Source organism: Callithrix jacchus, chromosome 12 (assembly GCF_049354715.1).
Source record: "Callithrix jacchus isolate 240 chromosome 12, calJac240_pri, whole genome shotgun sequence".
NCBI classification, from domain to species: Eukaryota; Metazoa; Chordata; class Mammalia; order Primates; family Cebidae; genus Callithrix; species Callithrix jacchus.
Genome location: NC_133513.1, coordinates 111,052,142 through 111,124,230, shown reverse-complemented (window position 1 = coordinate 111,124,230; position 72,089 = coordinate 111,052,142).

Genomic DNA, 72,089 nt, shown 5'->3' with positions numbered 1-72,089 from the left:
TCAACCTACTTGGCAGGTTTCTTGTCTTTCTTGCCCTTATCTTCTTAGCTTCAATTTGGAATGAGAAAGTAAGGAGAGAAGAGGCCTAATGAAGAGCAAATGTCACACCCTCAACATGGCTTTAATATTTACTATATTAGAAACAATATAAACTGAGGTTAAAGAAACTGTTTTATTTTCTTTAGATGGAGAAGCAGAATTCCGCACACAGTGTTTTGAAATCCAGAGCCTCCTAAATAAGAGTTTAAAGTTGTTTCTTAGTACTAGTTTAAGGAGTTTTGGATATGGTCATATTTTGAACATATGTATAAGACAGCATTCCATAATTGATTTATTAACATATGAGGTCATGTTTATGATTTCTTTCTGAAATATTTAAAAGCAAACTATAACTGTATAATCCTATAAAATCTATTCATCATAAACCTGCTTCAAAAGTTCATAAAAAGCACAAAAAGAACCAGCATATTGTATTTAGTTACGGTTGAAGTTTGTACTCCAAAGGATAAATGAATACGATTTGTATTTGCTATGGATTGGGCTGTGTTTTATTCACATTGTATTACATCTCAGGAGAGAGTTTGCTAAATAAGTCCAAATGGCACAGATTCAGAAATCCAGAAAAATGCAAACATCACAATTTTTTTCATGGTGGACAAGACAGAAATGATCAAGAAATACTTTAGAAAATATTACATTTTTAAATGTTTTCAAAAAGCCACAGAATTCCTAAAAGCTAAATCTCTTCCCATTCCATTCATCTCTAACTCTCCTGTAATTGCATGTGATCTTTAAAAATATAATGTGCATACTTTGCTCTGCTAAATCCTTTTAATTTAGGTTTCATGCATCCTTTATATTCAGATACATTATTTGTCATCTCCTGCTGATCCTAATGGTTACCAGAGAAAACTAAGTCCCTATGTTAGCTCAAAGATAGGGCAGGCTATTCCTCCAAAAAAGTATGTGTTAATAGCATATTTCTATTACTGAGGGTCCCTGGAAGAGGTGACATACTGAATCAAATTTACTCTAAGTTGTAAACTTTATTAGATCTCTGAGAAAAGTTTTTCACTGGAGGAAATGGCAGACATCTGGCACTTCTAAGAGCCTTTACAAGGAAAAGGAGAAAATTTGTAGGGAAAGAAGTAAAAGGTATAGAAAGGAGAGGCTTGGGGTATCAGAAACAAATAGCCTATTTTACAGATTTCCTGAGGTGACTTAGGAAAGTAAAGGAAGGTAAAGAAAGTGATTTTGTCTGAGCACAGTGTGGGGACAGTGCTATTCCACAGATGGTCCTGTTTAATCTTCAGAGGCTATTGTTTTATTTTATTAATATGAAAACATTATTTTTAAGTGGATAAAATCATGGCATTTATACAAATATAAACTTGTCAAAGGTTTATTTAACTCATTAGTTAATGAGAAAACCAGTCAGATATAACAGATACAGGAAGAATCCTTTGAACAGGCACATACAAAAGCAATCAAGAATGCTGAAGTAAATTTGCTGATGGATATAAAACTGGTCAATATCCACATGGTAATAACCGATTGCATCTCTACCAGGATAAAGATCATTTGTATCTGTATGGACAAGAATCACCAGCATCATTATTAGCTTCCTATAATTTATGAGCTGTAAAATAGCTCAAACACCACAAAAGGTATAGACCCTTAAAAAAATCAGATAACCTCACTAGAGGATCTGTTCAGACCAGGTTTCTCAATCTCATTTTAGTCTATATATATATATATAGACTGATTTATGAATACATGTATATATATATACACACATACATACATATTTTTTTTTATAGTGGAAGGCTGTTTTGTGTATTATAAGGTTTTGCACACCAGTCCCCTCTTCTATCCATAGATTCCAGGAACAATCCAATGTGTGACAACCAAAAATGTCTACAGAAATTGTTGAATATCCCCTAGAAGGAAAATCACCCAGAGTTGAGACACTGGTTTAAATAATGTTCAGTATTCCTTTGAAAGGATACAAATAAACTCTGCCCATTTCCAAGTCTTCTACAGTTTTTCCAGGCAGAATGAGATTCAGAAAAGTTAAGTACCTTGGCCAAGAATCCAGAGGTGGTGGAATGAACTTCAAAACTATTTTCAATGCCAGAGCATATTTTTCATTCTACCATTCTGAAAATAGTAATTAATGACATGTAGCTCCTTACATGAAATGTTCTCCTAGTACTTACAATGAAAATAATCATACTTCTTGCTCTTGCCATTAGAACAATTTTTGCTTGGTGTCACTATTAGGAGGATCACAAATATAACTCTAAAGGTCTAGAAAACTAATATCTTGCAACAATCTTGCATGTTCTTCACATGTACCCCAAAACCTAAAATGCAATTAAAAAATAAATTAATTAATTAATAAAAAAAGAAAACTAATATCTTCACTGAAGTCTCTTGAAGAAAGGAGGAAATTAGAATTTCTTCACAAAATAAATTGCAACACTTAAAAAAAAAACCCTTGCGGGCATCCCCCTGCTGAAAGTAGCCCCACTTATCTTTGTAGCTGCTCCCCTAATATCTCTTTGGACTCCCTGAAACTCCAGCTTGCTTCTCTCACATGCTCTAGTCCCCTGTTCCACAGAGAAGCTATGCTCTTACGTAAATCAATCTAGTCTCTATTTTTCAATTCACCTTTCTGTTTCTTATTCCAAAGGAATAAAAAAAGGGTGTAGCTATAGATCTTTACATTTTTATAGTTTTTATCCTAATGCAAAAGTCAAGAATTCTTATTTTTAAATGAGAAGTCCAATAACATATCTGAGGCTCTCTCTACTGAAAGAATTTAGAAGCAGTGACACTCCAGGAGCACTAAGCCCTCCTAGCACCCAGATCTTGGTCTCTAAGTACCAAATCCTGAAGTAGTAAGATCTCCACTAAGATAAACCAGGACTCTTTAGAGAAATGTACTGGGGTAGAGAAGAAACAGACAGGATGAATCTAAAAGTGCTCAAAAAATAATGGGAAAATGTAAAAATAAAAATACAGGAGCCAACTAAAAAAGTTTCTGTTGCCAAATTTGGGAGAAACTGGGCAGCAGAAAGAATAGTGACAGTTATGAATCACAGCACAAAGAATCTGTGAGTCTATAGTGATGCTCAAAACAAAATGAAAAACAAAAACCTTAGGGTTCTAGAAAAAAAGGGGGAAGGGAAAGATTTTCTTCACCAAGGAATGCCAACTAATAATGTAGAAGGAATAATAGAGTGATACGATAGTACCTACAGTTTGTTTGCATGATTTCAATTTAGAGAATTCCTCAATTAGCTACATGTATATATTTACAAGTCTCTCTCTCATCCACTTGTCTATGTATCTGCATACATTTGGATTTCATATAAGAATGTTTAGATTCCCCAGCTGAAATAAAATTTAAAATTACTAGTATACTACTTACTTTTTGTATCTCCTTTATATGTTTTCCTAGATTTCATTGTCTAGGTTTAAAATTTTAATTGTTAAATTTGTTAACAATTATATTATGTTGAAATGAATATTCCTATCTGTAACTCTCTGTGTATATTTCTACCATTTCCTCCAGATAAATGCTGAGAACTAGAATGGCTGACTCAAAGGACAGAAACAGTTTCAGAATTTTGGTATAGATTTTCCAGAAAACCCATGTATGAGCACTATCCTCCAGCAGTGGGCTTGCATGACTGATTTATGAATACTAACAGTCATGCTAATTTCCAGTTTTCAGGCCCCTGCCCTATATGCCCTGCAGTTTTTCAACATTCCTCATATAGTCTTCCCAGCAACACCCTGCAAGGTTGGTAATATTTTTCCATATAAACAAGGGACCTGAAGCTCTGAGATTCTGTTACCCAGAGTCAGAAAGCAAGGAACAAGGCATGCTGAAATTTGAATGCATTTTACAGACCTGTAGATCTTATGTTCTTTCCACTTGGCCAAGCTATTTCCCACAATGTGCTGAAAATAGGGTCTCATTTCCAGTGACTTGATGTCTCTCCATGTTTAAATTTAACAAACTACAACCTGCCCTTTACTCAGGAGAGTGCATAACCTGTTCTCTCATCCTATTTTCTTTGATACCTGGATTGGATCCCATTCCCCAGAAGGCTGTCTAAGCCTAACATTGACTCTCTGCCCTGACATGTCATTCAGGAGTAGTGTGAACAGGACACATGCACACACACATCCCTTGATACCTCCAAGTCTAATCCAAAACTATGTGATTCTTTCTCTCCATTCCACCTTTGTTATCTCTTTTTATCCACAGTAAGGAACTTGGTTCCCAAACACATCAGATTATTTACTTATATTCTCAGATCTACAATACAGTATTTTAGAATCATATCAAAACTCCTTTCAAGCAACAAACCTACTGAGTCAAGTTGAATTCCTTGCAATTCTTTTATGTCCTTAGCCTATATACCACTGAAGGTGGACAGTCAGATGAATATGCTCAAAGCTTACTTAGATTCAATCCTTTATTTTAACCTTCTGTGGTTATGTTAACACCTTTATCCACAAATGAATTTGTTTCCATTTGTATTAACATTTAGGGTCCTCCCCATCCTTTCTAAGTTTGAATATATAAAACATAAACATGATTTAAAAGTCAAAACTACATACTGATAGAAATCTTACTTCCTTTCTTTCCCTTCTACTGTGTTCCCACCCAACTCTTGTAATTAGCCAACTGGATTCGCTTCTTGCTCATGCTTCCTGCAATTTTTTTTGGGTAAAACAAATAGCACAATATATATATACATATATAAATATATATATAAATATAAAAAAATTTATATATATATTTTTTTCTTTTTCAACTTGCTGTTTTTTTACTTAACAATATATCCTGAAATTATCTATCTGTTCATAGAAACCTTCTTTCTTCTTTAAGTTTTTAACATCTGCATACTGCTCCCCTGGGTGGCTGTATCATCGTTTATTGAACAATTCCCCTATGCATTGGCAATAAGACTATTTCCAATAACTTGCTATTATAAATCACAACTTGGAATAACTTTCTGCATTATTTTTTTATGTTCCTAGAAGTATGTCTTCAGAGTAAATTCCTACAAATTGTATTTCTGGGCAAATAGGTAAATGCATATGTAGTTAGACATCTAGTAATGTTTAAGAGTGCCAATTTCCTCAAAGCTTCATCAGGAGTATGTTGTCAAATTTTTAACGTTTCTGCCTAGCAGATTAATAAAAAATTGTATCTCTGCAATTTTAACTGGATTTTTTTTATAGTAAGTGAAATTAAATGCCTTTTAATAGGTAAGGGTAATTTGTATATACACTTACATTGTGTATATGTATATATGCTTAAATTTTGTGTGTGTGAATTCTCTATCTCTTTTGCCCATTTTTCTGTCAGGCTTTTTTTCCCCCTTATAGTTTACAAGTTTTTAAAAATATATAAGTGATATTAACTCTTTGTGTGTGATATATGCTGTGACTCTTTTATTCCAGTTTAACAATTGGGTTTTTACTTGTATTCTTTTTGGAAATTTTTTAAAAAAATCAATGTTTTCTTTGTTACATCTAGATTTTGAGTCATAGTTAGAAAACTTCTCCCCCATATCCAACTTATATAATGAAATTCACCTATGTTTTATTCTAGGACGTGTATGGTTTTATGTTTTACATTTAAATCTCTCACCCATTGGGTGTTTACTTTGTGTATGGTGTGAGGGAAGAGAAGATTTTAAATTAATTTTGAGATGTCCGGTTGCCTGGCTTGTGCAATGCAAGTGGCATGAGGACAGTAAGCATTGAGATGGTGGCACTAGCACGAGAATTCTAAAATACAGGAGGCATTGTCTTGCTGAAGGGGCTGACCAGGCCACAGAATCACTGTTCAGAAGTCTCCATCTTCATCAGCTCTGACAAGGGACGTGTGAATCTAGCCAAGGGCAGGTAGAGTTTCTGAAGGTGTTTGGGAAAATGGGCCAGGAGAACCAAATAGCTGAGACAAGCAGTAGAAATCCTTCCTTCTAGCAAGGGGATAAAAGGCAGTGACAGAAAGTCAGGGAAGGGCTGGTCCTGAATGACTTCAGAGGAGAGAGAATTTCCTCCAGCTCAGCTAAGACAGCCAAGAAAGAGGACCATTTGTGGGTTCAGGGCCAAAGTGGTAAAGACTTAAGCCAGGCAGGACATGAAGGGTGATGAGAAAGCCAAACAGGAAGAAGATGGAGCCGGGCCCATGGAAGGCCCCTGCCGAGATGCTGATGTTATTCTGAGTTCTATGCTCTGGATCCAAGTTTTGGATTTCACCCAGTATTTAAAGAGATCCGTGTTCTCCAAACTTGGGGGTGGGAAGAGAGAAAAATCAGCCATCTGAGGAAGTTTTATGGAGAAACCCCATGAGTATTCGAAAATGCATCGTACAGAACAAAACACAACTTACAAGGATTTAGAGATTTCTGATGCAGACCATGAAATCTGGCTCACAGAAAAACATCCATGAGTCAGGAGTATTGCTCTAAGTAAGAAAGGACTAATTCTGCTAAGTGAATTATTGCTGACTATGAGACTAAAGGAAAGTTAGTATTTAATTTTAGTTCATATAATTGCTGCCACTTTGCCCATCCTCTCCTGACCTCTTTGTGGCTGGTTCCTCTAACACCAGGAAGCAGAGATATTTAAGAGGACATAAATGGCTTGTGGTCCAAGTAGGATTCAGAAGAATCCCTGATCCTATATTCACATTTTAAAAGTTGAAGGCAGTATATTCTGATTGCAGAGCAGAGCCTACTGGGATGGAGGTCTGACTGTATTCACTGAAAAAAACTGGATCCACCAATATTTTAGACCTGGAAGTGGACCCGCCCAGTTTAAAGCCATGTTGCTCAAGAATCACCTGTATTTTTCTCATTAAAATGATGTCCATCAATGCCAGGAGTTATTGTAACAGGTTTAGTTTAATTTATAACAATGTGTTGCTAGCCCCATGAGATAAAGAGATAGTTATTTACTGTGTCTTTCCCCCACAGGTATTCATCACCAATAGTCGTCCCTCAGTATCTATGGGGAATTTGTTCCAGGACTCCCCTGCAGATGCCAAAATCCACATATGTCCAAGTCCCTGATATGAAATGATGTAATATTTGCATATCACCTATGCACATACTTTAAGTATACTTAAAGTATGTTCCTGTATACTTTAAATCATCTCTAGAGTATTTATAATACCTAATATAACATCAGTGCCATGTAAATAGTTGTTAGTTGTTTAGGGAATAATGAAAGAAAAAAGTCTGTACATGACACCATCATCTTTTTTAAAAAGTTGTAGGGACTTGGATGAATCTGGAAACCATCATTCTCAACAAACTGACACAAGAACAGAAAACCAAACACAGCATGTTCTCACTCATAGGCAGGTGTTGAACAATGAGAACATGTGAACTCAGGGAGAGGAGCATCACATACTGGAGGCAGTTCGCAGGGTAGGGGAAAGACAGCATGGGTTGGGGAGGGTGGGGAGGGATAAACTGGGGAGAAATGCCAGATATAGTCAAAGGGGTAATAGAGGCAGCAAACCACCTGGTTATGTATGCACCTATACAACAACCCTGCATGATCTGCCCATGTACCCCAGAACCTAAAGTAAAATTTAAAAAAAAATTTTTTTTTTTTTTGATCTGTGGTTGGTTGAATCCAATGGCAATGGAAACCACAGATACGGAGGGTCAACTTATAATTAACATGGTCCTCTGCTGGGATAAAAATGCATTTTGGGGTTTCTTAATAAATATAGTAAAAATCAGTCTTGGTATCTAATCCCAGATTGGCAACCATAAGACATAGGGCTCTTTTGGATCAGCATAGCGCTCTTTTCAATCAGCATAGAGCTCTTTACAAGCAACTCACCCCTAACAGCTCCATTTTGAATGCACTGCTCTTCTTTTTCCATCAAATGCAGGACTGGGATAACAGATATTGATGGAACTGTTAAGGAACATTCCTTTCTGTCCTCTATGCTCCATTCCAGTGGTCCCCAACCTTTTTGGCACCAGGGACCAGTTTCATGGAAGAGTTTTTCCATGGACAGGGGCAGGATGGGGGATGGTTTGGGGATGAAACTGTTCCACCTCAGATCAGGTATTAGATTCTTTTAGGGAGCGCACAACCTAGATCCTCAGATGCACATTTCACAATAGCGTTCTAGCTCCTATGAGAATGGAATGGCTGATCTGACAGGAGGTGGGGCTCAGGTAGTAACACTCCCTGGCCTGCTATTCACCTCCTGCTGTGTGGCCTAGTTCCTAACAGGCCAAGGACTAGTAAGAGTCTGAGGCTAAGGGTTTGGGACCCCTGGTCCATCGTGATGGCAAGTCAGAGCAAGCCCCAGGCTATAATGTGGAGTGCCTTTGCTAAACGGTCCTCCCAATCAACAACTTGTCTACCTTTTAAATCACTGAAATTAGAAGTGCCAATATAAATACACATCTGGATTGTGCATAGAACTGCTTTTTGATGAAACTCATTACCTTATTAAGTGTTATTTGATGAAGATGGGTACTATGCACTCTGTTTAAGATTGAATACCAGCAAGTTTTGTTTTTTTTTAACCAGACCGTGAGAGATATGTGACTTGCTAGATTTTCCTTTTTATCTTGGCTATCAGGAAGCTCGGAACTAGATATAGTGTTCAACTAATATATGTATCTCATTACTGTCTCTAGTATATTTCATCTTTTATATAATTTCTGATCTTTTTCAATTTGATTTTCACTGTCTTGTTTACAGATTGGTGTAACTCAAAAACCCTGAGATGAAGAAGTGTCATGGATATGCTGAGGCAGAGACTTCAGCCCGGTTGCTCCAGAAAATGGATACTTTCTAGAACAATAAACCAGAGACAACTGGCCTCTTGAAGACTAGCTCAAGCTAATCAAACTCATACGTGACCAATACTGCTAATTCTGCTAGTAATGTTGATAGTAATAGCTAACATTTATTGAATTCCTGTTTTGTGAAATATACCTGCAAGCAGCCAAATGTATGCTTCCTAGAATAATAAACTAGAGTTCCTCAGAGTTTTGGAGATTGTCCAGGTTAACCAAATTTATAAGAGACCAGCACTGAGTGCTAAAAAATCATAATAAGTGTCACCCACTTTGAGAAATATGCCTACTGGCAAGTTGCCAAGACAACCAATATAGAATAGTGGTTGAAAGCATAGGGTTTGAACTTGGGTCTGAATTCAAAGTCAGTTCTATTTCTTACTCAATGCGTGACTTTGGATAAGTTACTTCACTGTTTGTGCCTGCCTCCTCATGTGTAAAATGAAGATAATTAGATTGCCTGCCTCTCAGGATTGTGGGGACACTATGGATACAAGTCATTCAACAGAGGCCCAAGCACAGAGGAGGGGCCTAGCAAATGGAAGTTGTGCCCATGAGTGCACATGGAGGTGGTGACAGCAGCTCTAAGAAAAACCCCCATGCGAAGCCAAGTTCCAAGTTGTGATCAACAGGGTAATCCATGAGCCAGGATGGATGCAGAACCAAGGGAGGCAAAATAGCTTCACAAAGTGTCCCCAGCTCACAGAGCTTGAGAAACCTCCCTTCATTCCTAGGGAGGAATGGGGAGCTTCAGGCCAGTGGAGGATGGAGCCTCCTAGGAACAAGTAATATTCCTGCGAATAAGTAATATTCCTAGGAGGAGTACGTCCATGCCACTGCTTTATCTCAGTGTTTCTGAGTTACAACAATCGTTTATAAACAAGACAGCTAAAATAGAGTTGAGCAAGATCAGAAAGTATATAAAACATGAAATAATTATCTCAGAAACAGTAATGGGATACATATTTTATTTTTTGTTATTGTTTTTTGAGACAGGGTCTCACTCTGTTGCCTAGACTGGCATGCAGTGGCGTGATCTCAGCTCATGGCAGCCTCTGCCTCCCAGGCTCAAGCGATTCTCCTGCCTCAGCCTACTGAGTAGCTGGCATTACAGGCATATGCCAGTATTGCTTGGCTAATTTTGCTGTGTTTTTAGTAGAGACTAGTTTTACCATGTTAGCCAGGCTGGTCTGGAACTCCTGACCTCAAATGATCCACCCGCTTCAGGCTCCCAAAGTACTGGGATTACAGGCATGAGCCACCATGCCCAGCTGATAACGTATTTTAGTTGGATGCTAAATCCAGTTCTGAGCTTCCTGTTAGCCAAGGTGAAAAGGAAAATCCTGAAAGACACATACCTCTCATTGTCTTGTATAAAGTAATTTGCCAGTTCTTCAGGAGGGGCAAACTTGCTGGTACTCAATCTTAAACAGGGTGTACAGTACACATCTTCATCAAACAGCACTTAATAGGGTAATGCATTTCATCAAAGAGCAGTTCTATGCACAATCCAGGCATGTTATTTATTTCTTTCTAGGGAGGAATGGGGAACTTCAGGCCAGTGGAGGAGGCCCATGGAGCACAGCACATGGGTTCCATCTGCCTCTGTTCCCTCTGCAGCTTTTCTTGGCTGCAAGTTAAGCACAGCCACCGCCAGCACAGCCCCAGTGGACTGAGTCACCCGCCCCTCCAGGATCCGGTGTCCTTTCACAGCACAGATTTCCTCTTGCCTGGGAAAGAGGTTCAGGAATGTTGCCTCCATAACTTTTCCCCCATCACGTTCAAAGACAAGAGTGTCGTCACATCTTTTCAAGTATCATGCTTTTTTTTTTTTTTTTAAGTGAAAGCAAGTTCATTGAGAAAGTAAAGGAATAAAGAATGGCTACTCCATAGAAAGCATGGAGTTTCATCCTGAAACTCAGATCTTCTTGTAAAAAGCACACAACCTCGATCCCTCAGATGCGTGTTTCACAACAGGGTTTGAGCTCCTATGAGAATCAAATGCCACAGGTGATCTGACAGGAGTTGGAGGTCCCCAGAGCAGCCCCATGCTATATTTTAAAAAGAGATCATTATATTATTATTTTATTTTTACTGTTATTTTTTGAGACAATGTCTTACTCTCTCACCCAGGCTGGAGTGTAGTGGTGCAATACCAGCTCACTGCAACCTCTGTCCCCCAGGTTCAAGCGATTCTCTTGCCTCAGCCTCCTGAGTAGCTTGGATTATAGGCATGCACCACCACACCTGGATAATTTTTGTATTTTTAGTAGAGACAGGATTTTGTCATGTTGGCCAGGCTGGTCGTGAACTCCTGACCTCAGGTGATCCACCCATCTTGGCCCCACAAAGTGCTAGGATTACAGGCATAAGCCACGTTGGCCCGCCAGGAGGTATTAAAAATCATTTTGATTTTTTCCATTTAATGTCAACAAACAAACCTCCCTCCAACCAGTGTTTGTATCGTCTTATCTTTGCATTCTGTCCAATTAGGTGCCTGTATGTTTCTTGGTTTTTACTGTATAATATGTTGCTTTGTATTCTTTCTTTTTACACCTGGAAATGGGCTGAGTGTTATTATTTTAAAACCCCCAATCAATGGTATTTGTAAAAACCTATATCAAAAGCTTCTAAACAATGAGTGCAGTGGCCAAGGGAAAAATGATTTTATTAATTTTAAAACCTAGACACCTACTTGATGGTGGGAAAGTACAGAAGAAAGAGCAGCTGGTTTTAAAATAATAACAATAGCAATGACATTCACAGTAATACCCTGTGATTTGTCTTTGAAAATCTAAGAGTAAGAGCCAGACTCCAAGAAACCATTTGGTTTGGTGCGGAAATAAGTCATAGGTTAATTTCTCCTTTCAGTGAAATACTATTCTTCACCAAAATGCAATTGAAAATGAACATGAATCTTGTGGGAATTTAAGCATCACATACTGTCTAGCTGACAGAGTCATTTATAAAAGTTGGGATATTTTATACTCCATCAGGGCTTAATTAGGGTTTATAAAGATCACTGGCAGTTGAAACAGAAATATTGTATTCTTCCTTTCCCCAATGACTTTCTCTTGTTCTTTTATGAGGGCCTTTAAAACTCATTTAAGTCTTGCAGAAGTTAATCAGAAAGATAGATACCAACCATTATCCAGGGGAATCTAATTCTGTGCGTTCTCCTCCTTTCCCCCAAATGTCTTGGGCTGCCATAAGCAGAGCTAGTTCCGAATTCTGTCCCTTCTCCTGATAGAGTTTTGAAAGGAAATTTTCTTAAAACAAGAAGGTGACAGAAAAGACACATAAAGCTCATGACATCTGCACTCAGAGAATTTTAGCTGACTTAGGCTGAAGGGGGATTAAAAAGTGAACTGTTTGGTAACTCCACACAGCAGAAAATGCTGACAAATGGTATCTCTGCATGGGAGATATTAACACTCTGACTGTGAGGGTGCAAAATTGAACAGATGGCACCTCTAAATGCAAGACTCACATAATCTATTTCCACTAGTGTTTTTTGTAAACTTTTATTTTAAATTTGGTGCTAAAAAAAAGTGTGTTAATGGCACCATCCAGGGACAAACTTGCAGCAGCTTCTCTTTAAGAATTCAATTCACGTACCTCTAATTTAGCCTGTAATTCTCATCCTCTTCCTGTTCTTAAGTTTTCCTGGGAACCAGTGAAGGTGAGACTTTGAGGGAACTAGACTGTCTGACCAGATAATAACTATACTAAGAGTTGAACTAAAACAGGACCTCTGAGGCACTTTACATCAAAATAGAAAACTGAATCATTCTCACCCTGGCCTATCTGCCTTACTGCCTCTGTATGTCTGCACTTTATTGAGCTGCAACTATGGGTAAAAGGCATGCAAAACTCTTACCATGTGACTTTATGTTTTAAAGATAATAGGTTGACTATGGCATAGATTAATTGTCAAAGGAAACTGTCAAAACATGTTTATCTTAGGTTTAGCTGTTAGATCTTTGGTGAGACTATAAAATGGGACTATTTTAGAGTGTTTAGAATCTACAAATTCCATCCCTTTGGTTATATAATTATTTAATAGTTGTTTTTGTCATGTTGCTCACAAAACAGGTATTTGGGGAGCTGGATTTTTATCCTGACATGTGTACATGTCTAGTCTTCTCAACCAAACCTTAAGAGCCCTTGGAGCAGAGGTTAGATCTTATACTGCCTTGCATCCCCACTGCACCAGTTACAAAGATTGTGTATTAAGCACTCACTAAATGCCTGTCAACTGAGCTCTCTAGGCAAGTTTAAAACAAGCAAGCAGATAATTTACAAACATAAAAACTGTTCAGGAAAGTGAGTGATGAACAAAAATCACTTTGTAAAAAAGGTAAGGAACCAGCCTCATAGTCAGTAAGCTCTGGGTCTCTTCCTGTTGGTACACTTGGGTGTCAGCTACAAGAACATCATCATTTCTGCAGTAGAACTGGGTGGCCCCATAGGAGTTCAGATGCACACATCACTACTCAGCCTCATGCTGGCCACAGACAAGCACAGCATCATTCTGACCTTCAGGTGCAAGGCACAGAAACTGGCACTGATAATTTAATCATTACCCTGCAAATGGTATTGGGAAAATCATAGTATCTCTGGGAGACCCAGAAAATGTGGCTGGAGGTCAGGCAGTTAAGAACAAATTTCAGATGATGCTGCAGAACTTGTCTGGAAGACATGATGTGGTTGTCACAGGGCACAGATGCTATGGTTTGCACCACAATGCCACCACTGCCAGTATTAGATGTTAGATGCCATCCCCCCCCCCCCGCTTTCACTCCAGCCTCTACCCTCTGGTGTTGTAAAGGCGACAAGTTGCCTAGAGAAATCGTCCATCGCTCCCTAACTGGGGCACAAACACAGCCGGGGGAGCCTCCTCTAGATGTTCATGAATTCTGGATCTGGAATCGCGAAGAAATGGTAGTGGCTGCGTGCTTATTTTAAAAATTGTAACTTACAAAGTGTCTAACATTAAAAAAAGAAAACGGAGGAGGACTCAAGATGGCGCTGTGAGAACAACCCAGGATTGGAGCTCGCGTTGAGTCTGCGGAGAGGTGAGTCAGAGCTGCATTTCCAGACTGATCTTTGCTGCCCATGGAACGGGGAAATTCCCAAGTGAAGAGGAGACGCGGGACGCCAGGCAGAACCTCCGCCTGGCGAAGCCGGCAGCCGGGGTGGCGGTGGCCGGCCCTGCCCAGCGCTCCCCACAGGGCGCAATTGTCTGGGTGCCCTGTTGAACCAGCAACTGGAGACGTGAGAGGGCTGGACTTGAGACTGAGCTAGACTTGGACAGTGGGCCAGCCCAGGGGGTTGCAGGGACAGAGCGTTAGGGGTGGCCTAGTGGGACGAACAAAACCACGATTTCAAACTAGCCCCGTGCAGACGGCCCGAGACGCTCTGTGGGGGAGGGGCGTCCACCATTACCAAGGCAACCCATCCCAACTGAGATACACGCCCATTGCTGACACAGCCAGCCATTGCCGAGGCAACCCATCCCTACTGAGATACACGCCCACTGCTGACGCAGCCTGCCGTTGCCGAGGCAACCCACTACAACAGAGAGACTCCGCCGCAGGGCATGGCGGAGAACATAGCAGAACAGCAGAGCGGAGCCTCGGCAGGCAAACAGTGGCTAGTCTGCTTCCTAGCTGGGCAGGACCTCAACGGACATCCAAAAATAAAGCCCAAACCCCTCAACACAGAGCATTTGAGAAAAAAAGGGGTTTTTTAAATGAGCTCTGTTGCAGCAGAATCAAACATAGCAGCCTAACAGCCCTGAATGAACAACAGAGCTCACAGCTCAGCAATTGAGTGCCTATAAAGTACAAACTGTCTCCTCAAGTAGCTCCCTGACCCCTCTATATCCAAAAGACTGACATTAGGCAGGCATCATTCTGGGACAAAGATAGCAGAAAAAGAAACTGATAGCATCCCTCGCTGTGCCACAGCTGCTAGAGGTGCACCCCAGAGAAGCAGGGTCTGGAGCGGACCTCAGCAGTCATACAGCGAAGGGGCTAGACTGGTAGAAGAAAAAACAAGCAACAGAAATACTTCATCATCAACATTCTGGGTGTCCACTCAGAGACCCAATCGAAAAGTCAGCAACTACGCAGACGACAAGCAGACAAATCCACAAAGATGGGAAGAAACCAGCGAAAAAAGGAGGAAAACACCCGAAACCAGAACACCTCACCTCCTAGAAAGGACCAAAACTCCTCACCAGCAAGGGAACAAAGCTGGACGGAGAATGACTGTGATGAAATGATGGAATTAGACTTCAGAAGGTGGATAATGAGAAACTTTTGTGAGCTAAAAGAACATGTATTAAATCAATGCAAAGAAACTAAGGAACTTAAAAAAAGATATGAGGAAATGATAACAAGAATGGATAACTTAGGAATATGAATGAATTAAAGGAGCTGAAAAACACAATACGAGAACTTCGCGAAGCATGCACAAGTTTCAATAGCCGAATTGACCAAGCAGAAGAAAGAATATCTGAAGTCGAAGACCAACTCAGTGAAATTAAACGAGAAACCAAGATTAGAGAAAAAAGTGCAAAAAGGAATGAACAAAGTCTCCAAGAAATGTGGGACTATGTGAAAAGACCTAACCTACGTTTGATAGGTGTACCAGAAGGGGACGAAGAGAATGAATCCAAGCTGGAAAATACTCTTCAGGACATCATCCAGGAAAACTTCCCCCACCTAGCAAGACAGGCCAACACTCAATTGCAGGAAATACAGAGAACACCACAAAGATATTCCGCAAGAAGAGCAACCCCAAGGCACATAATCGTCAGATTCAACAGGGTTGAAATAAAGGAGAGAATACTAAGGGCAGCCAGAGAGAAAGGTCGAGTTACCCACAAAGGGAAGCCCATCAGACTCACAGCAGATCTCTCGGCAGAAACACTACAAGCCAGAAGAGAGTGGGGGCCAATATTCAACATTCTTAAAGAAAAGAACTTTCAACCTAGAATTCCATATCCAGCCAAACTGAGCTTCAGAAGTGAAGGAAAAATAAAATCCTTTGCGAACAAGCAAGTACTCAGAGATTTTGTCACCACCAGGCCTGCATTACAAGAGCTCCTAAAAGAGGCACTACACATAGAAAGGATCAACCAGTACCAGCCATTCCAAAATCACACTGAATGCTAAAGAGCATCAACATAATGAAGAATCTACAATAACTAACAGGCAAAACAGCCACTTAGCATCAAAATGGCAGTATCAAATTCACACATAACAATATTAACCCTAAATGTAAATGGACTAAATGCACCAGTCAAAAGACACAGACTGGCAAATTGGATAAAAATCCAAAACTCATCAGTGTGCTGTATACAGAAAACCCATCTCACATGCAAGGATACACAAAGGCTCAAAATAAAGGGATGGAGGAAGATTTACCAAGCAAATGGAGAGCAAAAAAAAGCAGGAGTTGCAATTCTCATCTCTGATAAAATAGACTTTAAAGCAACAAAGATCAAAAGAGACAAAGAAGGCCATTACATAATGGTAAAAGGATCGATACAACAGGAAGAGCTAATGATCCTAAACATGTATGGACCCAATGCAGGAGAACCCAGATACATAAGGCAAGTTCTCAATGACTTACAAAAGGACTTAGACTCCCACACAATAATAGTGGGAGACTTTAACACTCCACTGTCAATACTAGACAGATCAACCAGACAGAAAATCAACAAGGATATCCCGGGCTTGAACTCAGACCTGGAGCAAGCAAACCTGATAGACATTTACAGAACTCTCCACCCCAAATCCACAGAATACACATTCTTCTCAGCACCACATCACACCTACTCTAAAATTGACCACATAATTGGAAGTAAAGCACTGCTCAACAAATGCAAAACAACTGAAATCATAACAAACAGCCTCTCAGACCATAGTGCAATCAAGTTAGAACTCAGAATACAGAAATTAACCCAGAACCGCACAGCTTCATGGAAACTGAACAACTGGCTCTTGAATGTTGACTGGGTAAACAATGAAATGAAGGCAGAAATAAAGAAGTTCTTCGAAACCAATGAGAACGAAGACACAACATGCCAGAACCTCTGGGACACATTTAAAGCAGTCTCTAGAGGAAAGTATATAGCAATAAGTGCCCATATGAGGAGAATGGAGAGATCCAAAATTGACAGCCTATCGTCAAAATGGAAAGAGCTAGAGGAGCAAGATCAAAAAAACTCAAAACCCAGTAGAAGACAAGAAATAACTAAGATCAGAGCTGAGCTGAAGGAGATTGAGACATGAAAAACCCTTCAAAAAATCAATAAATCCAAGAGCTGGTTTTTTGAAAAGATCAACAAAATAGACAGACCACTAGCCAGATTGATTAAAAATAAAAGAGAGAACAACCAAATAGATGTAATAAAAAATGATAAAGGGGAAATCACCACAGATTCCACAGAAATTCAAACCATCAACAGAGAATATTACAAACAACTCTATGCGCATAAACTAGTAAACCTGGAAGAAATGGATAAATTCCTGGACTCCTGTGTCCTCCCAAGCCTAAACCAGGAGGAAGCTGAAACTATGAATAGACCAATAACAAGGTCTGAAGTTGAGGCAGCAATTAAGAGCCTACCACACAAAAAAAGCCCAGGTCCAGACGGGTTCACAGCCGAATTCTACCAGACACACAAGGAGGAGCTGGTACCATTCCTTCTAAAACTATTCCAAACAATCCAAAAAGAGGGAATACTTCACAAATCATTTTATGAGACCAACATCATTCTGATACCAAAACCCGGCAGAGACCCAACGAGAAAAGAAAACTTCAGGCCAATATCCATGATGAACATAGATGCAAAAACCTTCAATAAAATATTGGCAAGTCGATTGAAACAGCAAATCAAAAAACTTATTCATCATGATCAAGTAGGATTCATCCCGGGGATGCAAGGCTGGTTCAACATACACAAGTCTATAAACGTAATTCACCACATAAACAGAACCAAAAACAAAAACCACATGATTATCTCAATTGACGCAGAGAAGGCATTTGACAACATTCAACAGCCCTTTATGCTAAAAACCCTCAATAAACTCGGTATCGATGGAACGTATCTCAAAGTAATAAAAGCTATTTATGACAAACCAACAGCCAATATCATACTGAATGGGCAAAAACTGGAAGCATTCCCTTTGAAATCTGGCACTAGACAAGGATGCCCTCTTTCACCACTCCTATTCAATATAGTACTGGAAGTTCTAGCCAGAGCAATCAGGCAAGAAAAAGAAATAAAGGGTATTCAAATAGGAAAGGTGGAAGCCAAATTGTCTCTATTTGCAGACGACATGATAGTATACCTAGAAGACCTCATTGCCTCAGCCCACAAACTCCTGAAACTGATAAGCAACTTCAGCAAAGTCTCAGGATATAAAATCAATGTGCAAAAATCACAAGCATTCGTCTACACCAATAGCAGACTTAAAGAAAGCCAACTCAAGAACGAACTGCCATTCGCAATTGCTACAAAAAGAATAAAATACCTTGGAATACAACTCACAAGGAACATAAGGGACCTCTTCCAGGAGAACTACAAACCACTGCTCAACGAAATCAGAGAGGACACAAACAGATGGAGAAACATTCCATGTTCATGGTTAGGAAGAATTAATATCGTGAAAATGGCTATACTGCCCAAAGTAATTTACAGAATCAACGCTATCCCCATCAAGCTACCATTGACTTTCTTCACAGAACTGGAAAAAACCACCATGAACTTCATATGGAACCAAAAGAGAGCCTGCATAGCCAAGTCAATTCTAAGCAAAAAGAACACAGCGGGGGGCAGCACACTACCGGATTTCAAACTATACTACAAGGCTACAGTAATCAAAACAGCATGGTACTGGTACCAAAACAGAGATATAGACCAATGGAACAAAACAGAGGCACTGGAGGCAACACAACATACATACAACTATACAATCTTTGATAAAAACCGACAAAAACAAGCAATGGGGAAAGGATTCCATGTTTAACAAATGGTGTTGGGAAAACTGGCTAGTCATGTGCAGAAAGCAGAAACTGGACCCCTTCCTGACACCTTACACTAAAATTAACTCCAGATGGATTAAAGACTTAAACATAAGACCTGGCACGATAAAAACCCTAGAAGGAAATCTAGGCAAAACTATCCAGGACATAGGAGTAGGCAAGGACTTCATGAACAAAACACCAAAAGCATTGGCAACAAAAGCCAAAATAGACAAATGGGACCTAATGAAACTACACAGCTTCTGCACGGCAAAAGAAACAGTCACTAGAGTGGATCGGCAACCAACAGAATGGGAAAAAATTTTCGCAGTCTACCCATCTGACAAAGGGCTGATATCCAGAATTTACAAAGAACTCAAACGGATTTACAGGAAAAAAACGAACAAGCCCATTCAAAAGTGGGAAAAGGATATGAACAGATACTTTACGAAAGAAGACATATATGAGGCCAACAATCATATAAAAAAATGCTCATCGTCACTGGTCATCAGAGCGATGCAAATCAAAACCACATTGAGATACCATCTCACGCCAGTTAGAATGGCGATCATTAAAAAATCTGGAGACAACAGATGCTGGAGAGGATGTGGAGAAAAAGGAACACTTTTACACTGTTGGTGGGAGTGTAAATTAGTTCAACCATTGTGGAAGACAGTGTGGCGATTCCTCAAGTCGTTAGAAATAGAAATTCCATTTGACCCAGCAATCCCATTACTGGGTATATATCCAAAAGACTATAAATCATTCTACTATAAGGACACATGTACACGAATGTTCATTGCAGCACTGTTTACAATAGCAAAGACCTGGAATCAACCCAAATGCCCATTGATAATAGACTGGATTGGAAAAATGTGGCACATATACACCATGGAATATTATGCAGCAATCAGAAATGATGAGTTTGTGTCGTTGGTAGGGACATGGATGAATCTGGAGAACATCATCCTCAGCAAACTGACACAAGAACAGAAAATGAAACACCGCATATTCTCACTCATAGGCGGGTGATGAAAAATGAGAACACATGGACACAGAAAGGGGAGTACTAAACACAGGGGTCTATTGAAGGGAAAAGGGGAGGGCCATTGGGAGGGGGAGGTGGGGAGGGATAGCCTGGGGAGAAAAGCCAAATGTGGGTGAAGGGGAGAAGAAAAGCAAAGCACACTGCCATGTGTGTATCTACGCAACTGTCTGGCATGCTCTGCTCATGTACCCCAAAACCTAAAATCCAATAAAAAATTAAAAAAAAAAAAATAAGAAAACTACATGGAAACTTCAATTATAATGGCCTATAAAAGAGATAAAAGTGTCAAAAATATATAAATAAATATTTATTTTATTTTATATATATATATATATATTAGATGGAGTCTGCTCTGTCACCCAGGCTGGAGTACAGTGGCGTGATCTCAACTCACTGCAACCTCTGCCTCCCAGGTTTAAGCAGTTCTGCCTCAGCCTCCCGAGTAGCTGGACAGGTACTTGCCAACATGCCCGGCTAATTTTTTTGTATTTTTAGAAGAGATGGGGTTTCACCATGTTAGCCAGGATGGTCTCGATCTCCTGATCTCATGATCTGCCCTCCTTGGCCTCCCAGTGCTAGGATTACAGGCTTGAGCCACTGCACCTGGCCAAAAGTGTCAAATATTTTAACTGTTTTGACTTCAGGCCTTGAAAAGAATTTTTCCAAGGAACACTTAAAAATATTTACACAATTTTATAATCTTAATATTTTCTAGCTATGCTAAAAATCAATATCTTTTAAATAAATGATTTCTAATGGGTGAACAAAGGAAGAAGAAAAAAAAGGGCATTATTAGAAATAGGAGAAGGAGAGAAGAAGTCCATTTAGAATACAATTATTATATTCCTCATTAAGGGATAGCCTGGGGAGAAATGCCAAATGTGGGTGAAGGTGAGAAAGCAAACAAAACACACTGCCATGTGTGTACCTAGGCAACTGTATTGCATGCTCTGAACATGTACCCCAAAACCTAAAATGCAATAAAAAAAAAGAGAAAAAAAAAAAAGATGTTAGATGCCAACCCCAGAACTACTGCCATGTGGCCACCTCTGGGGGTTAGATGCAGCTGTTGTTACTGTTTCCAAATGCTAGCCCTTGGGTAGAACCTGCTTCTTTGCTGTACCAGTTTTTGTTTGTTTGTTTGTTTTGAGAAGGGGTCTTGCTCTGTTGCCCAGGCTGGAGTGCAGTGTGGCAAGATCATGGCTGACTGCAGCCTCGACCACCCGGGCTCAAGCAATCCTCCTGCCTCAGCTTCCCAAGTAGCTGGGACCATAGGTACATGCCACCATGCCTGGCTATTTATTATTATTGTTATTATTATTACTTGTAGAGACAAGGTCTTGCTATGTGTCCCAGGCTGGTCTCGAACTCCTGGGCTCAAGGAATTCTCCCACCTTGGGCTCCCAAACTACTGGGATTACAGGTGTGAGCCACCACACCAGTCCTGCACCAGCTTTTGATTAGAGATTCAGGGCTCCCTCTAATCCTACTGGTGAAGATTAAGCCAAGTGTTGTGCCCTAAGTGCAAAGGAAGCTAGCAAATCAGACTAGCATTTTTGTCTCCTATAAAACGAAGAAAACTGTGTGTCATATGGGGCATGCCTGCTTAAGGGGATGGTATTTTCCAGGAATAGGAAGAGGCTTAAATGCTGGGTAGATAAAAACAATGACAAATGTTCACTGCACTCACCATTTCATCAAATCTGGGGTTCTCTGCAGGGCTGACTCTCCTTTGCTCTTCAACAATCCATGGCTGTTAGCCACCATTCATTCCCTCACTATCTTGAAGCTTCATAATATCTGCTTACCTATTTATGTCCTCTCTTCCAGAGTGATCCCTCCCATCCGTTCTTTTACCTTCCTCCTGACCAGCCCCCAACTTCTTTTCCTTGACCCCAATGGTCAACAGGTTCAAGAACCAGCCAGAGGTGTTTTTTTTTTTTTTTTTTTTTTTGGTTTGGTTTGTTTGTTTTTGAGGCAGAGTCTCCCTCTGTCTCACCCTGGCTAAAGTGCAATGGCGTCATCTCGGGCTCACTTCAACTTTGCCTCCTGGGTTCTAGCAATTCTCCTGCCTCAGCCTCCCGAGTAGCTAGGACTACAGGCACCTGCCACCACACTCAGCTAATCTTTATATTTTTTTAATTAGAGACGGGGTTTCACCACGTTGGCCAGGATGGTCTCAATCTCCTGACCTTGATCTGCTGGCCTCAGCTTCCCAAAGTGCTGGAATTACAGGCGTGAGCCACCGTGCCTGATCATCGAAGCCAGGGTTTTATAAGAATGAAGTAAAATTATCTATGGTTTTGCCAGCTCAAATCATGACATATTCAATACTTTTGAAATGTACCTTTCATCAGAGAAAAAAAATAATAAAATGGCTAAAGAAGACCTAAAGTGAATTGTTCCTGTTTCCATATAGTATAGTAGAGGTCCCTCTACCTGTCATACCGAGCTCCTAGTAAACCATGTGAAAAGAAACAGAACTGATCATGGCTTCACCAAGACTGCAAGAAAGACCACCACTGTCTTAGAGAGTAAGAGTAATTTATTCACAGCTACACAGCTTAGTAGTGATGGAATCAGGCATCAAATCTCAGTATTTGGCTCCTTGAGGTTAGCTACCATGCCATGCTACCTTTGAGGCTCTAGAGCGGCTTTGGGATTCCCCAGACAGAAGCTTCCCTTTGCTGGATTGTACCTATTGGAAGATCCTGTCCTATCTGTTTGTTCCTCCTTGTTGGAACCCAGTGCTCAAGAAAAGAGTACTACAACCAGAAACCTGGGTCTTCCTCTTGGCTGGGGCAGATACCGAAAATGCAGAAAGATTTCAAGGAATACTATCCATCAGAGGGACTTACCCATCGCCTGAATTCTGCCTTGAAGACCAGTACCTGTGCCCTGCCAACCAAAAAGCCCTGGGTACAAAGAGGAAAGGAGAGTTTTGTGCTATGTGTAAGCTATCAGAAAAAAAACCTATGAAGGCAGGATCATTTATATTAACTAAAGAGATGAGGTTTTGAATTATTAAATTTGTTCATGTAATAATTCTTAGGAAGTGATCCAAAACAGCATAAATATTGTGATACAAGTGAGATGAGCTAGAAAAGGGTTTTAGATGTTACTTTTCATCTTCAAAGAAAAATTACATTTCAAAATGTCTTTGAAGGAGACTTACTGTGGTTTTAAAAATCCAAGAATTTTTAGAGTTGGGAATGTCCCTAATACTTATCAAGTTCAATGTTCCTCTCCACCCATATATTTCCCGCACTCTTATGATGCCTGAGTCTCTCCTATGCACTCCCTCACTCTTTAAGCCAGTTAAGGAACCAGTGTTATTGTCACCGTTTAAGAGTGTTTTAGAAAAATAGAATATTAGGCCCCACCTCAGACCTACTGATTGAATCATGTCCCCAGGTAATTCATACATACATGAGAGCAAAAGCAGATTTGTCTATAGCACTGCTTCTCAGCCTTTATCACACACTTGAATCACTGGAGAAGCTTTCAGAAACTACCGAAGTATGAGACTACCTTCAGTGATTATGGGTTAATCACTATAGGATGCACCCTGAGCAAGGGGAATTTTATTTATTTATCGTTTTACTTATTATTTCAGATTCAGGGGTACATGTGCAGATTTATTACATGGGTATACTGTGTGATGCCAAGGTTTGGGCTCCCAATGATCCTGTCACCCAAGTAGCAAACCCAGTACCCAACAGGTATTTTTCCAACCCCTGCCCTCTTCCTACTCTCTCCCCTTTTGGAGTCTCCAATTTCTATTGTTCCCATCCCATGTTCTCATTTTATGAGAACATATGGTATTTGGTTTTCTGTTTCTGAGTTAATTTGATTAGGATAATGGGCTCCAGCTGCATGCATGCTACTGCAGAGAACATACTTTCATTCTTTCTTATGGCTGCATAGTATTCCATGCTGTAGATACAGCACATTTCTTTATCTAATCCACCACTGAAGGGCCTCTGTGTTGATTCCATGTCTTTGCTATTGTGAATGGTGCTGCAATAAATAGATGAGTGCAGGTCTTTTTAGACAAATTTATTTTCCTTTGATTATATACCCAGTAATGGGATTGCTGAATCAAATGGTAATTCTTAGTTCTTTGTGAAATCTCCAAACTGCTTTCCACAGGAGCTGAGCTAATTTGCATTCCCACGAACAGTGTACAATCACTCTTTTCTCCACAAATCATCATCTATTATTTTCTGACTTTTTAGTAATAGCCATTCTTGCTAGTGTGAGATGGTATCTTCTTGTGGTTCTGATTTTCATTTATCCGATGGTTAGTATTATGAGCATTTCTTCATATATGTGTTGGCTGCTTGTATGTCTTTTTTTGAGAAGTGTCTATTCATGTCCTTTGCCTACTTTTAATGACATTTCTTTTTTTCTTGTTAAGTTCCTCATAGATTCAGGATATTAAACCTTTGTCAGATGCAAAGTTTCAAATATTCCTATTCTGTAGGCTGTCAGTTCACTATGTTGATTATTTCTTTTCCTGTGCAGAAGCTCTTTGTTTTAATTAAGTCCCGTTTGTCAATTTTTTATTTTGTTGCATTTGCTTTTGGGGTTATCATAAATTATTTGTCTAGGCCAATGTGTAGATGAGTATTTCATAGGTTTACTTCTAGGATCATTACAGTTTGAGGTCTTACATTTAAGTCTTTAATCCATCTTGAGGTAATTCTTGTATGTGGTGAGAGGTAAGGTCCAGTTTCATTCTTCTGCCTGTGGCAACCCAGTTTTCCCAGAACCATTTATTGAAAACAGCATTATCTTTTTCTCATTGTTTATCTTTGTTCACTATGTTGAAGATAAGTTCGTTGCAGGTGTGCGGCTTTATTCCTGGGTTCTATACTTTGTTTCATTGGTCTATATATCTATTTTTGTACCGGTATCATGCTGTTTTGGTTACTGTAGCCTTGTGGTATAATTTGAAGTCAAGCAATGTGATGACTCCAGTTTTATTCTTTTTGCTTAGAATTGCCTTCATCTATTCAGTCTCTATTTTGGTTCCATATGAATTTTTGAATAGCTTTTTGTAATTCTCTGAAAAATGACATTGGAATTGACAGGAAAAGCATTGAATCTGTAGATTGCTTTGGGCAGTATGAACATTTTAATGATATTTATTCTTCCAACCCTAGAGCAGGGAATGCTTTTCCATTTGTGTTGTCTATGATTTCTTTTAGCAGTAGCTTGTTGTTCTCCTGATATAGGTGTTTCATCTCTTTGGTTAGATGTATTTCTAGTTCCTTTTTTTTGTGTGGCTATTGTTAATGGGATTGAGTTCTTGATTTGGTTCTCAGCTTGAATGCTATTGGTATATAGAAATCCTATTGATTATTGTACATTCATTGTGTATCCTTAGACTTCACTAAAGTCATTTATCAGGTCGAGGAGTCTTCTGATGAAATCTTTAGGGTTTTCTAGATATAGGATCATATTGATGGTGCAGAGAAATAATTTGACTTTCTCATTTCCTATTTGGATGCCTTTTATTTCTTTCTCTTCTCTGATTGCTCTGACTAGGACTTCTAGTACTATGGTGAATAGGAATGATAAGAGTGGAGAGCTTATCTTATTCCAGCTTTTAGAGGGGAATGCTTCCAGCTTCTGCCTATTTCAGTATAATGTTGGTTGTGGGTTTGTCATAAATGGTTCTTATTATTTTGAGGTATGTTCTTTGATGCCTAGTTTGCCGAGTTCTTTTTTATTTTATCAAGAAATGTATTTTATCAAACACTTTTTCTGCTTCTATTGAGATGATCATAAGATTTTTGTTTTTAATTCTGTTTATATGGTAAAGCATATTTATTAATTTGCATATATAGAACCATATTTGCATCCCAGGAATAAAGCCCACTTCATCATGGGGAATTAACTTTTTGATGTGCTGCTGGATTCAGTTTGCTAGTATTTTGTTGGGAATTTTTGCATCTATGTTCATCAATGATACTGGCCTATAGTTTCCTTTTTTTGTTGTGTGTTTGCCAGATTTTGGTATCAAGATGATATTGGTTTTGTAGAATATTGTAGGAAGGAGTCCTTTCTCTTCAATTTTTTAAAATAGTTTCAGTAGCACTAGTGCCAGCTCTTCTTTGCATGTCTGGTAGAATTTGGCTGTAAATTCATGTGATTCAAGGGTTTTCTTGTTTGGTAGGTTTTAAAAAAAATACTGATTCAGTTTCATTACTCGTTGTTGGCCTGTTCAGGGTTTATGTTTCTTCCTAGTCCAATCTTGGGAGATTGTGTATTTCCAGGAATGTATCCAGTTCCTCTAGATTTTCTAGTTTGTTTGCAAAGAGATGTTCACAGTAGTCAGTGAGGCTCTTTTGTATTCCAGTGGGATTGGTTGTGATGTCACCTTTGTCATTTCTGACTGTGCTTATTTGGATCTATTCCTTTTTTTCTTTGTTAATTTAGCTAGTAGTCTATCAATTCTGTTTCTTCTTTCAAAAAACCAACTTTTCATTTTGTTGATCTTTTTATTTTTTGAGTCTCATTTTCACTTCTTCTCTGATTTTAGTTATTTCTTTTCTTTTGCTAGCTTTGGGTGTAATTTGTTCTTATTTTTATAGTTCCTTTAGGTGAGAGACTAGGTTGTTAATTTGAGAATGTTCTTCTATCTTCTTGATGTAAGCACTTAGCACTATAAACTTTTAACACTGCTTTTACTGCGTCCCAGAGATTTTGGTATGCTATGTCTCTATTTTCATTTGTTTTAAATATTTTTTTATTTCTGTTTTAATTTCATTGTTTACCCGAAAGTAAATCAGGAGCACGTTGTTTAGTTTCCATGTATTTGTGTGGTTTTGCAACTCTTGGTATTTATTTCCATTTTTATTGCACTGTGGTCCAAGATGAAAGCAAGGGGAGTTTCAAATGCTTCCCAGGGGATTCTAATATGTGACAGAATTTGAGAGGCTTTGCTCCTTTAGCATATTCAACAAATGGTTGCCTTGGCTTAAAAAATATATATATATTCAGAGATTGTCAAACCCACCCATTCAGTTGTAATTGCAAAGTGCCACTTGATGCTAAATTTGAAAAACTGCTCTAGGTAATGTGTACACTCCTTGTAGTTTCTGTACTTGGAGGCTTTACAGAAAATGCCAAAACCCTACTGAGGCGACTAACTCATCCTGGTTTGCTCAGGATCTTCTTGACTTTAGCACTCAGAGCACCATGTCCTAGAAAACTCCTCAGTCCTGGGTAAACTGAGATGGTTAGGATAATGTCACCCTCCCAGGTATTTTCTTCCTCGGGCTAAATATAAACGTTTTTCTTCATTGCAGTCACCGTTCCTTAAATCTCTAGGGAAACATCTAGATCTGTCATCCTGCAATAGTGGGTCTATCAACTACCTTGAATGGCATTGAATCCTTAGGTTACAAGGTCAAGAAGGAATTATGACCACAAAATAAACTGGCCTTTGCAGAGCTTGTTTTTAAAAATTGATTTTTTTTTGAGTCAGAGTCTCACTCTATCACCCAGGATTGAGTGCAGTCGCGTGATCTTGGCTCACTGCAACTTTGCCTCCTGGGTTCAAGCAATTCACCTGCCTCAGCCTCCTGAGTAGCTGGGACTACAGGTGTGTGCCACCACGCCTGGCTAATATTTTGTATTTTTAGTAGAGATGGGTTTTCACCGTGTTAGCCGGGGTGGTCTTGATCTCCTAACCTTGTGATCTGCCCGCCTCGGCCTCCCAAAGTGCTGGGATTACAGGTGTGAGCCACCGTGCCTAGCTTAAAAAACTGATTTTAAGAGATCGTTCTTTGAAAATTAACTATTATCTGTCGGGTGTGGGGGATGATGCCTCTAATCCCAGCATTTTGGGAGGCCAAGGTGGGCAGATCACCTGAGGTCAGGAGTTCAAGATCAGCCTGGCCAACATGTGAAACCCAGTGGCTACTAAAACTACAAAATTAGCTGTGCATGGTGGAGAACACCTGTAATCCCAGCTACTTGGAAGGCTGAGACAGGAGAATCACTTAATCCCTGGAGGCAGAGGTTGCAGTGAGCCGAGATTGCACCATTACACTTCAGCCTGGGCAAAAAGAGTGAAATTCAATCTCAAAAAAAAAAAAAAAAGAAAAAAGAAAAGAAAAGAAAAAAAGTTAACTATTGTTAAATTTATTTCCTATCATATGTTCATGTGATTTTCACAAATTTTACGTGCCAAATACAATGCATATTCATCATTTTGTTTCCCTATCATCTTCCAATATAATCAATGTCAATAATTATAAGAAAGCACAATAGATTATAGAATGAAGTTTTGAAAGCAAAACTAATCAACTTCAGAAATCTTCAAGATTAATTATCTTAGTTTAAATTAATTTATAAAATAATCCTAATGTGTTTATTGCAGTGTTACTTGAGATTGTGAAGAAAATTGGAAATAAAGTCAATGTACAATAGTAATGGATAAGTTATGAACTAGTCACTTGATAAAATGTTATTCTATAATTAAAAAATATGATTACAATGACTAGCAGCATAGAAATACTTATAATATTAAATGAAGCAAAACAAAATTAAATAAAGCAAAATCCATTTTTGATTACATATATTCAAATCACAATTTCATATGGATAGAGATTGAAAGAAAACATATTTTGAGCCATATCACAGAGGGTGGTACAAGTGCTGCTGACTTTATCCTTTATTTTAATTAGGCTTCTGTTAATGTTGCCAAAGTAAAATAATGACAGAGAGGGAGGCTCTCAAAAAAAGTATATTTGGGAATATGCAGGGGAATTGTAATTTTGCAATTTTGAGACATGCATGTTATGATGGATCATAAGCATATATGAAGACGTTGGAGCAAGGGGAAACTTTTAAAGGCAAAGAGAAGAAGTCCACATAAGCTGCTTTGAAACAAAGTTCATTGGTCACAGAAGCTCATTGCTGGAGTTGCTATTAGCTCATTGGTAGATAGCTCATTGCAAGGCAAGTGTTCTTGTATGGATGGCTAATCTGGAATGCTATAATCTTGAGGAATTGATGGTGGTTAAGTTACATCACATGGTACCTTGTAGGGCATGTGGGACATGTGAGGTTTGCGGAATGCGCAAGGATTTCTTGTGATAAGGAAGGTAACGGGCATACATGTGAGGTGTGTGAACTGGGGGTATGAATTGAGGTATAAGCCACATCAGTGTTAAAGCAGAGCAGATGGGAATCTAGGCAGCCCCACTTCTGGCTCTAAGCATCAAGCAAGGCCCCTCACTGGACAGGTTCCTTCGTTCATGCCCACTTAACACCATTTTGTTAGGGTTTTGACATAAGTGACTTCATTTTGGTACTGGCAACTTTCCCAGTATTATGAGTATGAGAAAAAAGACATGTGTGCTCTCAAACTTTGATAATTATTTTTAATTCTTGTGATCTTGTTTAATGCAGCATTTCTATCCATGAAAGATGGTAGAGGGAAGGGGTTGCAGGCATGCACCTAACAGCTAATGGCAACATCTCTGTCTCTCAGCTTCCTCTTCTGGGAAATGGGAAAAATACGAGCTACCTTATAGTGTTGTGTTATACTATGTGCATACACACACATATGAAAGTTGAGTATCCCTATTCCGAAAATTCAAAATTTGAAATGCTTCAAACCCAAAACCTTTTGAGCACCAACACAGTGCTCAAAGGAAATGCTCTTTGGAGCATTTTGGATTTCAGATTAGGGATGCTCTAAGTGTAATGCAAATATTCCCAAATCTAAAACAATCCAAAATCTGAAACACTTCTGGGCCCAAACATTTTGGATAAGGGATACTCAACTTGCATATCTATCTAATTGTAATAGCTAGATTAGATATCTATATATCTGTCTAAAGTTATCCTTGCACTCATGGATGGGACTTGAAATCATCTATCAAATCCTTTCCTTTTACCAAGGAGGACATTGTGGCCCCAAACTGGGGTCTGATCTACATTAGATCACAGCATTAAAGCTGAGCAAATGGGAATCTGGGCAGCCCCACTCCTGACACTGAGCACCAAACAGGGCCCCTCACTGGACAGTGGCCTAGTGGTTGGGAGAGCAGGCTCCATGCTGAGATGACCCAGCCTTGAGTCTTGGCTTTTCTGCTCCAAGCAGGTGGCTAAACCTTGCTACCCCTCCTTCTCTTCACATGAGGACTGAGGACAATAATGCCCACCTCGTGCTTACTGAGAATATAAAAAATGAGATGATGCATAGTGCCTAACAGATAATGAGGGCCAACAGATGTCTGTTGTGATCAGAAAGTTTCCAAGGGGATCCAACCCAACAATGTTTTATCAACTAGAGAAAAAGCAAAAAAAAGTGTAGATTGTCCTTATGTCTAATCTCAAAGAAATGATGAGCAGCAACACTTATTAAATGCCTCTTAATGTGTATAGAACTTTACATGAGCAATCTCAGTGAATTCCCCAAACTAGGAAAGGTACAGTATTAGGCTAGGCAGCATGGTATTATTACCCTCATTTTACAGATGAGGAAAATGAGTTTAAGAAAAATTAATGAATTCAATGAAAATTTATAATAGAAAACACAAAAATAGTTAATAAACATGTAATTAAACCTTCCAATAAATAATATATACATTAAAGAGATGTATATATTACCAGTGAGAGAATACTTTTCATACACCTATTTTTTCTTTGTCATTTTGGAATCAGATTATTCAAGCTTGTATGGTGGGAGTGAAGTGCTGGTAAGAATGCAATCTTGTACAACCTCTCTGGAGAGCAATTTGGCAAGGTGATTCATGAGCTTGAAATTCATGTTCATACCATTTGGCACACTATTTGAACATATTAAAATCTATTCTAAGAAAGCAATCCAAAATGTAAATAAAGATTGATGCAAAAAGATGTTCATTACAGTGCTATTAGCAAAAAAATAGCAAAAAAAAAAAAAGAGAAACCATTGAAAATGGTCAATAACAGACTAAGGTTAAATATATTACACACAATGTATAATTATATTAATGCAACTGTTAAATATGACGTTTATGAAGGGCTGGAAAATGCTGACCTATGACATTAAGTGGAAAGCAGAGTGCAAAATTATAAATACAGTGTTACCTCAACCATATTTTAAAAATCAGGAAAAATTTGAGTGATAATATAATTACATATTACAGTTATTAAACTAATGATTCCTTCTTTCTGCTTCATACTTTTCTTTACCTTCATTCATTTTTAAATTAACATGTACTAATTTAGAATTAGAGAAGGTGAAATGACTATTGTCTAAGACAAGACATAGTGCAGGACACAGCCCAGATGTAAAGCAGCCCATGAGACGCTGAAGTTACGTTTATTCTACCTCATCAGGGGCCACAAACTCAGAAGTTACAGGGCCCGTCAAGTAAGGTCAGTGAGTCAAGAGAGTAGGGTGTCAGTACAACAGAAGCAGATACTTTTCTCTCTGAGTAGTAAATTTGGGGAACTAATATATTTTCCCAGAATGACACTTTATAGGTTATATTATGTAACATGTAAGCACAGATAGAATAAGGTAGAGTTCTGTACATCTAGAAAGATAGATGCTTGGTAAAAATTCTAGGGGAAAAAAGTGAACATTCTTGCAAAACTCTTTACAAGGCTGTAATTCAAATGCCTAGGCAAGCATAAAAAATGTTATTCTTCTGGGAAAATTTCACCTTCTACTTAGGCACTTGCTTTCCAAATTTTTGTTTTGAGTTTTAATTAGGGAGTTAGAATGGATTTCTTTCCCCCAGTGTGTAACACGGAGGACCTAATGGGTATGCAACTTTTTCTATAACAAAGCATAATGTCTTTGTCTATTTTCCATAGTAAATCTCAATTCACTGGCAGAACATTTTGCAAACGTTTTGTACACTGCAATGTTTAGGTGTTTTCCAAGATTAATTGTTTGCTAATATCCCAAATTACCCTCTCTAAGTACAGGCAGTTGTTTTTCTTCCTTTGGCATGGTCCTTTTATTTTGACAAGAGTGTGACAAAGGATTAATTGGACCCATTTATTCTTCAAATGTTTGACTCTCGGGGAATTTGCTAGTTCTACTTCTAATCAAGAGCTAAACTGGCAAGTGGGTAGTTAGCAAAGTTGGCTGCACATCTGCAAATATCAAATGTCTGTGAACAAGACTAAGAACTCTCTCTCTCCTTTCTGGTCAGATGGTTTCATTTAAGATCCAAAGGGTCAAGGGTCACAGCATGACCTCATCAAATTAGACCCAACTGAGAGAGGTGTTTAGCACAACAGAAAGGAAATAATCTGAAGGACATTAAATGCAAATGAAATTGCCATCTGCAAACTTCAAAAAACACCTGATCTAAAAAAATAAATCTCCTGCTTAAAGCTGAAACCTTGCCTCCTTCTCCCCTCCAGAGTGGACACAGAAGTTTGTTCTCATAGCTGCCTGACAATCACTCAACCTGCCAAAGTCCATTTGCATTTAATATTCCCCTCCTGACTTTTGCAAGTTAAAAAAATTGGCAATGATCTCCTCGGAACACGAAGAGGAAAGTTCAAGCATGGATATTACTCCTTTGCCTCTTGTGCTTGGCTGGCCAAATTGGTCACAGAAACCTGTGATTTCTAAAACTAGAAGCCAATCACTTTGGGGCAGGTTTGCATGACCATGGATGGGAAATTCCATGGTGTGGGGTTATGAGATGAAGGTCCCAAGGGTGATGGGAATTGTACTTTATTTTTTATTTATTCAGAATATATTACATGCCAGGGACTATGCCAGGTCCTGGAGATACACTGCTAAGCCAGCTGGACATGGTCCCTGTCCTTGAGTAACTCAAAGACAAATAAACAAGTAATTCCCTTTAAGCAAAACAAATGCTCAGAAAGTGTGGTACACAACAGTGGTCACTCTAGAATACCCAGGCACCACACATGTGGTCTTGACCTGTCCAGGTGCAACCCAGATCTCCTCTCTAGGAGAACAAGGGAGGTGGCAGCAAGCAGACGTATCTGAACCATTGCTCTTCTCTGGGGTGTCAGAGTTAGACCCTTGGGGGACAGTGTTGCTGGCTTCGTCAGCCCTGTGACCAGGCATGATCTGAGTGGGACACTACCTGTTCGATTCTCATTTCTTTATCTGGCTAAAAACAAAGGCTGACAGGGAGAAGTGGAACTATTCTGTCAGTATAAGGACTTTCTAATAACATAAACTTCCGGCAAAATTCAACAAGCTGCTGTCTGAGAAGGTGAGCTTCTCCCTCATTGGCTCTGTTCCAGAAAGGAGTGAAAAACAACTAGCTAGAGATATTGGTGGGCAGATAGGAGTGGAGGAGTGAGGGGCCTCTAAAGCCAGTTCCAGCTCCAGCATCAGAGAAGACTAAGAAAGGTTTAGTTTCAGTTGTAAAACTCTATGATTCTATTTATTTGAAAGAAAAATCACTGTGAACATTTCGTTCACATTACATTATTGAAAAAGTTCCAGTTGCCCAAAATTATCAGTTGGATGGTGCTTCTTGGAGTCTTTCAAGGCTATGACCCTGAGTAGGTTAAAGCAAGCATCCTTTTTGACAAAATTTAAGCTTCCTAAAAAAGACTGTATATAATAACTTCTTCGGATAGCCACCAATGCCCCTTATAGAACTTAGATGATCACTTACAGAACAAGTGAAAACACTTGTGATCTTCATCGAGGTCTGTGCAATTTCTCCTGATGATGTGTAGGGTTTATCTTTGTGGTACTCTTGTTTGTGGCTCATGAATAATAGTTTGCGTCATACACAGCAGTGGAAACTGGGAGATTTTGCACACTCTGCCACTTGCTGTTTTATTCTGGGCAAATTCCTTAAGGTTTCTGAGATTTAGTTTTATTCCTTATAAATGAAGATTGTAAAAATATGACCTACAAGGATTTTATACACTGTAAAGAACTATGGAAAGGAAAGGGCTACCACTGTCCTTTAGCCATGTTGGACACCAGGTATCCCATGAATGATGATGAAGAAACGTTATGAACGGAAGCAGGGATCTTCCTCCATCATGACTCTTAAGGGTCTTTTTGTTGCCAGCGTGACCTAAGGAAAGAACTATGGGCAAACACTACTTCAGAGATAATAATTATTTTACAGGTCTGCTTCCAGTTTCCCAAGACTGAATAGGAGGCAATTAGAGATCATAGCTTATGAGAAAAAGTAAAATTTTTAAAGTAAGTTTATTGTCCTGAATAGTATTTTGTTTATCTGTTGACCAGGGTCCACATCCATTATATGCAAGAACTTCTTGCTTTGAACTTGTTAATTTATCCTGTGAAAGCATCTGGGAGTCAGAAAGAGAGAAGCCAATAACATCAGAGGATGTGAGAGATGGCAGTGGGGGTGGGGTGTTCATTTGATGATGCAGTGTCAAGAGTTTTGGATACCTGGGATACTGGGCTTTGGGCAGTAACTTTCTCTAAGACGCATGGAGACACAAGCAATCATGCATGCTGTAGAGGCACATGGAACAGTGGAGTGGAAAGTGGAAGAGAGGGCAGTGAAGAGGAGCAGAAGGGAGTAGAAGGAGGTGTGGGCTAAGAGCAAACAGGACCCTGTGGTTCCTGGTTCTACCATTGTCTGTTAGCAGCTAGGTGTCAGGAAGTCGAGGGGCTCAGTTCACTCATCAAAGCAAAAAAATAACTGAACCGTGCACCCTCCAAAGTCTTGGTAATGATGTAGCAGAAATTTTGCAGGATTTGGCAGCAGAAAGTCTCATCTGTAAAACATACCAGTAAAACCTATCGCACAGGGTTGAAGATAGGATTAAATGAGAGAATCAAGATGGAAATCCTTAGTAAAGTGCTACATCAACATCATCAACTCGTTTACCACTCCAGAAGTGAAAGGAAAAGAAGGAAGAAGGAGAAAATACATACTAAAGAATATAAATGGTTTTTCTCTAGCAAAGATGGATCTCAAATATTAATGGCTAACACTGGCTTCCCTGGAGCTAATGCACTATATTCAATATTTTTCACCACTAAGTATTTTTTAATGCATCAATAGGCAAGAGAAGACAGACATAAATGTTTTAATCCTGGACAAACAATAAGGGAACTGGACATCCATGATGGTGTTTTGGCCTATGTGGATGGAATATGGAAATTCATCTTGTATTGCAGGGATCCAGAAGCGACTTGGACCCAGTGGTGCTATAGGATAACTTCATCAGCTTGGCACTTGCTGAGAAAGGAGAAGGAGGATTTGGGCATGAGGCCTAACTGTCATCTTCTTGGGTTTGGGGATGATGACACCTCATCGATCTTGTGTCATTTCAGAAAATGGCCAATCGCCTCCTGCCTTGGAATTGGGTCAGGGAGCAGCCATCCAAAGAGGCATTTGTTAACAGTGAGGAAGCAGTCAGCGCAGGTAGCAGGGGATTTATGCATTTGAGTCCAGGAACGCTGGCTGTGGGGGCGCACATCTGGCCACAAGATGCTCTCTGGCTGCCTTTTGGATGAAGAGGCTTGGTCAAAGGAGGTCATGGCAGGTTCAGTGGGATTGCAAATGGGGGGGCTACGGAGAAAGTAAACAAGCCGCCCTTCTGACTTCAAGCATCTCCCGAACAAGGAGAAAAGAAGTGCACTCGTGTGTATTTGCAAGATCATTAAACTATTTCTAAGCGCTTGGAAACTCAAAGTTGGCAAATCTCTCCTCAATCAATATTGAAAGCTTTCTGTGAGAACAATGACAATTAAAAAGCTACTCAAATCAAAAAAAAAAACTGCTCTAAATTAATTACAAAAGGAGTTAAAGAAAAAGATACATCCTTATGTGCTATTGGTTCTGCAAAGTCAGTCAATGCTCAAGTCTACACAATTCTTACAGAATAACTTTTTCTGTTTTCCTAGATTAATTTTAAAAGATTGTATTAATAAAAGATTTTTGTGCATGTAATAAGGTTTCCTTCATTTGGTTTTATTCTTTCTGTTTTAAATTCAATATTATAAACTAGTAGTAGAGAGTCTGAATAACAAAGAGATGAATTAAATTGATCGCTCTGCAATGCTTTCAGCAGAGGGAAAGACATCCCTAAAAATGGCTAGTGATTTGACTTGGAATTGAAGTTCCAAGGAAATCATTTATTTAATAAAACTTCATAGCAGTCACCAGTCCTAATGCCATATTAAGGAAGAAAAGTGTGTTCAGCAAGACTGACTTTTTCCCATGCACTTTAGGTTTTGAAAATACTGCTACGGAGATACCTTGGTTTTGCATTCACTAGGCTTCACAGTTTGAAGACCAGTTTTTATATTCGTTTTCTAGTGTAAAAAGTCTACACCATGAGGGCCATTTAAATTCAGACTCCACATCCACATGTGACTTCATTTTGACTTCTCATGGGGGACTCTCTCCAGCCCCAACCAGAGCCCTAGATAAAGACACATGTCCTTGTTTCTTTTCTTCTGAGATCAAGATCTTTCCCTTCTAAAATTCCTTCCAAAGGTCTTAATTTCTAGATCCTGACCCTGCCTGAGCCTTAAAACCCATGGCCCCAGCTGTTAGGCCCTCTGTCTGGGTCCATGACCCTATAGCAGCCTCTCCACAGCTGGAAAACTTCTGCACTTGCTTTGTGAGTTTGCTATCAATTTCTGGCATGCAAAGATTTTCCTTCTTTTTTTTTCAAGCTCAGCTATACATTTTTCGGTTTGTTAGATTGTTTTAATTTGTTTGCATTTTGCCCTGAATTTCAAGGGGATTGTAACAGAGAGTTTCACATTGGCTCAGATCACTAATTTGTCAAAACTAGAATTCCACAATAAGGTTGATAACATTCATTCCTCCAAAAGAGGAATGTGTTTCACATGAAATCGATTCTTATAATGTCACCTTATAATGCCATGTCTCTTTCTGTCACACGAATAATAATGCATTCTTGAAATTGGCCAGGCCTAATGGTGTCAGAGGAAGAATGCTGAAGAGAAGAAAGGGGTAAAGAATTATTCCTGCTCCTTCCTAGTTGTGTGACCTGGGACAAGCCACTGACCTCCATATATTTGGTGGAGACAAGGCCAGCTCCTCACAAATGTGGTGGGGGTTTTAGAAAATTTGAGGACTGTTGCTTCCCATTTGGTTTTCACCAGTGCCCTAACCAGGGTTCTTAGCTAAGAAGCATGATGAGTCCAGAAGATCTACTAGTTTTGAGAAGTGTAAAGATCAGAGTTATTCTGCAACATACAAGGAGTTTTTATTAGGGCAGAAAAAGATTAATGTTCCCCTGGTATTTCTTGTACAAGAGTGTGGCTTTCTGTGCTCACTATGGATTAGTGTGACACTAATCTCTCATGCCACATAGGGAGTATGTCATCAAATGGAACCGTACTCCTAGTCCAACCCAGACAGATATCTATATGCTCCATACATAATTTCAGCCTGATTCTTCTTTTCTTTTTTGAGATAGGGTTTCACTCTGTCCCCTAGGTGGCATACAGTGGCACAATCTTGGCTCACTGCAACCTCTGCCTCCTGGGTTCAAGTGATTCTCCTGCCTCAGCCTCCTGAGTTGTTGGGATTACAGGTGCCTACCACCATGCCTGGAAGATTTTTGTATTTTTAGTAGAGACAGGGTTTCACCACATTGACCAGGCTGGTCTCAAACTCCTGACTTTAAGTGATCTGTCTGCCTCAGATGCCTAAAGTGCTAGGATTATAGGCGTGAACAATCGTGCCCAGCTCTGACACATTTTCCTTCCAAATAGTACACTTTAACCCTCCTTCATCAAGCTGGATGCATGTTTGGAGGTGAAAACATTATGTATCAGAGTATAAAGTACATTGTTAATAAGGACAAAAGTACAATACATCCAAAGTGTGGGACCCAGAGACAGAGCTTGGGATGTGAGAAAGAGTTGATCTCATCCACTTCCCTACACATGGAAGAGGAAGCGGACATGTTTTCATACCATTATTGTGTTTTCTTTTCTTAAGTGACACTTAAGGGAATATGCCTTGGTTACCCAAGATTTTGGTCCAAGTGTAGAAAGTCTTCAGATAACTTCTCAGGAATCTTTCTATCTGGAAGAAGACAAGTGTGTGAGAAGGGTTATCTTATTAAGAACGATCCACAGGCTAGGCCATTCCAAAAGGACGGTAGACCCCAGAGAAAGAAAAGGCCTATCCAGATTGTGGCAAATGCTTTATTCATGCTCTTAGAAAATATGTTTAGGAACAGCAAAAAATAGGTAAAGTTCCAGTTTCTGATAGATTGGTGACCTTTCTCAATTCATATCACAGAATTTGTTTATTCATTTTCCACCCATGAAAAAAGTGAAAGTAGTCAAAGTTTTGAAAATTAACTTCATATTAATTGTTAAGTTTAAAACAGAAACTCATATTTCCAAAAAGAGTAATACTAACACTCTATTGAACAGCATGAAAACTTACATGAAACTTGCACCCAGAAAAGTCATGTGGCCCTTTCTAAGGACAACCTATAAATTTGCGAAGTAATTGATATTTTAAGAGAAAAATATTTTTTGTTTCTTCCTTGTACTTTTCTAAATTATGTGGAGTTCTTTATAATAAATGTGAATCGCTTTTACAAAAAGTAGCAAGTTTTCTTGACAAGTGAGGAGCAAATATTCCAATAAATATTAATAATCCTAGGTACTAAAACACAGATAATTGTCATTTTCTTCTTCTGTACACTTTTCTATATTTTCTAAATCTCCCAAAGTTAAACAAGTGTTAAGAAAAACACTGAAATGGAGATAATGCAATGAGAACATAATCATTGTTGTCTATAATTACAAATTGTAAATTACAAATATGTAAACTTTCAAAATCTCTTATTAGGTCCTGAATGATAGATTTTCATCACAAAGATATATGAAATTTTTAAGCTCAAATAATTTATGTGTTTTAATTTAAGGCATCTGCTTTTCATTTGACTAGTTTAAATACCTTCTGTATGATATTTAGATTCTTTTTTTTTATTCAGCATCATTTTTGTTTGAGCATCCTGAATTCTAGAAACTTTAAAAGTCCCAATACATTGAATATATGAATCATTTAAAAAATACAAATCACAACTCTGTCCTATCACACCACATTATTCCCCAAGCTGCAGGGTTAAGTTCTCAAAAGAAGTCATTCCTCATGTCTGTAAAATTGTTCTTATCTTTGACAACAGAAGGAGAAAAGGAGACCAGTTCACAAAGTTACCTTTCCTTCCTTTGTGGCTCTTTGAGCATTTGTATTACCTTTCCATATTCAAGCCCTTCTATTGAGGGCAGTAACATTTAACCAACATGCATAAGCCCCCATTAGGCACAAAGTACTATTCTAGGTAATATGGCAAATTTAAATAAGACACAGTTTATGATTTACTAAGGGAGACAGAGATGTAACTAATTCATCTGATAAAGGCAATATGTAGTAAGTGCCTTGATAAGGTGACAAAGAAAAATGGGATTGCAGTACAAGAAGACATGAATTCTAAGTATGGAAGAAGGAGTGAAGGAGGGGGAAGTTATCCAAGCCAGGGTTTGAAGGGTGACTGGCAGGAGATGTGCACTCCAAAATAAAAGACTATATAATGAGGAGAAAGGACTAAGCTGAGAGAGACAAGAAAATTTGCAGCAGGTACAAGGAACAGCAAGAAGGCTGTGTGGTTGGCTTGTGGAGGTAGGTTTAGGAAGGTTGCAGTAAAAGATAAAATTGGAAAGAGACTTTGAGTCAGATTCTGAAAGAAAGAAATAGCGTATTAGGAGGTCTGAAGTATTCTTTCAGATGATGGCAGAGGATGGACATTGAAGGTTTTTAAGCATAAAAATTACATGATCAGATCTGTATTTAAATACAGTAGCTTTGGCCAATAGTTGGGGGAAACGCATTAGAGGAAGAATACATTGGAGACCAGTTAAGAGGACATTGCAATAGTCCAAGTAAAACTTTTAAAATGGCCAGAATTAAGACAGCAGTAGACAACATGGGAGAAAAGGAGTAGCTGTTTTAGAACCTTGAAGAAGATCGATGGATAACTTAGAAACCCATTAGATGCCAGAAGGAGCAATCATAGATGACCCCCAGCATTTTAAATTCAGGAACCAGAAGGGTGGTTCAACCATTATCAACTTTAATAATTGGAATAACTGAGGTTACTAAGAAAAAGCTTCTAAATCTTGGAAATAAGCTGAAAAAATTACTGCATGCTTTTTTAATGTACTATTGGTGCAGTGGGCACCTGACTCTAAGGAAATGTAACTTTGACTTACTATTAGTGTTGACTAGGGCTCAGAATCAGTAACGTTATGGTAAGTTACAGACTTTTGTAAGTAGCAAATGAATTTGGTATGGTACAGATACAGATGATTTCTGTCCAGTAGAAAACAGAAACCTAAAGGTAATGATTACATCAACCTGTGGGACACTAAACAGTTTTACATCTGATTTAGCACTCTTAGGACAGCATTCTTTCTTCATACCCTCTTAGAACCTGATTTGTCATTCTACTGTTTCCCTCATTAATGATTTAAATAGTACTTGACATATACACACTCTACACTATAAATGTTTTCAACTTCTTCGTAATTATACATTGATTGGGCCTGAAACCTGTAATATGGAAATACCAAAGCTCTCCTAGAAGTAATAGGCAAACCAATATATTAAAAATTGTCCCACCGAGGCGGATGGACCTCCTGAGGTCAGGGGTTCAAGAGCAACCTGGCCAACATGGCGAAACCCAGTATCAACTAAAAATACAAAAAAAAAAAGTTAGGTATGGTGGCGGGCATTTGTAATCCCAGCTACTTGGGAGGCTGAGGTAGGAGAATTGCTAGAACCCTGGGGGCGGTTAGGTTGCAGTGAGCCGAGATCACACCATTGCACTCCAGCCTGGGTGATAGAGCAAAATTCTGTCTCAAAAAAACAGAAAGTCCCCAAAGATGATTTTAACAACCAGGAGACACAAAATTATGTTTCAATTGGGAAGACAATGTATTCTAAATATTTAGTTGTCCAAAACCCTACATAAGGCTCATTAAAAATATTTCCCATTAGTGTAATTTACTACCTTCTAATAATATTGCAATGATGGTAGCTATATCTTTATCCAAATTCTTATTTAAATGATTTATTTAATTAAATAATTATTTCATAGATAGTAAATATTTTTTATTTAAATAATTAAAGATAGATTAGCAGGATAGAATTGTCTATTCTAGGGATATGCACATTTTTCTAAGGCTTTTGATATGAACTATCTAATTCTACTGCAGTTTTTATTCCTACCAAATGGTGTATGTGAATATTCATATCCCTAAACAATTAGCAACAATTAGCATTATCTTTTGTTTAATCTATACCAATTTAATAACAGATAATAGTTTTAGAATATCTCAGCTGACAAAGAAAACCTCAGCCCCTCCAAGCCCCTTGTTTAAAAGCATGTAAAATATATCAACATAAAACTAATAAATGCATAACTGAACCAGAAATTATTAAAGGAAAGCTCCTAGAAGCCAACTTCTCCAAATAGCAGCAGTGAGTGAAAGCTGAAGCAGAGGAGCTTATGAGAATGGGAGATGGGCCTGGGTGGGGAGGGGCTTCAGTGTTCCCCCATCGAAGACAAGGGTAGGGTATAGTCCCGCACCACACGCAGATATTGAATGACACTGTGTGCAGAAAGCCAGGAGAAAGAAACAGTAGCCAGTTCCTTGTCAACTATGTGGGATTTAAGTGGGAAAAAGTGTCATCTCCAGGAACTAGAACAGGACTGTACCGCAAATCAATGTTGTGCCAGACTCCATATCCTCATTTGGTACAAGAATTCAAAACTGAAAAACTAATTTGAAAAGTGATTCCAGAGCAGCAAAGTCTATGGGTACCTACAGAAATAAAAACTAAACCACTCTGTAAGGATGCTCTTACAAAATAGTAATGAGACGTCCAGGAAAACAACCACTATTGGCCAGGTGCAGTGGCTCATGGCTGTAATCCCAGCACTTTGGAAGGCCGAGGTGGGCTGATCACCTGAGGAGGTCAGGAGTTCAAGACCAGCCTGGTCAACATGGTGAAACTCCATGTCTACAAAAATATGAAAATTAGGTGGGCATGATGGTGGGTACCTGTAATCCCAGATACTCAGGAGGCTAAGATGGGAGAATCACTTGAACCTAGGAGGCAGAGGTTACAGTGAACCTAGATCATGCCACTGCACTCCAGCCTGGGCGACAGAGAGAGACTCCATCTCAAAAAAAGAAAACAAACAAAACAAAACAAACCACTACTAAAGCTGAGCTCACAACAGAAAATTACTAACCACATGGGGAAATAAACCACCATGGAGGAAGGTGAGAACACATAACCATGGGAATTATGCACACCAAATACTGGATATAAGAGAATAATTTGAAATCATCTTGAGATATTCAAGGAGTTAAGGAACTCAAAGAAACCATAAGATACAAGCAGAGCACTATTAAGAGACAGAGAGAGAGACAGGCAGAGAGAGAGACACACAGAAGGCTGGTTCAAAAATAACCAAAATGGAAATTTCAAAAACAAACACATTCAATTTACAGAATAAATATCATATTAGCCACAGCTATATCAAAAATCATATCCAGAAAATTGATGGTGTAAAAACCAGTTATCTGATTACAAAGCAATTGAGTCATAAATCTAGTATAAAAAGAGAGTTTCAAACATTGGAAATGAAAAAAAGCTCAATCACAAATCATCCATAGATTACACAAAAAAAGTCATAATGGAAATTATGAACTATTTAGATATAAACAATAGCAAAATTATCCATAGAAAAACAGGTGGGCCCAGGCGAAGTGGGTGACACCTGTAATCCCAGCATTTTGGAAGGTCAAAGCGGGTGGATCATCTGAGGTCGGGAGTTTGAGACTAGCCTGACCAACATGGAGAAACCCTATCTCTACGAAAAATACAAAATCAGCTGGGTGTGGTGTGCATGCCTGTAATCTCAGCTACTCGGGAGGCTGAGGCAGGAGAATTGCTTGAACTTGGGAGGTGGAGGTTGCTGTGAGCTGAGATTGCATGATTGCACTCCAGCCTGGGCAACAAGAGTGAAACTCTGTCTCCAAAAGAAAACAACAACATCAATAACAAAAAAAACCAGGTGGGATACAGCTCAAAGAAATGTGTAGTCTTATGCATATTTATTGAAAAATTAAAAAAAGGATGGGGAAAAGGAGAAGCTATTTCATTTAAAAAGCTAAAATATAAAAGCAGAATTAATAAAATAGAACACCAAGGAAAAAGAGTCAAGATTATCAACAATAAACATTTATTAGATGCTTTAATAAATATTAATAAAATAGGCAAATATATATAAAGATTGTTCAAAGCAAAAAGAAAGCACAAATAATATTAAGAATAAAAAAGAGTATGCACCTACAGATGGAGATATTTAGAATTATATGAAGATATTACAAATATTTTATGCCAAAAATTAAATATAGATAAAATAAGTAATTTTCTTTAAGAATGCAAAGTATTTGAACATAACATCATACTCGACAAGGAAAATCCAAAGTATTCTATAGACAAATGATTAAAAGAAATAAGAGTGCTTAGTGGGGTTGTTGACTACAAGATCAATATACAAAAAAAATCACTTTTCAATATACAACAAATAACCAACTGGAATATGAAAAATAACAAAATCATGGCATTTACAATGGCAGTAAAATCTATAAGAAATCTGGGAAAAAATGAGACAAAGACGTATAATAAGGTCATGGAGAAATGAGGCACCATTAAAGAATATCGAGGAGGTGTGATCAAGTGAAATCCATGTTAATAGAGTCATAGACTCAATATTATAAAGATAACAATTTTCAAAAATGAAACAATAAATTTAAGGCAATCTTCATCAAAATTTCAATAGAATATCTCAATCTGCTAGGGCAAATCACTCCACATTCATTCAAAAAGTAAAGATCCAAGAACGATGAAGAAATTTCTAGAAGTGGAAGAGGGAGGAAGAGTGGGAAGATCAAGAAGAAAAGATTTGTTATACTGAATATTAAGTCTATTATAAGTTATAGTAAGCAAAACAGTTTGGAGGTGGTAGGAGACTTGTAAACAGAGTGATAGATTGGAAAGCATGAAACAGAGCAGAGCATAAATGAGAACTTGGAATGTGACCAATGTGACATTCCAAACAGCAGGAAAATGATGGACTGCGAGTTAATAATGTTAGGGATAGCTGTATGTCTGTGTTATTAAAAACGATCTTTACCTCATGCCATACAGAAAAAGTAAATTCCAGATAAATTAAAGAATGAACATAAAATTACAAAACTATACAAACCACAAATACAGAATATAGTCAAATGCCTTTACAGCCTCAGAGTAGGAAAGCATTTTTTACCAAAGAGTCCAAAAAGTACAATATGTTAAGAATAGGATAATAAACCTGGTCAAATAAAAAAATAAAACGCCTACAAGATTAAATACATCATAAACAAAGTAGAAGGCCAGTTTTTGACTGGGAGGTCTTTTCTATGCATATGACAAGAAAATCTTTAGTGTTCAGAGTATATATACTCCTACCAATCAACAAGAAAAAAACCTTCAAATAGAAAAATAATGGTTTAATAATATGAACAGGCAATTCATGAAAGACAAATTAAAATGGCCAAGAAGTACATAAAATTTTCCATTAACTCACTAGTAATTATGGAAATGCAAATTAAAATAATAGACACCAATTCAGATTGGCAAAAATGTCAAAGTTTGATAAATGTAAACACTGGTGAGGATTTTGAGAAATACTGCTGATGTAAATTCTAAAAATCGCTTTACACAATTTTTCTCCCATTCCGTAGGTTGCCTGTTCACTATGATGATAGTTTCTTTTGCTGTGCAGAAGCCCTTTAGTTTAATTAGATCCCATTTGTCAATTTTAGCTTTTGTTGCCATTGCTTTTGGTGTTTTAGTCATGAAGTCTTTGCCCTTGCCTATGTCCTGAATGGTATTGCCTAGGTTTTCTTTTAGGGTTTTTCTGGTTTTAGATCTTATATTTAAGTCTTTAATCCATCTTCAGTTAATTTTCATAAGATGTGAAAAAGGGGTTCAGTTTCAGTTGTCTGTATATGGCTAGCCAGTTTTCCCGACATCATTTATTAAATAGGGAATCCTTTCCCCATTGCTTGTTTCTGTCAAGTTTGTCAAAGATGAGATGATTGTAGATGTATGGTGTTCTTTCTGAGGCCTCTGTTCTGTTCCATTGGTCTATTTAACTGTTTTGGTACCAGTACCATGCTGTTTTGGTTACTGTAGCCTTGTAGTATAGTTTGAAGTCAGATAGCATGATGCCTCCAGCTTTGTTCTTTTTGCTTAGGTTGTCTTGACACCATATGAAATTTAAAGTAGTTTTTTTGGTACCATAAGAAATTTAAAGTAGTTTTTTCTAATTCTGTGAAGAAAGTAAATGGTAGCTTAATGGGGATAGCATTGAATCTATAAATTACTTTGTGCAGTATGGCCATTTTCACAATATTGATTCTTCCTATTCATGAGCATGGTAATGTTTGTCCATTTGTTTGTGTCCTCTCTCATTTCCTCAAGCAGTGGTTTCTGGTTCTCCTTGAAGAGGTCCTTTGCATCCCTTGTAAGTTGTATTTCTAGGTATTTTATTTTCTTGGTAGCAATGGTGAATGGGAGATCACTCATGCTTTGGCTGTTTGTCTATTATTGGTGTATAGAAATGCTTGTGATTTTTCACGTTGATTTTGTATCCTGAGATTTTGCTGAGTTGCTTATCAGCTTAAGGACATTTTAGGCTGAGGTGATGGGGTTTTCTAAACATACAATCATGTCAACTGCAAACAGACAATTTGACTTCCTCTCTTCTTATTTTAATACTCTTTATATTTTTCTCTTGCTTGATTGCCCTGGCCAGAACTTCCAATAAACTATCATAGAGTGAACAGGCAACCTACAGAATGGAAGAATTTTTTTGCAATCTGTCCATCTGACAAAGAGCTAATATCCAGATTCTACAAGAAACTTAAACAAATTTATGAGAAAAAACAACTTCATCAAAAAGTAGGTGAAGGATATGAACAGACATTTCTCAAAAGATGACATTTATGTGGCCCACAAACATGAGAAAAAGTTCATCATCACTATCATCAGAGAAATGCAAATCAAAACCACAATGAGATACCATCTCATGCCAGTTAGAATGGCAGTCATTAAAAAGTCAGGAAACAACAGATGCTAGAGAGGATGTAGAGAAATAGGAATACTTTTACACTGTTGATGGGAGTGTAAATTAGTTCAACCATTGTGGAAGACAGTGTGGCAATTCCTCAAGGATCCAGAGCCAGAAATACCATTTGACCCAGCAATCCTATTACTGGGTATATACCCAAAGGATAATACATCATTCTACTATAAAAACATATGCACACGTATGTTTATTGCAGCACTATTCACAATAGCAAAGACTTGGAACCAACCCAAATGCTCATCAATGATAGACTGAATAAAGAAAATGGGGCACATATACACCATGGAATACTATGCAGCCATAAAAAAGATGAGTTCATGTCCTTTGCAGGGACATGGATGAAGCTGGAAACCATCATTCTCAGCAAATTAACACAGGAATAGAAAACCAAACAGCACAGATTCTCACTCATAAGTGGGAGTTGAACAATGAGAACACATGGACACAGGCAGGTGATCATCATGCATGGGGGCCTTTTGCAGGGTGGGGGAATAGGGGAGAGATAGCATTAGGAGAAATATCTAATGTAGATGATGGGTTGACGGGTGTAGCAAATCACCTTGGCATATGTATACCTATGTAACAAACCTGCATGTTCTGCACATGTATCCCAGAACTTAAAGTATAATAACAATAAAAAATCACTTTAGAGGGCAATTTGTTAGTATCAGGGAAAACTCAACAGGTCTATTCGTTAAGACCTAAGAACCCAATTTCTAGAGACATTCTTGTATATGCATACAAAGAATGTTCATTGCAGTATGTTTATCAGTAAAAACTTTGAAATAACTAAATATTCACAAGTAATGAATAAATAAATTGTGGTATATTTGTACATGGAAATAAACCCAGAACTAAAATAAATGAACTCCATCTAGATGCTCTGATATGGTTTGGCTGTGTCCCCACCCAAATCTCATCTTGAATTAAAATTCCCATAATTCCCAGGTGTCCTGGGAGGAGCCTGGTGGGAGGTGATTGAACTATGAGGCAGGTCTTTCCTGTGCTGTTCTCGTGATACTGAATGAGTCTCATGAGATCCAATGGTTTTAAAAAGGGGGATTTCCCTACACAAGCTTTGTTCTCTTGTCTGCTGCCATGTGAGATATGCCTTTCACCTTCTGTCATGATTGTGAAACCTCCCCAGCCCCGAGAAACTCTGAGTCCAATAAATCTCTTTTTTTTTTTTGTAAATTGCCCAGTCTTGGGTATGTCTTCATCAGCAGTGTGAAAATGGACTAATACATGCTCCATTATGAATTTATCTAAAAAACAAAATAATGAGTAAAAAGAGGCAAAATCACATAATGTCAGGTATAGTATGATAGCATTTATTTATGAAGTTTGAAAAAAATCAAGCTGATATTGTATGTACCACTTTTAAATATATAGCAGATGTATAGTAATAGTATCAAAATACAAAATCCAAGTATATACACCAAGTTCTTTTTAATGGCTGTATCTCAGGAGCAAAGGACAAAGAAGATAGACCCTAAGAGGCTTTTGGTTTTATTTGCATGTTCTTTTTCGCGCGCGTGCGTGCACACACATATACACACACACACAGAGTAAAAGTGACAAAATGTTATTTCCGGATGATAAATACACAGGCATTTTTCACATTACGCTTTAACATTTCTATTTTTATTTTATAATTAAAATAAGCAAAATAGAATGTTGTTTTAATTGCACTTCTTTGCTTATTAGGAAGCTAAAAAGTTTTAAAATATGCTATCAACCATTTCCACTTTTTCCAATGGAGTTGTTTGTTAATACCCTTGGTCTCTCTTTTATTGGAGTTTTTTTTTTAACTCATTGACTGTAAATATTTTTTCTATTTTAGATATGGAAACCCTTTGGCCATCATGCAGATTGAAAATATCCTTTCAGTTTTGTTGTTGTTGTTGTTGTTTTGCTCTTACTTTTATTCAGGTTATTTACTGACTTTTAGAAACTTACAATTTTTTTGTAATCACATCTATCAAACTTTTAATTGTTTTCACAAGATCTTTCTAAATAGTCATCTAAATTCTCATCTCATGCTTTTATGACTTTATTTTAACATTTAAGTATCTGAAACATGATAAGAACCATATTAATATTTATTATTGGATAGGATATTTAATCTGGATAGAATTTAGTTTGATACATGTCATAAAACTCTAAGTTTATTTTTTCAAACAACAGTTAGCAGTTAATTCAGCATCATTCATACCAATTTTTAAAATACCACTAACTTTTCACATATACTCTGTCCCATATACAATCTCTGAGTTAGCTATTCTGTTTTATTTATCCGTCTTGACTATTTTGGTACCACATTCTTCATTGTTGTAGCTTCACAGTGTATTTTAATAGCTGGGAGGTCAACATTCTCTTCTTTTTCTATCAGTTGTTTTTGTTTATTCTTATGCATTGATTCTTCTAATACATTTTAAGTCAGTATGTTAAGTCCTTTCACCCCAAATGCTGTTGGGACACAATTGGAATTGGATTTTATTTGTTAACTTGAGAAGTGCCCTTATCTGTACAATCTTGCACTATCCCACCCAGGAACAAGGCATTCCCCTCCATCTAATGAGGTCTGCTATAGGCCTCCCTTCAAGTTTGATGGTTTTTCATCAAATAGAGCCTGCGCAAGTAAACATTTGTTTATATATATAAATATAAAATATGAGCTTCTTTTATTATCCTTTTATAATATTGCTAAATAAAGCAAAGCTATATTTTATATTTGTTTTACAATCAGATCTCTTACTGAATTGTAATAGATTTTTCAGACTATTCTTTCAGAATTTATAAATGAGTCACTTATAAATAATGAAAATTGTTTCTAATGAACTCATTTTTAAAGTTTTGATTATTGCACTAATGAAAACATCCAGTGGCTATCTTTGTTTTCTTCCCTATTTTAATGGAAATGCCTCTACTATAGCACCATTAAGTATGATGATGGCTAGTGTTTGGGAAGAGTTATTAACTATTGATTGTAACAAATGTTTTTTTAATCTGTTGAGATGGCCACATGATATAAAATCCTTTGATCAATTAATGCACTCTATTATAGTCATATATTTCTCAGTATTAAACCTATTTTATATTCCTGGAATAAATTACACTTCATCATTTTTTAATATATTGCTGAAATGAAAGTTTTGATTTTCTTCACACCTCATATGTTATTAGTATAGAACTTTTAATTTCAAGAGTTTACAAGAATTTTGATTGAAGCATTTGCTATTAACATTTTGATTTCATTGCATTGTAGCCAGAGGAGGTAGCCTATAACTACTTATACTTTTAGAAATTCTGTATTGACTAATACAGAGTCAATATCTATCAATGTTTTATGGGTGTTCACACACAGAAAAGGGCATTCTTCTAGGTTAGAGTTCTACATATAGCTATTAAGTCAATCATATAATTTACTTTGTTCAGATCCCTAAAATTATATTTTTATATAAAGTACTGAGAAAAAATGTAAAACATTTTCTCTCCCAATATATTTACGTTCAATATTCCCTATATTTAACAAGCTTTGTGTTATATATCTTTTGTCAAAAATAGTACCCTCCTATTCAATGTTTTGTCTGTACTGAATTTTATTTTACACGACTCTTCTAGGTACTTGGGAGCTTTGGCATCTGTACATTCTAAATTAAGTTGCTGAGTCTCCTGCACGGGACTTAACTTGCACCTCACTGCAAAGAGGTGAGGAACAATGGACACAAAATTCCCACCCATGCCTCTCTCCCACTTCCACGCTCATGCTGGAACAGTGGTTCTCAAACTTCAACATGCGTCAGAATCCCCTGGAGTGCTTCTTACAACACAGATAGGGAAACCACCCCTGGAGATTTTGATTCAGTAGATCTGCAGGGAGGCCTGAGAAACTGCCATTTTATCAGGTCCGCAAGTGATGCTGATGCTGGTCTGAGGACTACACTTTAAGGACTGTTCTTGTTTAAGAAAGGGCTAGGAAGTCCTTGAGGTGGGGAGTCAGGGGTTGGGACTGCTTTGGAGAGAGTTGGTGGGGGTGCAGTTCGTTCTCAGCCCACGGGAAAGTGCTCCTCAATCACTCAGAGGGGTTGACTGGGATCTCTGTGTGCTTCCTGCCCAGGAAAGAGTAAGTCTAGAGCCTGTGGCTGAGGGTGCCCTTACATGGGGGGAGAGCCTGTGGCAAGTACTGTCAGGGAGACATCCTAAACCTCCAGACTTGGGCAGTGAACAGATGTGGGCAGTGTGTTCCTGAAGGCCAGATCTGGACATGCAGAAACGAGCTGGACTTGGATCTTAGAGCAAGGCCAACTGAGGGACCAAAATGGCCACAGCAGAGCGGGACAACTCCAAAACCCAGGGAAGTTTTATTTGTGTTGTCTTTTTGTCTGTATGAACCACGGGTTCTTTCCTTTTTTCCTAATAATTTGGAATACATATATAGAGCTTATTTTAAACAGTATTAGAAATTGTTTTAAAATTAAAAAACAAAACTTGACTGACCTCCTGTTTCTGGATTTTAATAATTAAACACTATCCATGGATATCCTCATTTTTCATCTTTAGGCAGAATTAGTAAAGTAGCATATAATTATTTCTTCTGCTCCAACCCTTCTTTCTTCTGCTCCAACCCTTGTTTGAAGTATATATTTCCCTTCACAAATTGTCACATTTGCATTTATTTGTAACTATATTCACGAAGTTATTTACTTTTAATGCAGTTCATTCATACCAATACTTCCTTATTTATGTGACTTATAAGTTCCTTTCCTAGCTGTAGAACATCTTTAAAGTTCTCGGTTGGTTCTGGTTTTGCTTTTGGTTTTTCAAGAAGGTTTCATAGATACATTAAGGGCATCTGCAAAAGAGACCATCAGTCCCCTGGCATTTGGCTTTACTTCTGTTTCTAAAGGGACTCGGCCCGTCTTTTTACCATGAATTCTCTGTGCTGGAAATCTTTATTTTGAATCATCTCGGTGGGCTCGATTTCATCACGAGTATTTTTTAAAGAGGGGCTCAGGGGTTCCAATGTCTGCCTGTTTCCAGACAGTTTCAATGGGTGTAGTATTTATGGGTCTTTCTTGCACTTCCATCATGCTGTACACCATTCCATCTTCCTCCGGCAGTGAACGCTGCTGTGGCCAAGTCTGACACTAGTTGGATTTCCCTGTGCCATTTCCAACCTATGGGGAAATTCTCCTTTCTTTATCTTTGAAATTAAGTAATTCACTCAGGCCAATAAGGATTCCCAATGATCTTCAAAGAGCTTTACTTTTATTAAATCTCTGAATGTTCTAGGCTCTGAACAGTATTAAGTTGCAGAATCTCTTGCTCTTCCCTGTCCACTCTCACATTCTGCTCTACCTTCTATAAATTAGGGCAATCTGCCAAGATTTCCTCTGTCTGCCACACCTCTGAGAAGAGAGTTATGACTTGTAGCTTGCTTCTCTCTAGTCCCCTCACTTTATGCCTAGCATAAGGTCCTTAAAGCTCGTAGCATTGTGATTACATGTGGCTCTATCAGAATGAATGCAGGCTCCCCCAGTGCTGCTTCCCTTTACGTTTTTTATTAGCTGACATGTTTGCTACAAACTTAAACTGCAATGTGAATATTCTAGCATAGCTCATTATTCTGTTGATGAGTTTTTCTAGATATTTTCTTCAATTTTTATTTACTCACCATCTTTCAGACATTCCTAGTTCCAAATAAAAGTGAAAAAAATTATGAAATTTGAATCTGCTTACTATAAAATAAATTTTGCCCATTCATCTTATCTTCTACCCACTCATTAAACTGGGAGAGAGGCACTGTGCTAAAGGTTGGGGATAATAAGGTAAAGCCCAACACTTAGCTGAGGAAAAAGATAAATGCATTAAAAAATTAAAATACCACATGTTAAACTCTATAAGAGAATTTAATAATTTTAGTTTATCCTAAGAGCAGTGGGAGAGGTTCATTCTGTCTAGGGGGATCTGGGAAGAAAGTGGCATTTATTGAGTACTTGTAATATACCAGGCACGATTTTAGCGTTTTAATTTTACTACCACATTTAATCTTCAAATATGTCTATGAGACGAGTATTGTTACATCCTTTTTAGAGCTGAGGAAACCCAGGCTTATTTAGGGGCATTAAGTAATCTCAGCACAAATAGTTAATTGCAGAAAAGTCTTTGATTCCAGGTCCATCTGACTCCAAGGCCTGAGGTCTTTCCATTACAGAGATTGACTCATCTTGGAAAGTGAAGGGAGACCTTAGAGGGAACTCAGTGTGTGTAAGCAAAGGTGTGGAGGTGAGTGGGCAAACCTGTGGTTTTTATGTGCTTCGTTATGTTTGCCCTTATGTATATGTACAATTCAAAATTATGAATTTCATCTTATATTAGAAATAAATGATGGGATCAACATTATTCCTTTAAAGCACTGATCATTTACAAATTTTAGATCTACTCAGTGACCCTGGGAAAGAGGCTGGGTTTTAGTTATGTCTGAAAAGTTGAAATATCTGGGAGATGAAACCATGGTTAGAAGCCTGGATCCCAAATCTTGCCATTTAGAAGTATCAAGGACATCCCTATCTTGGCCCCAGATATTATAGGAATCGGTGGCCTGACTGATGAATGTTCACAAGCAGAATCCTGAGGAATGCATGACTCCTTTTTTCAAAATGAACTACTTGAAATTAATTTCTATAAAAAGATTAACAACCCAAATTTAATTAAATCCTATATTTTAAGTCTGAGAATAACATTGTTTAAGAAATACTTAATCATTTTATTTTGTTGTATTGGATTAGCTATTTAAAGACAAAAGACTCCAGGCTCCAATTAGCTGCTGCCAAAAATTAAGTAAGCTAATTGACTACTTGCTCTAAGCTACATAGTCTTGGTACTTAAATAATTTAATTCCTTGCAAAATCAGGTGTGAGCTTTATACCCTCTTATAAAACAAGACTAGATCAATCTTTTACCAAATACTCACTGAATATCTACCCAGTTAAGCTCTGTCCACAACAGACACTATCGGCTCTCACATAGGTGCTCCAGAAATGTTTGCTTCTGATGAGTGGAGGATACAAACAAAATCAAGACCCTGCTATGCCCTCAATAAGCTAATATTTGGGAGAAACAAGATCTGAAGGAGATATAAAGGGAATGTATGATTAAAAATTTAATGGATGACTCAGACCATGAATTCAAAGGAGAGAGTGACTGCTATCAATGTAAAGGTTGAGAGAGCTTCATGGAAAAGAAACAAATTGATCAGGCTGTGTTCCTTGGCTTTGAAAGAAGGAGAGAGAAAGGAGGAATGGGAGGAGAGGGAAGTGAGAAAGTGGAGGGAAGAATAATGTGGCATTTTGTGCTTAGTACATACTCTCTTGCACTGTTAGCTATTTTCTATGTGCTATGACTTGAATCTTCAACTGAAGGGAGGAATTGTGCAGAACAATAATGATGATGATGATGATGATGACGACGATGACACTAACACCTACTGAGCTCTTACTATGACCCATGGAACCAGTCGAACACTTTACCTATATTATCCCATCTGGTGTTTACAACAACTCTGTGAGGAAATCTACACCAAATAAGTTCTAAAAGGTTCAGTAACCTGCTCTGATCACATACCTACAAAAACACAAAGCAGGGGGCCAAATCCAAGCCATTAGATTTCAGGGCTGGCAGTCTCACTGGCTGAGTGGTTCTTTGAATTTCCTAAAGCTGTTAATATAGGGTCTTATACTAAAAGGTGTCTAGTGTATTTCCATCTGTTTATTTGCTGACTCACTGAAGTGAAGGAGATTTGATGAAGAGCAATACAGAGGGAAAGGAAAAATCAGATAAGAATGGATTCTGGAGGGCTCTGAAAGCCAGGTCGAGGGATTAGAAAACAAGGAGTCTTCAGAGATGCTGAAGCTGAGTTTGGACACCAGGCCATCTTTCAGGCCCTGGCTTTGTCATTCAATTGTCCCCTCTACAGATCACTGTTTGTCCCCATACAAAGGGAGCAGAACAAAAAAATCTACACTGGGTAAACAATAATAACACTGCAGTACCCTGAGCAGGCTCTATCTCTGGCTTCTAGCAGTCTGTTTTTCCCTAGATTCAATTTCTTGAAAAAGGGAGAAACTCTCCTACCTTTCTGTTTCTCTCATGGAATAATATAATCGCCCTCTGAGTTTACCCAAATAGTTGTTTTTTCCCAAATAGTTTACAAGTTCGTTTCAATCATTTGGCTCACTTATTATTTTCATTTAATAAATATTTACTGAGGGCTTACTATGTGTCAGTTTAGGGATATAAAATTAAGCAAGAAAGACCCGGTGCTTGCTTGTTGAGTTATTGGTCTAGCTGGGAATACAAGCATTAACCAAATAATTACAATCCAGAGTGATGATTGTTTGGAAGCAGAAATGCAGGGGCACTGGGGTAGCTTATGATGGGCAGGGTACCAAAGAAGTTAGGAAGGCACTGGCTTCCTGCTGGAAGTGTCATTTAAATCAAACCATGGAGGGGAACTGAGAATTGAGTAAGCTGAAAAGGCCTGTGTGTGTGTGTGCATGCATGTGTGTGTGTGTGTGTGTGTGTGTGTGTGAGAGAGAGAGAGAGAGAGAGGGCGTGGTGAATGTGAGAGGAAGCTGAGTGTTTGGAGGCAAGAGAAGTGGCAGATGGAGGAAAGGGAAGGGAGGTTTTGTGTGTTTCAGGCAAGGAGAAAAGTCTGTACAAATTAAGCATGAGTTAGAGCCCCAGTATGTTCAAAGGACTAAGAAAAGTCTAGTCTAGTGATGGGGCAGTAGGTGTGAGAGTGGAAAGGTGTGAGTGGTTATAAAGTGAACAGACTGTTGGGGCCAGCGTGTACAAAGCCTGATAAACCATATAAAATGGATTGGGCTTGATTCTCAGGTTATGAGAAGGCATTGAAGGGCTTCTGGCTGGGGTGACATGATCAGATTTGCATTTTTTAGCATCCCTGACTATTTGAAAGAGAAAGATGTGAATAAATGGAGGCAATGGAGAGCAGGCAGGAGGCTGTTGCAATCACTCATGGAAAAGACACTGAGGGCATAGTGGGCAGAAAAACTGGCTGGAGCCCAGACAAAATTAGAGTCAACAGAAAGTGGTGACAGATTACGAAGGAAAGGGGTCCCTGATGTCTCCCAGGTTTCTAGATCCAGGAACTGAATCTTTATACTTTGGACTTCATCTCATTGCTTGTGCATCTCCCCATCTTCCTCTTGTATGCAGGAGAGAGCTATACAGAAATGTGGAGCAGGAAGATGAGCCATTTGCCTAAAAATTCATGCTGGCTGAAATAACTAGTTAGCTAGTAGTCTCCTCTGGTGATCCCTAAAAATTCTTATTTAGGAATTTAATATCCAGGAAATGAAAATATTCTGTACATTACTTCCAAGGGACCCTCCATAAGGCAGAGACTTACTGAAAGCAAACTATACATTCCTGGTGTCTTTCCACCCATTGAGATCAAAGTCCTCAAGAGTCATTGGCTTGGGTTATAATGACCACTCAGAGTTTAACTAAAAATTAATGAAGCATACATTTTTATTCAATATAAGGAAGGACTTTTCAAAAAGGAAATGAGCTGCCTCAGGGGCAAGCACTGTTCACTCCTAAGGACTAAGCTAAAATATCATCTCCTAAGATGCCAGCCCAGAGTCTACCAGGCAGAGTTAAACATTCAATCCTCCCTGCTCCTGCACAGTGTTTATTCTTCCACCATCATGCTTGCCTCCTCTTACTATATTTTATTATAAAAGACTCAATACAGAAAGGTTTTAGGAATTCATGTATAGAAATAAGTAGCATTTCTATAGGCCAATAAAAATGTAGCAGAGGACCAAATTGAGAAGGCAATCCCACTTACATTAGCTACCAAAAAAAAATGCCTAGGAATATATTTAACTAAGGAGGTGAAAGATCTCTATAAGGAGAACTACAAAACACTGATGAGAAATTATAGATGACACAAACAAATGGAGTAACATCCCATGCCAAGAATTGGAAGAATCAATATAATTAAAATGACCATACTGCCCAAAGCAATTTACAGATTCAACAGAATTCCTATCAAATTACCAATGTCATTTTTCACAGAATTAGAAAAAACCATTCTAAAATGTATATAGAACCAAAAAAAAAGCCCAAAAAGCTAAAACAATCCTAAGCAAAAAGAGCAAAGCTAGGGGCATCAAATTACCTGACTTCAAATTATACTACAAGGCCATAGTAACCAAAACAGCACAATACTGGTATAAAAACAGACACAAAGATCAATGAAACAAAAGAGAGAACCCCAAAATAAAGCTACATACCTACAGCCAACTGATCTTAGATAAAGTCAACAAAATGTACACTGTGGAAAGGACATCCTTGCAATACATGGCACTGGGACAATTGTATAGCCATGTGCAGAATAATGAAACTGGACCCATACCTGTCACCATATACAAAAATTGACTCAAAGTGGATTAAAGACATAAAGGTAAGACCTGAAGCTATAAAAATTCTTGAAGAAAACCTAGGAAAACTTTTTCTGGACATTGGCCTAGGCAAAGAATTTATGACCAAGTTCTCAAAAGCAAACGTAACAACAAAAATAGGCAAATGGGACTTGATTAAACTAAAAAGCTTTTGCACAGCAAAATAATCAGCAAGGTAAACAGACAGCCTACAGAATGGGAAAAAATATTTGCACACTACACATGTGACAAAGGGCTAATATTCAGAAACTACAGGAACGCAACTCAGCAAGGAAAGATAACCAGGTAACCCCAATAAAAGTAGGCAAAGGACATGAGTACACGTTTTTCAAAAGAAGATATACATCAGCAAAAAAACATATGGAAAAATGCTCAACATCACTAATCACCACAGAATACAAATTAAAGCAACAATAAGATACCATCTTACAGTAGTCAGAATGGCTATTACTAAAAAGTCAAAGAACAACAGAGTTGGCAAGGATGTGGGGAAAAGAGAATGCTTGTGCACTGTTAGTGGGAATGCATATGAGTTCAACCTCTATGGAAAACAGGATGGAGAAGCCACGAAGAACAAAAACTAGAACTACTATTTGATCCAGCAATCCCATTACTGGTATATACCCAAAGGGAAAGAAAACGCTATATCAAAAAAGTTACCTGTGCTTGTATGTTTATCACAGCATTATTCACAATAGGAACACAGAATCAACCTAAGTACCTATCAATGGAGGACTGAATGAAGAAAATGTGGTGAAGTGCACATACACACACACACACACACACACACACACACATATGTATATATATATATATATAACATAGAATACTATGCAGCAATAAAGCAGAATAAAATCATGCCTTTTGTAGTGATATGGATGGTACTAAAGGCCCTTATCCTAAGCAAAACAACTCAAAACAGAAAATCAAGTACTGCATGTTCTCACTTACAAGAAGTGGGAGTTAAAGTATGGTACACATGGACATGCAGGGTAGAGTAACACACATTGGAAACTATGAAAGATGGGAGGATGGGAGAGCAGCTGAGGGGTGAAAAAACTACCTATTGGATCCTGTATTAGTCCATTCTCACACTGCTATAAAGAACTACCTGAGACTGGGTAACTTATGAAGAAAAGAGGTTTAGTTGACTCACAGTTCTACAAGCTTAACTGGAAGCATGACTGGGAGGCCTCAGGAAACTTACAAATAGGCAAAGGGGAAGCAAGCACTTTCTTCACATGGTAGCAGGGGAGAGACAGAGAGAGTGAGTGAAGGCGGCAGTGCCACACACTTTTAAACCACCAGATCTCATGAGAACTCACTAACTATCACAAGAACAGCAAGGAGGAAATCTGCCCCCATGATCCACTCACGTCCCACCAGGCCCCTCCTCCAATTCAACATGAGATTTGGGCAGAGACACAAATCCAAATCATACCAGGTACAGTGTTTACTATTCAGGTGATTGGTGCACTAAACACCCAGACTTCACCACTGTGCAATATATGCATGGAAGATATCTGCAGTTGTACAAATATATAAAAATTAAAAAAATTTAAAGACTGTGAATACCTAGTTGCATCCACATTGTGCCCTGGCATATATAGAAGGTATTCAAATATTGGCTGTATGAGTGAATGAATGAATAATGTGAGTTTAGAGACTGAGTGATTCCCACACAGTTGTGATGTGAAGAAATTCAAGTAACAGCTAAGGGGTTGAATGATAAGACTTTCAAGATCTCTTTTATAGAAGCCAGCACCCTTCCTAGCCATGAGCAGCCTCCACTCTTACGTTGAAGCCCTCATCCCTTGTGATCATGAGCTGATGCCATGCAGGAACCTTTTCTGACCTTCCAGAGCCTGAGCCTGAATCTCCCCACTTGCTACATCACTTGTAAAGCTTTCACTTCACAATTAGTTTTTATTGCCAATTCGGATTTGACAATAAGGCCAGTCCTTTTTTTTCCTGTGGGGATAGGGCAGGGACATGGTTTCATTCCTCTTTACTCTGTGTTTTTCAGTCAAAGACTGATGTCCCCGCCACACACCTAAGCCTGGTCTCAGCATGAGAAACCCAGGTAAGAGCCCCAGATCTCTTCTAAGAAAAGAGTTTAAATATGTTTCAGGTCATAGTCTCAGAGAGCTACGTCACTCTGGATGTTGAAAATGTTTAATTAATAGTCATGTCTCTAAGTGAAATCAGTATCCTTTATAAATATTTTCCTACAAGCATGGAATTCCAGCAGAAGATGCATTTTGACATAACAAGGTGTATTAGTTTGCTGTGGTTGTTGTAACAAATTACCACAAACTATGTGGCTTAAAACAACAGAAATGTATTTTCTTACAGTTCTGGCAACCTAAAGTCTGAAATCCAGACGTTGGCTGGGACATACTCCCTTTGAAGGCTCTAGGGGAAAACCTGTTCCATGCCTCTTCTGACTTCTGGTTCCAGACATTCCTTGGCTTGTGGTTGCATCACTCCTATCTCTGTCTTCATGGTTGCATCACTTCTGCCTCCCTCCATCTCAAAACTTCCTCTGCCTCTCTCCTATGAGGATACATTTGAATGCATTTAAGGTCTACCCAGATAATTCAGGATACATTCTTCCTCTCAAGATCTTTAACTTAATTACATTTTTTTCCATACATGGTAATACTCTTCTGCCATATAAAGTAACATTCGTAGGTTCCAGGGATTAGAATATGGACATATCTTTTGGGGGGCCACCATTCAGCCCACTACATTAGGTAACACTTATTTTGCCCTATTAATTTTGGTAAAGGCCACTGTATGTCAGCACTTGTGAGCCACTGAGAAAACGGGTGAAGAAGCCTGAGCCCAGGAAGGTTAAGGTAATTCCCAAATGTTATACAATATTACAGCTGGAACCAAAAAGAAGACTCTAGGCATCCAGTCAAGGGAACTTGAAGGTCATATCATGCAAAAATCCCAGAAGCAATAGTATACATGTGTGCATGTAGTTCAGAAAAATAAATCCTTGCATCGTGTTTGTGTGGGTGACAGTGTGACCTTATGAAAGAAAAGTCACTGGAAACAAAACAAGCCTGAAGCTGTTTCACTTGTTGTCATCCCTTCATTGATGACAAACAAAAGAAAAATGGTCAGATATCCCACTCTATGGTACTTAAGAGTGATGTGAACACTTCCACAGATTAAATGTGTCCAGAGAAGCAGAGCTTATTGTTTTCACAGAAAAGGGCATGGAGGGCTCTAGAAATAAACCAGCATAGGCTTGAATTATGGTTCCTCCACTCCAAAGGTGGATCTCCATTAAAGTGATGAACACTTTCTGCAAATGGAAAATATTCATCACAGTGCATTTCTACAAGACTCAAACATAAAAAATGCATAAAGCATCAAGCATGATGACTGGCAAATCTGAGGCCTTTGACCAGCAATGGTATCATCATCCCTATGTTGGTACCTGGAAGAGGGAAAGTAAGTCCTTTGTAAATAAGTTATGTGTGCTCATCTAGAGAAAACAAGAAACTTAAGGCCAGATTTGGTAAACTATTTGGAAACTCATCTTAACAGAGTATTTTCTTAGTATCAAATCATAAAAATTTGGCTGGTTATTTTTGGAACTGAAATTATTTTAAAACTTCCTAGGTCTTAAGGACTCTTGGGCCATATTTGTTCTTCAAAAAAATTGTAACATGCTTATTTATTTCAACAAAACTTCATTGAATGCTTAGCATGTGCAAAGAATTATACCCTGGGACTCACAAGAACCAATTTAAAAATTATACTGAGGGCAGAGAGCTATTCAACCAAATTAGTGAGGGTTCTAAATGTGCTGAGATGTTCCGTTTAAGTATACAATAACTGTAACAAAATTGCCAAACACATGACTTTTGTGGAAGTCATTGTTTCTGCTTTTGCCTGCCACAGAATGAGATCACTATATATTTAATAAAAACAGCTGCTGGATCAGATTCGAATCTCAGGTTAAAGACTGCTATATAACTCAACATAGTGAAAAATAAATACAGCATGATTTTTAAAATAGGTGAGAAGATCAAAATAGCACAAAATTGGAAACAATTGAATTCATTTCAAGGAAAGCAAACTGAAACAGCAAAGAGCACGGCCTTAAAGTCAGGCATTGTTGGGGGTGAGTCCGGTCTGTCGCTCCCTGGTAAGACTAAAGGAACGTTACTTCTTCCTGAGCATCATTCTTCTCATCGGTAAATGGAGATAAAAATGACTGCTCCATAGAATTGCTGGGAAGATTAAAGTACTGCTGAATATTAGGCTTACTGAGTATCTGGTACAGAGTAAGGGCTCAGTAAGTGTTGTCAATTTATAAAAATAAGAATTGGTAGCAAAGTTGCTTCATTAAATGAAGCATCACACCAATATTTGCATCTAAATAGAGGCATCTATCTTTATTATTTATGTTGTGGTTTATTTTATGTTTCTATTTTATTTGTGTTAGAGCACATTATTGACAGTTACAAGGATCTGTTTCAGCGTTTGTTTCATTTCTGTCTCTATTTCCTACACAAACAGAAGTATATATCTAGAAAGAAAGACTCACATGCTCACCATTGCACATACTACAGCAGAGATTCATATTAGCACAAGAAACCAAACTCATCCAAATGTTAGGTTTAAAATACCCTGATAAAGCTCTTCTCTGACATCCTTCCTTTTTACACCCAAAAAGAGGTCTGCCTATGTTGCTGTTTACTGTAAATGCTTGCAAAGAGTTCAGAATTATCTTAGAAGAAAACATGTTGTTTCCTTTTCAGAGTTTGGATTTTGTGGAGGACAGCCTCAATGTTCAATGCAATAGCTGAGCTTTTTTTTTTTTTTTTGATAGAACCACATCCCCACATGTGAGTTAATCCTTACTTCCCCATGGTCCTTGGATAGAAATAGAATGAATAAATCAACAAATCTCATTTTGACCCATACATTGTAACTACCACTTGCACAAACACTTATGTTAAGGTTACTGAAAAGAAAAATCCCAGTTGACTTGAGGAACCACTCTATCCATTTTCTTTTCATAACTGGTACCTATTTAATAATAAGAATTAGTAGCTTGTTTGTATTTGAGGGCAGCGATAAAGGGAGAAATGCGTGTGCTCAAGTAATAATGTATTGGGAGTGTTTAAATAGTTACCCCAGGCCTTTGCTCTGAATAAGAGAGGAATAAATAGCAGACAGCCTCCCTTCTACCTGTGGAGGCTGGCAGACTGGTTAAAAACTCTGCCTAAGAACACAAACTAGAGCAAATGAGATGGACAAGAAAATTACAAAACTTCCATTAATGTTTTGCCTTGCTACAGGTATGGGATCTTTTGCACAGGAAAACACTTTTCTGAACTTTCTTTGGTGGTTAAATGTTTGGAAGGAGACAGTTGATAGAAAAGGCACAGATTACATTACGTAATAAAGCTTACACAACAGCAGCATGGAGATGCTTCTCAGAAGCTGGAAAGCAAAGAAGATCTGGAGAGGTGATTTCTCTGATCTGGGAAGAGAGGAGAGGGAACACCCAGGCAATGTGGTGACCTTCCAACCAGACCCCAAGAAAGAAGATGATCAGGAAGATATCCCTAGGAACAGGATGGCAAAGGGGCTTTTAAGAATCAATGATGACTACAGGTTAATTTTAAGCACAGGATTGCAATTCCCCTAATATTTTCAACCTCTATAAACATCTATTTCATGCATCATCCTTGAGTTTGTGGTGCTTTGGAGAATAAAGAAAAGACAGGGGCCAAACTTGAGGTTAGGTAGGTAGAAAGAAGATAGCAACCAGAGGAAGCAAGATGGGAATTCAATGGGAGCAGGAATCTGGAGGGAAAACCTAGTGCATTGTGGTTCTAGAGGATGCTCAAGAAATGTTCATTGAATGAATGAATGCATGAATAAATGAACTCCTGGAAATTTTGGGACAGGAATTCTTGACTTCCAAGAGCCTATAGGATGGGAGAGTATTGAGCCATTTATTTGGATATTGATAAAAAAGAATGCTCTTAGAAACTTGTAGGACTTGGGAACATTCAGGATAAAAATTGCTAAGACCTAGATGTTGAGAAATTGTCACTAGGAAGCTGAGGATGGTTTAAGGGTGAGGAGGAGAAGGATGAGAATTTAAGAATGTCTGTTCTAGTGAACTGTGCTTTGTATTACTGCATTTTGCTTACTTGTTTCTGGAAGGAAGATAAGGGAAATTTTTCTTTGATTTTTAAAACACTCTTAATTACATTTAAAATGGAGGGTCCCACTTCCATTAGTAAGGACAAATACTCAATGACATTTTATTCCTCTCGAACGAAAGTTGTCATCACAAAAAAAGGTATCATGTGACACCTAAGATAAAGTAAACAGGAGTCATTAAATCTCATAGCCTTGGAATCATGAGAATTTGGTTGGGCATCTGTTTAAGGTCATAAGGCATTCCATGAAACCATCCGAAAGGGGAGAACACGGAAAAAAAAGCTGATTTGTCTACCCAGCTTCTTCATGATGACAGAATATATGAAGCTGCCGTATTTGCTGTTTCCTAGAACTATGGTAGTTGGCTAACCCCAAGCCACTGGCTCAAGAGAATTATGGCATTATGTTCCTTGACGCAATGAACATGATGCCCTCAAACTAGCAAACACTGTGTTCTCTCCAATAAAATTCCCTCAAAGTAAAACATGCAGAGTGAGATGAATTAATGGCTGACATTATTAACTAGTAAATTCCTAGATTCAAACAATACAATTGCCTACTTTTTATTTATTAAAAGTAGGCAATTGTTGTTTTGCCCTTTAGGAATAGCATCATTTCAGAATGAGTTCACTGAAAGCAAAAACTCAGAAGAAAGAAACCAAGACGTCCTTTAGCACTGTAGTTTTCATCCAGGGGCAACTTTACCCACCAGGGGACATTTGGTAATGCCTGGAGACATTTTTGGTTGTCATGCTTGAGGGGTTGCTACTGGCATCTAGTGGGTAGAGGCCAGGGAAGGTGCTAAACATTCTACTATGCACAGGACAGCAGCCCCCATGACAAAGAATTATCCCGCCCTTTATGTCAATAGTGGCAAGGTTGAGAACCCTGCCTTAGCACTAAAGGCTTGAGGTGCTTTCAATCATCCTTCATTTAACAAGCAACACTTACTAAAGTTTACTCTGTGTCTGATATGGCCCAGGCACTGTGAGTTAAGAGTCCTGCTCTTGAGAAACTCAGTCCTCAAGGAGAAGCAGGTAAAAATTGAGACAATTACAAAGAGGAAACGTGTTAGTAACGGTTACTGAATATCTGATGTACTTCAGTAACACAGATCAGGGAGATAAAAGGTGACAATGAGAAGTAGTTGAGTGTTTTCAGGGATTGCATTACTACCATTAATTAATTTATTTATACAATAAAACTTATTAAATAGCCAAGATGTGCCATGCTTAGCGCTATCTTAGTATTACCTGGGCATAGTGTTCTATGAGTCCCTGACTTATAATTTTAGAGGTGGAGGAAGTCAAACCCTCTAAATACATTTGATTGGAAATTTTATGTCAATAGACACAAAGTGGTTTTCCTTGAGTAAAAATAGTGATATTGAAACAAATTTCCTGATCTCCTGGGTTCCTTGGATTGGCCTCAGTACTGCCCAGGGTAGGAGTAGAAGATGGAATGGATGCCAACAGGCAAATGCCAGGTATCCTATCCTCACCTCTGCCGCCTCACTTCAGGAAAGCATCTCTGCTTCTTAGTTGTGTACTTATAATGAAGCACACTGAGAGTTCTTTCAAGTATTGGTTTAAGGAATTCACATTGCCATGCTGGAAATCAAGAATGACATGGATTTGAGTTTTAAGGACAACATGTTGTAGTGGGAAGGATATGACACAGGTCAGCAGGAAGGCTGAGTGCTAGTTCAACTCTACTGCTGATGAGCTGAATGACCTTGGGCAAGGAGTTTTATCTCACCAGTCCTCGGTTTCTTCATCTGCAAAAGGCAATGATTATTCTAGATGATTTCTGAGGTTGCTCTCAGATGCAAGATGCTGTTATTTTTGTAATTATTATGTAATTATTGTGTAATTGTACGATATAAGCAGACTGAGAAAGTGTTGCATTACACACACAAGGGTACATAAAATCCCTGACCTGAAGGTTAGTTGGAGTGGTGATGGGAGTCCTTTTCTAAGAGAATGGGAGCTTCCAATTTGAATCCATGTAGTAGTAAGTTTGCATATAAAAAGTTAAGACTTTCCATTTTACCAAGTTCAAGGTCTGAGAAGCATCCTTGGATCTTTCATTGGTCTCACTAAACATGCAAATGAAAAAAGAATTCATTTCTCTCAGGGTTACATGTAAGAGCCTAGTTCCCCTTTTCCTTTACCTTGACAGGCTGCATGGCCTCAAGTTATACAATTTTGCTTACAACTCCATTGACTTCAATATATCAGATGAACATGCTTCTAATAACGGAAAGTATCATCCCTTTCATTAATTCTTTCATTCATTCAGCAAAGTTGTATTGAACACTTGCTATGAGCCATAAAGGTTTGCTCTCTTATTTCTACGATCACTCCTTACCACTGAAGATGGTTTAAAAATGCTGATCACTGGTCCATCCTGCCATCTGTGTTGTCCAGAAGCATTCCATTTTCTGAAACCTTGAGTCACTGAACCTTAACACTGCAACTTTCCCAGCATTTTCCCTTTTTGTGTTTTATAACTCTATGAAGTCACATCTCCCCCAGGCTATTGGAACACAGAGCTCAGCTGAGCCTGAAATCTACTGAGAGAGAAGAAATTAGAAAAGGAGGAGGGGGGAAGTTAATGGCAAAAGCTATTCACATGGCACCACCCCCACAGGTCCAGCAGGTTCTGTGATATCCTTACAAGCCTGGGTAGTGAGGCATGCCTCCTTGGGGAGGTACTGGGACAGCCAGTTTCTCTAAAGGCCCTGCCAGGCCAAACTTCCTGGAGAAAAACTCACTATCCATAAAACACATTTTGAGTAACACCAAAGTGCACAGTGACCCTTAGCTTTCTTCTTCTGAACAAATTGTTTAAAGACCAAGATGTGTTGGGGGAGATACCAGGCACTGGAGAATTAGCAGCAGGTGCTATTTATAGAGCCACTGCGCTCGGCAGAGGTCCCTCTGCCCAGGGAAAGCCATTAATCTTCCTAGGCAAAAGAAAAAAGAAGTAATAAACTTAATAATGATTTAGAGTAAAGGAGGGAGAGAAAGCGCTGAGGCTAATACCAAGGTGGATCTAAGCCAAGAGATTAGTTTCCCTCGGTGGAAAACAACGTGCACACCCACGCACACACACACACACATGTGCGCATGCGCACACACACACACACACACGCTCAGTAATGCAGGCCTGGTTCCCTCCTGCCTCCCCAAACCAACCGCTACTGCTCAGCTCTTAAAAAAGCAGCTAAATGGCTTTTCTTTTTGGGGTGCTGACAGACAACAGTCTCTAAATAGTGCACTGCTGCAAAGAACACTCTAGGTATGCCATGCTAATACAGAAAAGTGGAGGGATTTAAGGTTTATTAAACCTTACAACACTGTCACTGCTACAACAGTGAATTAATTCCTAAGTGATTCCCTTTATCAACAAAAAGTGTCAAGTGTCAAGATATATTTTTAAAGCAACTATATTTTAGCATAGTTTAACTCAGGTTCTGGTGGGAATCCTTAATAGGTCATGAGGAGCTTGAGAAAATGATTTCTGTTTTTATACATAAAAGAGAGTCCGCCAGGTATATCAGCATTCAAATTCCTATTCAGTAAAAGGCATTTTGCATTAGGAAATTCTCTTGTTCTCTTAGAGTTCTCATGGATTGCAAACATAAACTATGAAGAGCAAAACATACAAAAAGAAAACTGTTTTTTTTTTCCAGGAAAGATGCATGAAAATAAATATGCCTCCAAAGGAAGTGACTGTCCTCATTTGGGTCTTTAAAGTTCTCAGAGAGTGCCAGTTAGCGGGAAGTATTTTCATTGCAAACAATTCTGCCTTTTTAAATGTTAAGTATCCTTTATTCCTGGACACCAACCAGAGACAATGGAAAGAAAGAAGACCTGGGCATCCAGGCAGAAAACAGGCCTTGTAACGCAGCCAAAATGAATTTAGAATTCTTGTGTGATACAATGTTAAGGCAGGAGTGTTGAGTAGAAATGTGTAATGAACTCCAAGTGGCTGCCTTTCAGATCTCAAGAGCTGAAACTGACTTGACGCCGGAGACCGCTGCTTCCCCTGCTCAAGTATTCAAGTGACTATGGCACCCGGGAATAACAATAAGAACGGCACAAAGACCACCACTTCAGAATGGCGTTCATGGATGGAGATGGGCCAAGTGTGCAGGGCAACAGCCCCCCAAAGCACTTTGTGACAACTTAAAATTTTTGATAGAACTAGATGTTGAAAGCAAAATAGGGATGGATAGCAATTGAATAAGTCTGTGTTCCTTCGGGGAAGCTCTCTGGATGTAAGAACACTAGCTCTTTCACATTAATATTACCTAATGAGAATAGCATATCACAGGGCTTTATTCAGTGAAATTCGTCTTATTGGACATAGAGTTGTCACTTTGTTGATTCAATTCTTAGCTATATAAAAAAAATCTAATAATTTATTTATGATAATAATGCCTATTGTTTCAATTGTTCATCATAAAGTAGATCTTGCAGGTATTATTATCCCCATCCTACAATAGGAATAGTGTAGAGAACTGAGTGCTCTGTGTGAACAGGGTAGTAGCAGAACCCATGCTGGACCATTTTACTGATCAATATGTCATAGCAAATTTAACATGGAACACAAAGTCTCTTAATGACTCTGACAGTCTCAAAATACAGCTGTGGTGTCACTGAGTCAACTTGTTGGAACACAATGCTAATAAGGCAAAGATAACAGATACTGTAGGCTGAACTGTAAAAAGGGAAAACAAATCTTGCTCCATTTCATGGCCACAGACCATGAGTTACTTCACATCCTAACTCCACTGAGTTACTTCACAAATATATACTCAGGAGTAAAAGTATTTGTGATAGGGCAAGAAGAAAGATAGGCCAGCGAAGATTCCTTATCAAAAATGGGGGAAAGATTTTAAAAAGATAATTTTGGATTATTTTTAGGTTAATGATGAATTTTCATAATAGAAGATATCACATCACCATAAGGTAGCAAAAGTATATTTGAACTTTTCTACCCATATGAGAGGACAGAATGCCACATCAAGAATATAGTCACCACCTGCTACCACCCAGATTTTGTGCTTCACACATCCACCAACTTATATTTACCCTGGTTCTTTGCACTACCCAAAGAATGGAATTGACACAAGGCAGAATTTTCTTTGTTCTCATGTAAAAGGTTTAGAAGTTTCTCCTAAGAATTCAACAATGACAGGAACCCATGACCTAATTTTACAGTTGACATTATAGTGAGACTCCATCTATGTCTAGTGCACAGTGCCATTGATATCCCATTCCATTTTTCTTTGACAGTTCTTTTATTTTCTGCGTAATGACCGATGCCTCTAATATGCATTTTCCTGTTTTTGAAAATACCCTTTAAAAAACTTGCTTAGTAAAAAGAAATGTTCCAGAAACGAGTTAGTGATGGGTAGAAGCATTTCCATGTTTACTTCCTGTAATAAAAATGACATGTTTCTAAACACGTTTTTAAGGGCTATTGTTAACAAGCCATACCCCCAACTTCCATCATGTGGGTTCTCAGAGAGTGCCAGTTAGTGGGAAGTATTTTCATTGCAAAGAATTTTTTGTTGGGTTGTGTTTTGTGGGCTCCTTTGGCCTGAACATTATTCTAAGCAATATACATTTCACCTACTCAGTTCTGTACAATGTGGGATTCTATCAGTAGAAGAAAGAAAAAGTGGAGTAGAAGAAATGGCAATATACTTTGGATATGATAATTGTATGGAATTATAGAATATCTTTATTCTAGAAGAAAACCCCAATGATGGTTCAAAATAACAACATAATGTATGAAACTCTGACAAGTCATTTCTAAAATGTCGTATCTCTTCCTGGAGTATAAAATTAGTTAAGAGACAGTGAGAAGATTAGCCTCTGCAGTTTTTAGTACTAAGTTACTTAACTGCTATGTGATATAATGTCAACAAGGTTTTGTGACCCTATAAAATGAATAATTCTTTGCACAAAAGTTTTCAGAGTTTGCACCATTGAATACAGAACAGAAAAGTATCTCCTATGATTTGTTTTTTGGGTCATTTCTATGGATATTGGGGGAATCACTAGGCTGGACATGAACACATAACTATTAAAAACACACAATAGGTACTACACTAAGAAAAATTCAACCTAAACAAAAGAAAACAAGCTATTAAAGATCTGGATTTTGTATTAAAAGAATGGCTGAAACTAATGACATTTAATTCTTGGTTTAGTCTCACAGATTTTGCCATTCTTACATACATGTATCAACATTCAAATAAGCAAAATTGCACATGGCCATTTGACACTGTAGTTAAGATCTGTTCCACGGAAAGATTTTTAAAATAAAAATAAGTGAAAAATACTATTTAAAAATAGTGCTTAAGAATATCTTATGCTGAAGACATTCTGTTTTCTTAAAACAGGGGGAAGTTCATAATGTAAATTTTTTTTTTTTTGAGACAGAGTCCCTGTTGCCCAGGCCGGAGTGCAATTGTGCAATCTCGGATCAGTGCAACCTCCCCTTCCTGGGTTCAAGCAATTCTCCTGCCTCAGCCTCCTGAGTAACTGAGATTACAGGTGTCTGCCACCATACCCAGCTAATTTTTGTATTTTTACAAAATGCAAAACATGGTTTCACCATATTTGCCAGACTGGTCTCAAACTCCTTACCTCAGGTGATCCACCCTCCTCGACCTCCCAAAGTGCTGAGATTATAGGCTTGAGCCACTGCACCCAGCCAACGTAGATGACTTTTGAATATTCATTTCTGGGTTGTTGTTGAGAGTTTGACATTACCCTGTGTCAGAAAGATGAATACCCTGTGCAGAAAGTACAGCAACCTCAATGCACACACCTGACCAGGCCGTCAGTTCAGACCCATGCCAACGAAGGTTGAGATTGCATCAAGGAAGCCAAGTCCTACAGACAGTATGGCTACCAAGAAGTTGTGAAACAGTTCATTTGACAAAGAAGTGGCCCAGGTTTGTTCCACTTTGCAATCCTGGCCTGCAGTCCCAACCAGAGGAGCAGCCACAACCACATGTCGAATGGTGGCACCAGCATTCTTTACAATTTGCCCCCAGTCAAGTGGGTGAGTGCCTCTTTGGAAGGCTGATTAATCTGTAACTCAAGGAGATCAAAATCACAAAATTAAGACAGTGTTCAATCATATCTTGTAATAGAAGGAATGTCCTGATGGCTGTGGTGTCCAACATAGGATAGAAGGCAAGTGTAAAAGGCAAGAGGGCCCCTCCTCCACAAACCTGGGGGAAGTGACTTAGTCATTTTACACCAAAGCCTAGAAGGTTCTCCACTCCAAACCTCCAAACAACAACAGTTTATAAAGTCTTCCCTCGTGCTGCTGAGTAAGGCTGTCATGCCAGCAAACTGCTAGGATTTACATTTTTTTAAGAACTGTCAGCCAGACATGTCAACATGCACACAAAGCCCCTTAGCATGGACACTTCAGACTTCTAATTTGGCAGTGGTCTCCACTCTTGCCTGACACTGACAACTGATTCCTGAAAACACGTTTGCTTCAGCAAAGGGTGGCCGGTTCAGTGAAAGTGAAGAGTGACACCTTCACACAGTCTCTCCATTGGGGCAGTCCCCAGTTTCAGGACAGCCAAACTGAATAATCATTAAGACAGGGCATCAACTGGTCTTCATCCCATCCGAGGGCCTTTAGCTGCAGTATCCTTTGGAATCTACATGAGGACCACTCTTTGGCAGAGACCTCTCTGCTCACACCCTCTGGAAGCTGCATCCTTTGGCCAGTACTTGGTGAAGCAATTTAGGCAACTGTTCTGTTCCTAAGCAGCTTTCAAAGGATGGCAGTTGGATTCTGAATCTTTTTCACCATGTATTTATGTCTGGCTAGTGAAGATTCTTTCATGACTCTGTTGGAACGGACACGATCACAACAATTCTGAACCTGACTTGATAAATCATACAGAATATTCACTTGAGTTTTTTTTTATATACTCCTCGAAACAATACTAAGTCCCTCATAGACTCAAAGACTTCAGAATTTCCCAGTGATATTATAGGAAGCACTTTTAAAAAATATGTTTTGCTCACAATTATATTCTACTGAGATGCACCACGTGTCTTTGCTCTGTTCACTTTGTACCTATTTTGAATGAGAAACTAGAGTTAATGCTATACCTTAGATAAATAAAGCCCATGAGGAATTCTGCATCCAGAAAAGAACATTACATTTGTTTTCCCTACCATTAAGAGGTTGTTTTCTCCAATTTCTTTTCTTTTCTTTAGCAGGGTTTTATCATCCTTTATAATTTCCAGGGAATGTGGAAAACTCCAAGGACATTTCAATAATTGTTATTATTACTACATCCAGATGAGGAAACTGAGGAACTTTTTGTTAAAGGAAGCACAGCTCACCATCAGCAGAGCTGGGGTGATATCACGTGAAAATCCATCAGTTTAATGTGAGTCTGTCCTCATTGTGATGAGGCCAGAGCCCAGCATCCCATCAACCTGGCCCAAAAGTGAGGATTTGGTTGGCTGGTAAGGATTGTAGGACAATTATTTCATAAAAAACCCATAGCCATCCACTCCTACAGAAACAGCAAACTCTTCTGCTGGAACATCTCCCTATACTAGATGCTTTGATCTGGCATTTTTCATCTTATTCATTTCCTTAACTCAGTTGCTTTTACTGCCTTTTTGAATTAAGTGACTTCTGTAGTTGGACAATGGGAGATGGTAAGAAAATCGGGAATTAACTAAATAAGTCCAGAAACCGTAGTCCTCAAACTTATACACATATATACACACATATACATATGAATTAAAAACCAAGTCAGTATTACAAAAATCTGTGCAGCTTCTTAGTAATTGAAACATAACACAAATGAATACACAGCACTTAGCACAGTGTCTTGCACATATTAGTGCTCAGGAAGTAGTTTTTATGAATTTCATTTTAGGGTATAGGATGTTTGCAAGTCTACATAATGTGTGTATTTGAGGTATTTGACACCAGCAATGAAAGAGCACATCTCTCTTTCTCTGAACAGAACTGTAGCTGCTCATGCTGATGTTCCTTTACTTCTATTAGGTTGGTACAAAAGGAATTATGGTTTTTGCCATTACTTTTGCACCAACCTAATAATTTCATACCACGTCTTCAGCTCACCCCTAGCTAACAAAATCTGCTAGAGGCTGTTTGTAAATTTGCATACAATGA